The sequence below is a fragment of the Triticum urartu genome, chromosome 7A (assembly GCF_056163025.1).
Source record: "Triticum urartu cultivar PI428250 chromosome 7A, HENAU_Tu73, whole genome shotgun sequence".
In the NCBI taxonomy this organism is placed as follows: Eukaryota; Viridiplantae; Streptophyta; class Magnoliopsida; order Poales; family Poaceae; genus Triticum; species Triticum urartu.
Window position 1 is genome coordinate 111583038 of NC_141879.1, and position 72089 is coordinate 111655126.

Genomic DNA, 72089 nt, shown 5'->3' on the forward strand with positions numbered 1-72089 from the left:
ATGTTAATCATAGAATTGCATCTCCTTATCACCCACAGTCTAGTGGTCAAGTAGAGTTGAGCAATAGAGAGCTCAAATTAATTTTGCAAAAGACTGTTAATAGGTCTAGAAAGAATTGGTCCAAGAAACTTGATGATGCATTATGGGCATATAGAACTGCATACAAAAATCCTATGGGTATTTCTCCATATAAAATGGTATATGGAAAAGCATGTCACTTACCTCTCGAACTAGAACATAAGGCATATTGGGCTATTAAGGAGCTCAACTATGATTTCAAACTTTCCGGTGAGAAGAGGTTATTTGATATTAGCTCACTTGATCAATGGAGAACCCAAGCATATGAAAATGCCAAGTTATTTAAAGAAAAAGTTAAAAGATGGCATGACAAAAGGATACAAAAGCGTGAGTTTAATGTAGGTGATTATGTATTGCTATACAACTCTCGTTTAAGATTTTTTGCAGGAAAACTTCTCTCTAAATGGGAAGGCCCCTATGTTATCGAGGAGGTCTATCGTTCCGGTGCAATAAAAATCAACAACTTCGAAGGCACAAATCCGAAGGTGGTAAACGATCAAAGAATCAAACATTATATCTCAGGTAATCCCATAAATGTTGAAACCAATATTATTGAAACCGTAACCCCGGAGGAATACATAAGGGACACTTTCCGGAACGTTTCAGACTCTGAAAGGGAATAGGTATGTGGTACGGTAAGTAAACTGCCTCCAAAACAATTTCTAAGGCAATATTTCTCCGTTTTGGAATATTTAGAAAAATAGAAAAATAAGTAGCAGTCCGGGAAGGACACGAGGGCCCCACGAGGGTGGTGGGCACGCCCTACCCCTCTGGGCGCGCCCCCCTACCTCGTGAGCACCTCGTGTGCCTTCCGGACTTCGTTTTCCTGTACGTTATGTATTTTGGTCGGTAAAAATTCATTATATATTCTCCCGAAGGTTTTGACTCCCGTATCACGCAAAAATCTCCTGTTCTTGTTTCAAGCTGTTTTTCTGACAGATCTAGGTTATCATGACGGCCCCAAGCGCCTCCAAGGACAAGTTCTTCGAGAAGGTCATCAACCCTTACCTCGCGGAGGTGTTGCGACACCCTCAAACCATTGAGATGCGTGATGGGTTGCTGCACATCCTCGATGAAGAGGGACCAAAGGGGACCGGAAGCATGGAGACGAGGCTGGAAGCAGTGGAGCAACAAGTTTTCAAGTGCCAAAGGATGGTCGAGCGTGGAATCAACGCTAGCCACATGATGCTCGCGGAGTTCACCAACAACTACAAGCCGGATGCCAAGAATACCGAGGAGGCCATCTTCAAGCTACATGAGAAGATCGAGCACCTCCAAGCCCAAGTCTATGACCTTCAAAACCAAACTGTGAGTATGAATATAGATTCAAAAGAATGAGTTGGGCTGCAGATTTGAGGATTTCGGAGACTCATTCATCTTTCTATGATGGTGAACCTATGCCTTGGAAGATGGATGACAAGCCCGCATCATCAACAACACCTCCACCGTCTCCTCCAACAAAGAAGAATTGAGTATCTGGGTATGGGCACTCCCCTTGGCAACTGCCAAGCTTGGGGGAGGTGCCCCGGTATCGTATCACAATCACATCTCCTATCTTTACCGTTTTTCTTAGTTCGATCCTATTAGTAGTATCTTGATCTAGTAGAATAAAGTTTATGGCATGATCTTGTTTTGAGTTTTGTTTTATGATCTCTCTATGTAATCGAGTCCGTGAGTTATATATAATAAAGATTAGTGTTGAGTCAAGGGCCTGATTATTTTGCCATGATCTTGGGTGAATAAAAGAAAAGATAAAAAGAACAAAAAGAAACAACAAGTTCATATTGATCTTATTGAGAGTAATGACTTCACATAGAAAGAGTATGATGATTAAAAGTTGTTGGGAGTTGGCAAACATGGCTTTAGTCATTGTTGCAATTAATAGGAAGTAATAAGGAAACAGAGGTTTCACATATAGATATATTATCGTTGACATCTTTTATGATTGGAAGCACTCATTAAAATATGACATGCTAAAGAGTTGTTGTTGGACAAGGAAGACAACGTAATGAGTTATGTCTTTCTTATATCTAAGATAAAGTATGTTGTCATGGATCCTCTAACTTGTTGAGCTTGCATTTCCCCCTCATGCTAGCCAAATTCTCAGCACTAAGTAGAGATACTACTTGTGCTTCCAAATACCCTTAAACCAGTTTTGCCATGAGAGTCCACCATATCTACCTATGGATTGAGTAAGATCGTTCAAGTAAGTTGTCATCGGTGCAAAGCAATAAAAATTGCTCTAAATATGTATGATTGATTGGTGTGGGAGAAATAAGCTTTATACGATCATGTGATGTGGAAGTAATAAAAGCGATGGACTGCATAATAAAGGTTCACATCACAAAGGCCAATATAAAGTAACGTTCTTTCGCATTGAGATTTTATATATCCAACCATAGAAGCGCATGGCAACCTCTGCTTCCCTCTGCGAAGGGCCTATCCTTTATTATTATCTTCTACCTTATGCAAGTGTCACGGTGATCTTCACCTTTCCTTTTTCCTTTTATCCTTTGGCAAGCTCAGCATGTTGGAAAGAACATGATATATATATATATATATATCTAATTGGATGTAGGGGAGCTTGAACAATTATTGTTGACATTACCCTTGAGGTAAAAGGTTGTGGGGCAAAACTATAAGACCCTATCTTTCTCTGTGTCCGATTAAAACTCTGTAACCACAAGTATCGTGTGAGTGTTAGCAATTATGGAGGACTAAATGATAGTTGAGTATGTGGACTTGCTTTTTAGCTCTGACATAGACTCTTTCCGATGTTATGATAAATTGCAATTGCTTCAGTGACTGAGACTATAGTTTGTTGGAACCCAATAAGGTTTATGATTTATACTTTTGCATTGTGAATAGATCATCACTTGAACATAAGTAATCATATGACAAAACCTATATATGTTGTTGTTATAAGAATAATCATGATGCCTACATGTCCGTTTTTTATTTTTATCGACGCCTCTACCTCTAAACATGAGGACATATTTATTGTTATCGGCTTTTCGCTTGAGGACAAGCGAGGTCTAAGCTTGGGGGAGTTGATATGTCCATTTTGCATCATGCTTTTATATCGATATTTATCGCATTATGGACTGTTATTTCACTTTATATCACAATACTTATGGCTATTCTCTCTTATTTTACAAGGTTTACATAAGGAGGGAGAATGCCGGCAGCTAGAATTCTGGGCTGGAAAAGGAGCAAATATGAGACCTATTCTGTGCAACTCCAAAAGTCCTGAAACTCCACGGAACGTCTTAAAAGAAATAAAGAAAAATACATGCCAAAGATGAAGGCCAGGGGGGCCACACCCTTCTCACGAGGGTGGGGGGCGCCCCCCCCCCTAGGGCGCGCCCCCTACCTCGTGGGCCCCCTGGTGGCTCTCTGATGCCCATCTTCTCCTATATGAGGTCTTTCGATGAGAAAACAATTGGAAGCAACCTTTCGGGACGAGACTCCGCCGCCACGAGGCGGAACCGAGGCGGAACCAATCTAGAGCTCCGGCAGAGCTGTTCTGCCGAGGAAACTTCCCTCCGGGAGGGGGAAATCATCACCATCGTCATCACCAACGCTCCTCTCATCGGGAGAGGGCAATCTCCATCAACATCTTCACCAGCGCCATCTCATCTCCAAACCCTAGTTCATCTGTTGTATCCAATTCTTGTCTCAAAGTCCGGGATTGGTGCTAGTAGGTTGCTAGTAGTGTTGATTACTCCTTGTAGTTGATGCTAGTTGGTTTATTTGGTGGAAGATCATATGTTTAGATCCTTTATGCATATTATTACCCCTCTGATTATGAACATGAATATTCTTTGTGAGTAATTACGTTTGTTCCTGAGGACAAGGGAGAAGTCTTGCTATTAGTAGTCATGTGAATTTGGTATTCGTTTGATATTTTGATAAGATGTTTGTTGTCTAGCCTCTAGTGGTGTTATGTGAACGTCGACTACATAACACTTCACCATTATTTGGTCCTAGAGGAAGGCATTGGGAAGTAATAAGTAGATGATGGGTTGCTAGAGTGACAGAAGCTTAAACCCTAGTTTATGCGTTGCTTCATAAGGGGCTGATTTGGATCCAGATGTTTCATGCTATGGTTAGGTTTACCTTAACACTTTTGTTGTAGTTTCGGATGCTTGCAATAGAGGTTAATCATAAGTGGGATGCTTGTTCAAGTAAGAACAGCACCCAAGCACCGGTCCACCCACATATCAAATTGTCAAAGTATCGAACACGAATCATATGAACGTGATGAAAACTAGCTTGACGATATTCCCATGTGTCCTTGGGAGCGCTTTTCCTATTATAAGAGTTTGTTCCGGCTTGTCCTTTGCTACAAAAGGATTGGGCCACCTTGCTGCACTTTATTTAATTTTCTTACTTGTTGCTTGTTACAATTTATCTTATCACAAAACTATCTATTACCACTTATTTCAGTACTTGCAGAGAATACCTTGCTGAAAACCGCTTATCATTTCCTTCTGCTCCTCGTTGGGTTCGACACTCTTACTTATCGAAAGGACTACGATAGATCCCCTATACTTGTGGGTCATCACTCGCCTTCTCAACACATTACGAGTTGTTCTACCTCTATAGTTAGGCCTCTGCCTACCCCTCCCCCCACCCCCCTCCCACACACACACACCAATACATCGAGCACTCTAGTCATGTCTCCCTGCCACACACAAACTTGACCTATGCCCTCTGATGTTCCGGTAGGTTAGTCACCCTATATCTTTGACTTGCACACACACACAATTTCGATGGCTCTCTTCATTGATCTCGTACCCACCCACTTGATCCTCTCTTCGACTCTATCGATATCTATGACCCCTCCCTCTCTTCTCGTGGATCGCCCGACCCTCTATATATGATATGGATAGGCCTCCATTTCACACACATTGCATGCAAAATTTTGTTTAAGGGGTGTCATCAACACATATTCCACAAATACATTCACGAAATCAACCTCCCCCCAAAAAAACAAAAAACACTCACGAACGCACAAGCCATTTGTCTAGGTTTGTATCTCTCACACACACCCACATAGGTGGGGGACGTGCATGAAGAGAAGAGGTGCACGCATAGCGCACGTACTCTCGTCTCTTTCCCAACCACGCCCGCGCGGGTACACGGTGGAGCTCATTTCTGTACGAAAAGGCAGCCCACGTGGTAATTTGACATGTGTACTGGTTGTCCACTTGATGGAGGGAGGATCGTCTACCACGGGTGAACAAACAAATTGTGACTTGGCGCGTTATGTTAAAAAAGAGGCAAACCATGTGGGGCCTACCTTAGAGGCAAGGCTCTATACACTGGAGTACTTATGATGTGTCTCATCAACTCGCAGAATGAGGAGAAGCTTGCTTAGTACGCCGTCTCCCCCGCCCACGGGCGCGGTGGCTCATGAGATGAGGTGAAGCTTGCTTACTAGTAGTAGTACTGTACGCCTTACGCCCGCTCCCTCGCCCACGCGCGCGGTGACTCGCAGGACGAGGAGAAAATTTTACTACTCCCTCTATTACTCCTCATCCCTACTGCCTTGGTTAGAGAGATTATCATATTGTTTGGTATATATATGTCATAGTAGATTTCAATATGAACTAATAGTACATACTCCAAACACTGATGTATATAGACGTATTTTAGAGTCTAGATTCACTCATTTTGCTCCGTATGTAGTCCATATTGAGGCCCTGTTTGGTTCATAAGTCCTAGGACTTCTTCTCGTCCCAACTAAAAAGTCCCTACTCCTTAGAAAGTCCCTCCCTGTTTGTTTGCAGGGACTAAAAATTCCCTAGTCCCTCCCTAGAGGTTATTGAATGACCATGTTACCCCCAGTATACAGAAAAATAACAACCAAACAACACCATGGGGCGGCGGGGCAATGGGTGCAGGGAGGGGCATTGTTGGAAAAGTCCCAAAAAAGACTCTCCTTGAGAGTCTTCTTCATTAAGTCCTAAAAAGCAAGTTTTAGTCCCTAGTAGTCCCTCCTATTTGGTTAAAAAGTCTCTAAGAGGGACTTTTTCTAGTCCCTACACTAAAAAGTCCCTGGAAACAAACACCCCCTGCATAAAGTTGAGACACTTATTTTGGAACGGAGGGAGTACATATTTGCTATGATCTGTCAATCATTGAGATGCAATAGCATGCATGTTAGTCTCCTTTGTATTTGATGAAATGTTGCAATAGGCAACCTTGGACGCAAGATACATGTAACAGAAGCTGGAAGCTTCATAGCATTGTAGTATCTCGCTGATAAATTACAGTACGTACTATAGTAGTGCTTCCTCCATTCCTAAATATAAGTCTTTGTAGAGATTTCACCATGAACCACATACGGATGTATATAGATGCATTTTAAGTGTAGATTCATTCATTTTGTTACGTATGTAGTCCACCTATTGGAATCTCTACAAAGACTTATATTTAGGAACGGAGGGAGTACTATGTAAAGAGTTAGGTGTTGCACGGTGTCTAGAAAATATGCTGATAGTGTGAGGTGGGCCATGTAATCACTGAGCATGCGTGTTTTGACTGCTCTTGCACTCCTCCGCCGTAAGAATGGAGAAAATTGTAATCTAGTAGTACCTCCTTTCGCCGAAAGCGTGGCACATCCAGCAGTCCTACCACCTCGGTAATAATGACCAATGAGTCGTCAAATCACATAGACCCAGCAGTAAGTTGGACGGACGAAGCAACCATCACTCTTGGATCCGCTTCTCCCTCCAACGCAGGCGCCAGTGAGAGGTCGCGTCCGCTCTGCCCGGGCATGAATGCGGCACTGATTCTGTGGAGCGGCGCTGACCGTTTCGGGCGGGAAGCGCGCGCGGGCGATGGAGGGGCTTTGGGTGGGTCAGGCTGGTCAGGAGCGGGCGTGCCAGCTGTCCGCATGTCCCTACCGGACGCCCGGAAACGAGAGGATGCACCGACTCTCGCGGCTAAAATCATACACTACACACCATCTCTCTGTAGGAGTAGGTCGATCTGTTGCTCTCTCTAACACACACATACTGTTAAACACACACACACACACACACGCACGCACGCACACGCACACACACACACACAGGTTCATAGAATAGGAAAATCGTGCGAGTGCGAAGCCACAGGAAGTGAGATACAAATGGAGTACGTACAAGAAGAGAAGAGGTGACGAATATTCCATCAAACCTGGACTGAGGAGTAGTACTCCCTCCGTCTAGGTGTTAAGTCATCTTACGGAAATCAGATATTCCCAAAATGTTTAGGCGTTGTCCATTAACTTCGCATCTCAATCCCCTCCTGGCCTCGTTGCTAGCGAGCGTTGTTACTTAGGGAGCGTTTGGATCCTTAGCAAGAACAGCTTATAGCATAGCCGGGCAAGGTTAGGCGTTTGGAACTGTTAAAATATGTTAGCTTTTGTGGGCCAGCTAGCTTGGGTGGGCTAGAAAACCTTGCTAGCTTAGGAGTGCCAAATCGGCTCGCTTTCGACGGCAAACTTCGCGTAGTAGTAACATAGACTAGTAACATATGCATGTTACTAGTCCAAGTTACTCACCACTATGACCAGCCTAAGCAATGTAACCAAACGCTCCTTACTCTGCCCTGTTATCTCCCCCGAAAACCCAATTCATGGAGCGCAACTACACGTTGATCAGTCAAGAAATCAAAGTCTGCTTGCATGCGAGTTAATATGTGGCCCTGCATGGTAGCTAAAATGGCATCTCTTAGTTTTTTGGATTAATTATTGCATTTAGGGACAGAAATCAGGGCTCTGATTGGAGGAATGACCGGTCAAGTTTCTCCTTCTCCTCCAATCTGCTTGCACCTTGGTCCCGCTGCACCTTCTAATGTGACTTATTACACCTAGACGGAGGGAGTCGTACGAGATACGGTGGCACACTGACTTAGGTCGAATATGCCCAAAATTGTGTGCATGTTATAATAAGGATTCACTTAAAAAGTATGTGAGTGAACAGAGGGATCAATTGGACAGTGTTCCCGAGCAGTAGCGAGATGTGTGAGGTAATATACACCGCTGGCGCTTTTAATTTTTCTTATTAATTTGTTTGTTTCACCCTTTGACTGGTGGGACCCAACGTACTACGTGGAGAGAGGTAAGGTGACTAAGGCTGCATTATTTCTGCACCACTGTTGTTGGGGATATAATTATTAGTATGACCCACCAGGAGGCGCCGGGTGACTCATGAAGCCCAAGACGACTCCAGCAGATGACGGGTTAGTTAAGGGCCCAAGGCCCAAAGGGTGACTTAAGGCCCGTAGAGATAAACCGCCATATGTGTGTAACTTGTACTATAAGGCAGGAATAGAGAGAAACCGAGCCAGACATTGTTTATGAGCCAGCCGGGACTCTATGAGCCGCGGGGCGTCGACCTCTGTATATAAAGGGACAACCCGACGGTGGTTCAGGGCTAGGAACATCAATCGAGAGCTAGGTCAAGCGGATTCGCTTCCTGGTTATCGAGACATAAGCAATCCCACTCAAAACTAGATCGTAGGCTTTTACCTTCACCGTAAGGGGCCGAACCAGTATAAACCCCGTGTCCTTTGTCCCAATTAACCCCTTCTTGCTTCCTAGTTGCGATGGCTCCACGACTAATTCCTTTCACTAGGACATCTGTCGTGACAATTCCACGATAGTTGGCACCCACCGTGGGGCCAGCGCATGGTGGATTTGAGTTCTTGAAGGACAACTTCGAAGGGCTCAAGGGATACGCTGTGGGCCGGATGACCAAGAGTCATCGCGGCAACCTCTATATCGACGACGCAGGCTGGGGCCCCGACGCCGGCTCAATTGAGTACGGGTACCGGGTCCCCTTCGGTGGAATTCACGTCTTCATCGGCCGGATCGACAAGCCGGGCCCTGAACCGGACATCTGCACCGACATCATCCAGACGGCTCAGCGTGCGAGACCTGCCCGGGTTTCGCCCGCCATGAAGCATGCCTTCGTGGGATGCATCCATGGAGGGGAACTTCCTGAAGGATCCATGTCTGACAATGAGACGACCATCTATTCTGACGGTGAGTCGTCCATGGGTGAGATGGATTCGTTGTATCAATTGCAAGACGGCGGGCTTGGGGGCTGTTTCGAGGGCCGCAGTATTCCGGACCCCTTTGAGCCGCCGAGTAGAGTAGGGATCTTCATGGCTGGCACTCAACCCGGTCAAAACTCTAGAGCTGCGGCAGCAATAACCACCGGATCAATGGCAGCCGGGGCAGGAGGCCTTGTGCGCCTGCCGGCTCAGGTGCTGATAGATCTCACGGATAGGCTGACAGCCCTGTTAACCGTCGCGGTTAAACCGGCGGATCAGGTTGAACATGACGCAGAAGTGGCGCGGTTACGTGAGGAAACAGCACAAGCCAAGGAAAACCTAGCAGCTGAGGACACCAGACTGGCCACAGAATGGGGCGCTTTGGATGCTCGAGCTCAGCAGCTTCAATCAGAAGCGTTCCAGCTTACGATGGATTTAAATGCATCAAATGAGGTCATGAGGATAAGGCACCAGAAGTCCCAATCCCGTCTGCCTTCGATTTATGATCCTAGAAACCTCTTCTGCACACCCGATGCAGGCCCCAGTACTCCGTCGGAGGTAAACACGGCTACGACGCCCGGAGCTGGAACGCCGGTCCAACCATGGGTGATGGAACCTCCTCGAGTGAACACTGCTCCACCTCAGTATGTGCCAACACCACCGGGTCATTATTCTAACCCGTTGGAGAAAATGATCGCTGCGGCGGCACAATTGGCGGCTCTCCCGGTGGAGGGCGACTCTCCAACAGCGATTGAAACACGAAGGGTCAGAGAACTTCTTCAGACGGCTCTGGCACAGCAGGAGGCATATTCTAACAGTCGAGACAGGATTCATTCGACCCCTCGCCCAAGCCGGAGCCCGAGTTATAGTAGGCATATGGACTCGGCGGTGATTTCAAGCAACGACCAGCGCCGTGACCAGCCGTGTGGGCGTGACCCGGCGTGTGATGGAGCCCCTAACTTGGTTGATCAGGACAAGATACGCCAAGAGGCTGAGCGGGCGGCTCAGCAGGCGATTGAGAAGACGGCTCAGCGGGCGGCTTACCAGTCTTTTCCGGTTTATCTGACGACTTCTATTGAGGCAGGCGCGACCACGAGAACGGGAGGTGTCCCTTGCTTAGTACCAGCACTGCGTAATGAGCGTTTGCCCAAGGATTTTAAGTGGCCTCGAAAGGTGCCTAACTACACAGATGACTTACAGCCCGGCGTGTGGATTGAAAGTTATGAGATGGCCATGGAATTGCTGGAGGTCAGTGACGCGGCAATGGCCAAGTACTTCACTATGATGCTGGATGGAATGGGCCGCACTTGGTTAAAGGAACTGCCACGTAATTCCATTGGTTCCTGGGCCGAGTTAAAGGCCCGGTTTATTCAAAACTTCAAGGACACATGCAAGCAGCCCAAGTCAATTGTGGACTTGACTAATAGCAAGCAAGAGGAAGGTGAGTCCACGACCCATTGGGTGCGCCGGGTGAAGGAAATAATACATTCATTTGATAAGATGGATGCCAGCTCTGTAGTCTTAATCTTGGAGAAAAACTGTCGTTTTCAACCTTTGAAGCAGAAGCTGGGGCGGCTCAAACGCGATTGCAATGACATGGGCCAGCTGATGGCAGCTCTAGTCAAATACGCCGACTCTGATAGTACCAAGGATCCCGCATCTGATAAAGAGAAGACAGTGAAGGGAAAGAATAACGGCAACACTAAGGGTCTTCAGCATAACCCGGCGAATCAAGGAGGTAATAATAAACGTAAGGCTGACGGTAGCTCGGAGTTTGTGGCTAATGCACAGGGTAATAATCAACAATGTAAGGGGAGGCCACCTCCTCGGTCTGGCGGATCAGGTCCCACCCTTGAGCAGTTGCTAAATGAGCCCTGTCCAAGACACGGCACCTGGGAGAAGCCGGCCACGCACCTGTGGAAAGACTGTACGATCATGAGGGCTTTCAAGAATTCTAACATGTTCGACGGCAATCATGGACCCGGCGGCGGTTCAGGCGGTGGCGGTTTTCATGGCCCGGATGGTGGCTCAAATTCCAACTTCCAAGGCCCTCAAGGCAACCAAGGTAGTTATAATCAGCAATCTGGCCAAGGAGGTCAGCAGCAGCAGCAATCCGGGTATCAGAGTAACCCAAAGCAGCTGAATAGTGGGCGATATCATGTGTTCACCACCAGTTTGTGCAAAAGGGACCAGAAACTTCATAAGAGGGTTGTGAACGCTGTTGAGCCGGCGGTTCCCCGTTATCTGAGATGGTCTGAGCAGCCTATTATATGGAGTAGGGAGGATCAGCCTCCCCGGGTTGACAATCCGGGTCTCTTGGCCTTAGTGGTGGCACCTCAAGTTGGTGGATACAAATTCAGAAAAGTGCTCATGGATGGAGGCAGCAGCATCAACATCCTCTATTATGAGACCTTTCATCGCATGGGATTGACTGATAAAAATCTCAAGACGTCCAACACTGTTTTTCATGGACTAGTGCCCGCTAAGTCGGCGTACCCAGTGGGTAAGATTGAGCTGGAAGTAGCCTTTGCGGATGAGCATGATTCCAGGGCTCAGAAGTTAACCTTTGAGGTGGTCAAAATTCGGAGCCCATATCACGCACAGTTTGGGCGGCCGGCTTATGCAAAGTTCATGGCACGACCATGTTATGTTTACCTGCAGCTCAAGATGCCGGGTCACAAGGGCACCATCACAGTGCATGGGAGTTGGAAGATAGCTTTGGAATGCGAGGAAGGCGACGCTGCTTATGCTGAATCTGTTTGTGCAACAAAGGAGTTGAAGTTCTATAAGGACAATGTTGACCCGGCGGACATGACGTCTTTGAAGGAGCCAACCACGGAACACGAGCCGGTAATGAAATTTAAGTCGGCCGATGACACCAAGCTTGTTGATTTTGTTCCAGGTGACTCATCTAAGCAGTTCAGTATCAATGCCAATCTGGATCCCAAATAGGAAAGCACGCTCATCGAGTTCATCCGTGAGAACCGGGACATTTTTGCATGGAAACCTTCTGACATGCCGAGTGTACCAAGAGAACTCGCTGAGCACACTCTTAATATTGATCCAAAATTTAAGCCGGTCAAGCAGTTTCTTCGGCGGTTTAATGAGGAGAGGCGTAAAGCTATTGGTGAGGAGGTGGCCCGGCTCTTGGCGGTCGGGTTTATTGTTGAAGTTTTTCACCCAGAGTGGTTGGCTAACCCGATGCTTGTACTCAAGAAGAATGGCACCTGGCGTATGTTTGTGGATTATGCGGATTTAAACAAAGCATGCCTAGCTGATCCTTTCGCTCTCCCTCGTATTGATCAAATCATTGATGCTACGGCGGGTTGTGAGCGTTTGAGATTTTTGGATGCTTATTCTGGTTATCATCAGATCAAGATGGCAGTTAAGGACCAGGAGAAGACGGCTTTCATTACTCCGTTTGGAGCCTTCTGCTATGTATCTATGACTTTTGGGCTTAAAAGTGCCCAGGCGACTTATCAGCGATGTGTGCAGAACTGTCTCCACAATCATATTGGGCGTAATGTTCATGCTTATGTGGACGACATTGTGGTGAAGTCCAGATAGAAGGAGACCTTGATAGATGATCTGAAGGAAACTTTTGATAATCTCCGGGTCTACAAGATGATGCTTAACCCAGCCAAATGCATTTTTGGAGTGCCAGCAGGCAAGCTTTTGGGTTTTCTGGTTTCTAACAGAGGCATTGAGGCTAACCCAGAGAAGATCAAGGCAATTACCTCTTTGGCTAAACCGGTGTGTATCAATGATGTTCAACGTCTGGCGGGTCGTATGGCTGCCTTAAGCCGGTTAGGTGAGAAGGCCATACCACTGTATCAGATGATGAAGAAGACGGACGACTTTGTCTGGAGTGATGCTGCTTACGCTGCCTTTGAAGATTTGAAGAGACAGTTAGCTGAGCCGCTGGTCCTTGCTGCTCCCATTGATAAGGAGCCCTTATTTCTATATGTGGATGCTAACACATGTTCTATCAGTGTTGCCATTGTGGTGGAGTGCAAGGAGGCTGGCAAGGAAGATCCGGTTCAACGGCCGGTTTACTACATCAGTGAGGTGCTTATTGAGTCCAAGCAAAGATATCCACATTCGCAGAAGCTTGTTTATGGGGTGTTCATGGCAAGCCGGAAGCTTAAGCAATACTTCTAGAGTCACCCCATCACTGTGGTTAGTTCTGCTCCTTTGGGAGATATCATTCAAAATAGAGAAGCCACAGGACGACTAGCCAAGTGGGCCATTGAACTTGGGCCTCATGGCTTAAAGTATGTACCACGCACTGATATTAAGTCTCGAGCACTGGTGGACTTCATCAACGATTGGACGGAGCTGCAGATGCCTGAAGAAATGCCGGACAACACATACTGGACTATTCATTTTGATGGGTCCAGGCAATTGGAAGGCTCGGGGGCTGGAGTTGTCTTAGCTTCCCCTCGAGGTGAAAAAATTTTTTATGTACTCTGGTTGATGTTTCCCTGTACTAAGAATGCAGCTGAGTATGAGGCCTTGCTCCATGGTCTTCGGATGGCTAAGGAGATGAACTTAAGCCGGGTAAGGTGCTTTGGCGACTCAGATTTGGTGGCTCAACAAGTATCAGGCTAGTGGGATTCCAAGGATCCTCTCATGGCGGCTTATCGCCATGAAGTTGATTCCATTGCTGGACACTTCAAGGGTTACCAGGTGGAACACATTGATCGTAGAAAGAACGAGGCAGCCGATGCTTTAAGCCGGCTGGGATCTCAGCGTAAGCCGGTGCCACCTAACACCTTTTTGGATGTTCTACATAACCCTTCTGTCAAGTTGCCTATAGAGGAAGACTTGGATGTTCCTGACCCGGAAGCACAACTGGTGGCGTCTCTTCACGTTATCCCAGATTGGACAGTGCCATATTTGGCTTACATCACCCGGGGCGAGTTGCCTGAGGACGAAACCTTGGCTAGGCAGATAACCCAGTGGTCTAAGTCAATGACGATTGCCAATGGGGAGTTACATCATCGCAGTGTCACTGGGGCATTTCAGCGTTGTGTCTCTCCTGAGGAGGGTCAAGAAATTCTTCGTGAGATTCATGAAGGAGATTGTGGCCATCATGCCGGTTCAAAATCCCTCGTGGCCAAGGCTTTTCTTCTTGGATTTTATTGGCTGATGGCTCATGCTGACGCGAAAGATCTGGTCAGTAAATGTGACAGTTGTTAGAAATTCTCACGGCGGGCTCACGTACCGGCTCAAGAATTGAGGATGATTCCAATTACTTGGCCGTTTGTGGTCTAGGGACTTGACATGGTTGGGCCTTTCAAAAGGTCCAAAGATAAAAAGACCCACCTCTTGGTGGCGGTTGACAAATTCACAAAGTGGGTTGAGGCAGAGCCAGTCAGTAAGTGTGATCCAGCCACGGCGGTTCATTCATGAAAAAGGTGATCTTTCGCTTTGGTTTTCCACACAGCATTATAACTGACAATGGTACTAATCTGTCAAAGGGTGCCATTAAGGAGTTCTGTCAACATGAGCATATCCCACTTGATGTTTCATCACTAGCTCACCCCCAATCCAATGGGCAAGCTGAGAGAGCCAATCAGGAAATCTTGAAAGGCATTAGGTCCCGGCTTATGGTTCCTTTGCAACGGACGCCGGGTTGTTGGGTAGAAGAGTTACCTTCTGTGATATGGAGCATCAACACTACCCCCAACAGGTCTACGGGTTACACGCCTTTCTTCATGGTTTATGGTGCAAAGGCGGTTCTGCCTAGTGACATCCGTCATGACTCGCCCCGCGTGGCGGCTTACGTTGAAGTTAATAATGAACAAGCCCGTCAGGCTGCACTTGACCTGTTAGATGAGAAGCGCGACTTAGCAGCAGCCCGCTTGGCGATTTACCAACAGGACCTGCGCCATTATCACAACCGCCGGGTTAAGTCCAGAACCTTTCAAGGTGACTTGGTGCTCCGGCTCATCCAGGATCAGTCTGATGCGCACAAGCTATCCCCACCTTGGGAAGGACCCTTTGTGGTCAGCAAGAACTTAAACAACGGGTCATACTACCATATCGCTGTTCGAGAGCACAAAGACTCACGTAAGTCAGAGGAGACCCGCCGGCCATGGAATATTGCTCATCTTCGGCCTTACTACACTTGAGCCACCGGCTCTCATGATGTACATATTTTGACGATGTATATATTATGATAAGTAATAAAGCAGGACCTCTGTCCTTTTCATCCTCAATGATCATATGTCTTTATTATTCTAGTTATAAAAATGACCAATTGGGGCCTGATCCCTCTCGGTTCAGCTCATGATCATATTCGAATCTAGCCGTTAAATATCATGATCACTAGGGGGCTTCCTGTTCAAACATAGGTCGTATTTGAACCAAAGAGAACATAGTTGTCAGTACCCTTTTGATCGGCACACTTCCAAACTCATTAGGGGGCTTCTTGATCGTATCCGAATCACAGCTCAACCCCTTTGGGTCTGACGTTGGTCGTATTCGAATCAGCCTCGTTAAAAAACTCTCAAGGTCATTAGGGGGCTTCCTGTTCAAACATAGGTCGTATTCGAACCGAAGAGAACATACCTGTCGGTACCCTCTTGATCGGTGCAACGCCAAATCCACTGGGGGCTACATGATCATATTAGAATCCTAGCCTAACCCTTTTGGAACGGTTTACTGATCGTATTCGAATCAAAAGCCTAGAATTTCTTCTTGTTTGCCTTAAGATTTTTTGAACACAATCTTTGATTTTGTCTTGAGATTTTTTTCTTGATTCAGATCTAAGTGTAAGTGTCGTGTAAATCTAACTCAGCTTGGGTCTTTTGGACGATAAGTCGCCAGCACACAACAAGCATCATGTATTTAGAAGTGAGCGACTTCTACAAATTGGGTTACCACCCTTCCTGTTCGGGTCACATAAACCGGCAGTACAAATCAAAGGATCACAGGTATGATATTATAGTTGTATTTTAAGGCTATAATTCATCACAGGCTTATCTATGACTATTTTTCATATTCTGGATTTTATGTAAGATATTTGACCCGCCTTGCGGCAAACCGCCAAGGGTCTTGTGATTTATTTCTGTATGCAGGACAGTTCAAAAACTTTCTTAAGCATAAGGAGAACAGATGATAAGTATAATACGGGTGAATATAACATGGCGGCTTAAACAGTGTTGAGCACCAAGCACGTGCACGATGGCACGACAAAACCAAGTTTCTTTCTACCCTATTACATGACTCCCTGAGTCCAAATGATTAACATTGTTTTTTCGGCAAAACATAAATATGAGCCGCCCGACGGATCAATTGTTTTGTTGGCCTGAAGCTTCCAGATCATCCCTTTCCGCTCCTCCATCTTGTTCCCTGTCCTGGAAGGTTGATGATGACCAGTCAATGCCACTCAAAGCTTCAAATTCACCTTCATCATCAATTAATCTGGCCAGGTCAACTTCAGGGGCGAAGGTATGCTTACGAATTGGAGGGATCAGGCTGATCACTTCATAATGCGGCGTTGGAATCCTCCGATTTTCGGCGTCATAACCCGGCTGGTACTTGGTAAGATCCGTGTCATCAGCAATCAGGGTGGCCACAGGGCGTATTTCCTTAACACAAGTGGTGAAGTCCTCATGTTCAAATGGTGTGCCGTCCTCCTTTAGGCTTGGATATCCAATGGCGATGTCAGCCTGGTCTAGCTCCGGTAGCCACGCCTTGGCCCGACTTAATGCAGCTACGGCTCCGGCTCTCGCAGAAGATCTCCTTAATTCATTAAACCGCTGAGGTAGCACAACAAGCCGCTTTAATACATCTGATAGGAGGGTGGGAACTTCATTCGATAGGGCCACTGCGGCTAAGGCACGCTGAGACCCGGTGTAGAGTTGTTCCACCAGCGTATAAACCGCCTTCAGCTTTATCAGCATGCTTTGGTTAAGATTGGAACTCCTGGGGCCTGCATTACAATGTCAGGTGAGTTGATGACAATATTATGCTTATTAGAAAAATTCAAATATTTAACACTTGCAAGGTGACTTACCAAAGACTGCTGAGACCATCTGAGATATATGGTGTTTTAAGCCGGATAATTCGGCGGTCACTTCTGCAAGAGCCGCCTCTGCTTTCTCAGCCCGATTGGTCAAAGTGATTTTTTCGTCAGCCCAGGCCTTCTTCTCCACTTCAAAGCCCTTTTTCAGTTTTTATTGTTCAGATACACTGAATTCAAATTTGGAGTTGGCTCTTTGGGTTTCAGTCTCTTGTGCTCCCAGGCAGTTCTTCAAATCAAACACTTCTGATTCAAGTTGACTACTGGTGGCCAATACAAATACCGGGTCAAAATCAGGATTTTCATGAGGCAATATTAAGTCCCAAGTCTTTTGTAAGCAATAACAATTGGCACTTGGGGGCTAATGTATACTGAAGAATTTTGCTTAAAGTGGCGGTTAATGATAGTAAGTCACAAGCACTTTGCAAGCAAGAATACTTGGCACTTGGAGGCTAATGCATATGGCTGTTACAAAGTATTTTATTTGATCCAAGCATAATAAGTACCGGTTCAAACATGCTACTTAAGCCGACCCTTGGGGGCTACAGCGTAAGCCGGATTTCTTATATATCTTGTCCAGACATATTACTAATGTTATCAGCTTGTTTCTAAATCTACAGCATATTTCATCATAAGCAATAGACTTGGGGGCTGGCATAGTAAGGATTAATAAGTGTAGAGAAAGGGTTGTACCTCAAACTTCGGGTGCACCTGCTTCACCATGTCAATTTCCATGTCACGGTTGCTGTGCACTTGGCTCATATAGCCAGAAAATATTTCTCCAATACTCATGTGAGTATAATCAGCGACATCAAGCTTAAATCTGCGGCGTTCCAGAAGTTCCTCCTTAGAGGAACACTTGGCCAGCATGGTTGGCCTCCCCGGCTCAACAAAGCCGGACTTGGTGATTTTGACATCAGAGTCTTGAGGATCATCCATCCTGCCCGGGCTAGGGACTTCCGGGTTTTCAGAACCATTGTCAGCTTGCTCGGCAGGCGGGTCAGCAGTGGGCATTGGTATATCATGGGTTGGCTCAGGAGGAGGCTCATGAGTGGAGGCTTCAGGTACGGCCGTTCCAAGTTCCGTCTCATTTAAGATTGGCTCTTCGGCCGACTTGTTCTTCTTCGCCCTTTTGTTGGGCTTTGCTTGTCCGCTGCATAAGATCAAAAGGTCAGTAATAATACAACAAATTAAAATGAACACAGGTTAAGCCGGTTATCATTACCCTGGAGCGGTTTTAAAAGCCGGCAAATTGGACTGCATTGACTCGCCGGAGGAAGGTGAAGTTTCTTGATAATTTGAGTCAGAAGAATTGAGTGGTTGACGAGTGAGACCCGCCAAAGGATAAAAGGAATATAAATCGGAGGTGACCTCATTCCGACGCTTTTTTGGTGCATTGGGTAAGCCAGAGGAGAGTTCCGCATCTTTGCTAGTCCGGGTCTGCCTCCAGCTCTCATGACTCTGTCGCTTCAAAAGAAATTGAGGATCGTGATAAGCTAAGGGATGTGAAAATCTTACTTTCCGGGCTACTCTTCGAATTTTCTGTCTTGGCAAAGGCTTGTAGTCGGAGGAAATGATAGTTACCTCTTCAGCTTTTCCATGACTGGTTCCTGTGTCCTCCTGCTAATAATGAGTGTCAAAAAGGTGGTTAAAAAAGGAGCCAAGAGAGTCAAGGGCTACCTCTGACTCAGAAGACTCCTCTAGCCGTAGCAAGTCAGAGGTGGTGGCTTTCTTGCCCTTCTTCTTCGCAACTTCTTTTCTGGCGGCTCTCTTGGCCTTCCCGGCCTTTTGCAGCTTCGTGATCATATTTGACTTTCCAGAATTTATCACTAGCCTGTGAAAAACAGTGAGAGTATGAGTAAAGACAAAACCTTAAGGGTGAAAATAAGAATACTTAAGTTTGGTGGCTTACCGTTGGAGCCGGGTTAGCTTTACAGAAGGGACTTAAGCAAAACTTGCTACAATCTGCTAGGCTCTCGTTCAGGAGCGAATTTTTCGTATCATCAATAAAATCTTCAGGTAAATCGACAGAACTGTGACGCAGAGAATCATTTTGCTCACCAGTATAGGTGCACATCAACCCGGCACGGCAGCTTAATGGAATGATCCGCCAAGCAACCCAGGCCGGACCAAATCGATACCACTCAAGCCATTCCCCAAAAGAGCCTTGACTTTGGACATGGTGGGGGCAAGTTTTTGGTGTTCAGCAGCAGATAGCTTGTCTGGTAAGGGATGAGTAGACTTGAGGCGCGAGGCGCGAAAGCCGGGCAAAGGGTTCTTATTAGCCGGAGAAGTACCTTGGTAGTAGAACCATGTCTGGTTCCAGTCTTTGGGATGGCTCGGCAGGTTTGCATAAGGAAACATTGCGTCTCTCCGACGTTGGATTGAGACACCACCAAGTTCCTAGCTTTGACCATTGGCACATTCATTCTGGCGGTTCAAGTAAAATAGCTCTCTGAAGAGTAATATGTTGGGTTCTTCTCCAAGATATACCTCACTGAACACTTGAAAATTGCAAATGTTAGACACGGAATTAGGTCCGATGTCTTGACAACGGAGCTCAAAAAAGTGAAGGACATCTCTGAAGAATTTTGAGCCGGGTGGTGAAAAACCCCAGTTCATGTGATCTATGAAAACAATAACTTCCCCCTCTTTGGGCTGAGTAAATTCATCCTCCGGATTAGGAGCACGATAGGACATGACTTCCTTCTTCGGCAGATAGCCGGTCTTCACAAAGTCATCCAGCGTACTATCTGTGACGATGGATTTAACCCAGTTGCATGTAGTGGGTGCTTTAGGTGCCATTGTGATGAAAGCCTACGACAAAGTAAAAATTCCCGGTTAAAATTTAAGCCGGAGAGAAATACTTCAATGCATATTCAAGATGGCGGCTTATAAAGGGGCCTAATGGTATATGGCTAATTATGTCAGATTATTTAAGCCGCCATGAGCAGTTAAGTTATTTGAGCCACCATGTGTGGTTGAGGTTATCTATTGAGCATTGTAACTAGAAGCCGGTGGTATGAGCCGCCATGGCTAGGTGGATCTATCAAGATGCAGACGTTGATTAAGTGTCACAAAAACAGGTTTCACAGATTGCAATCATTATTTTGGATCAACGGATGCTCAGAGAAGGAAAAATATTCTAGACCTAAAAACCAGTATAGAGGAGGTCATCAGTTCTAAAGAGGCCCGTGTACAAGAAAAGGGGATCTACTAGCATCTGAAATGGATGCGAAGCAGCTGCCGCATGAGTTTTACACTTCTTTTAGATCAAAAGAGGATGCGGTGGAGAAACCACGAAGAATCCGTGATGAACAGCGAAGAACATAGAAGAACTCGCAAACTCTAATGTGGATCTAAGGTGTGGAAAAGCAGAGACTTACGGACACAGATCTACTGCGGAGAGTTGCCGCCGTTCTCTGGACAAGCTTAGGTTGATGCAGCGGCCGGGGTCGAGGAAGACGAAGTGCGCTACGACGGCGGCGGAGCTCGAGCAGTAGTAGGGTTGCGAGAGGAAGAAGACGATGGAAAGGGGGGGAATGAAGAAAGACCAGTCGTGCCTATTTATAAGGAAAAGACTGATAAGTGGGCGTGAAAAATGAGGAGGCCGAAAATTATGGGTATCCAGCTTGTCAGGACGCCTCGATTCCTGGGATAGTTAGTAACGATAAGGATCCGTTGAGATATATTGGATAAAATATGAATTAATGAAAGATGATGTCATGGCGGGTCATTGCAAATCCAGAAGATGACGTCGTGGCGGGTTACAAATTTCCGTTCGATGGAGAGCAGAAGATTTTTCCTAAGGTATTGAAGATTGACATGAACCAGTTCAAATCAATCTGGGGCCTAATGTTGGGGATATAATTTTTAGTATGACCCGCAAGGAGGCGCTGGGTCATACTTAAGACGACTCATGAAGCCCAAGACGACTCCTGCAGATGACGGGTTAGTTAAGGGCCCAATGCCCAAAGGGAGACATAAGGCCCGTAGAGATAAACCGACATATGTGTGTAACTTGTACTATAAGGCGGGAATAGAGAGAAACCAAGCCAGACACTGTTTATGAGCTGGCCGGGACTCTATGAGCCACGGGGCGTCGACCTCTATATATAAAGGGACGACCCGGCGGCGGTTCAGGGTAAGTAACATCAATCGAGAGCTAGGTCAAGCGGATTCGCTCCCTGGTTATCGAGACATAAGCAATCCCACTCAAAACTGGATCGTAGGCTTTTACCTTCACTGTAAGGGGTCGAACCAGTATAAATGCCGTGTCATTTGTCCTGATTAACCCCTTCTTGCTTCCTAGTTGCGATGGCTCCACGAGTAAGTCCTTTCACTGGGACATCGGCCGTGACAATTCCACGACAACTGTGGATAGTCTTACCACCAAAGCCACATGACACGATTATGATTTAAATCCCAATGACTCCCACACAAAAAAAACATGGCATGCTTGTCACACGAATGCAGGAATGTATAAAAGGTTATTTTCCTCTCGTTGAACATAACGGGAGGGTTGTGTAGCTGGTTAGCCTGTTCGCTCATCAAACTTGAGGTCTCGGTTCGATAACTACACTTGAGCATAATTCGTGCCAGGAGGATTCTTTGACTGGTCAAAATGGATGGATACGGAGCTATACGATCAGCTGCAGCCTCGGCGCTTGTTTTCTAGGGTTTGCACTCTTCACACTCTCTCCAGTATATATATACACGCTGGAGCCTTAGCGCTTGTAGTTGCTCTCTTCACACTCTCTCACCCTCTCCAGATCTAAACAAGACTTCGTTGGCCTCTCTCTCTCCTCTCACTGCTGGTCTGCTTGTAGTTGCTCTCTTCACACTCTCTCACCCTCTCTAGATCTAAACAAGACTTTGTTGGCCTCTCTCTCTCTCCCCTCACTGCTGGTCAAAGAGCCGGCAGGATCCGTCCGCCGGGAAGGGAAGGAGGCTTAATGCTGTCGCCGTCGGCGAGGGAGGGAATCCACTACCGACGTAGTTGTTCACTTTCACCCAGCAGCGGTGCGGGAGGGCCTATGACCCCTTCTTATTTGCCGCCGTACATAGTGTGGGCCGAACGGCCTCCGGTCGCCCACCGAACCACACCCCGAGAACCTTAAGGTATAATTTACTTATTCCACATGCATTTCTCTAGCTGCATGTGAGCTTTTTCTGCTTCTGCACTCGAATCTAGGTGTTGGATCAAACAGGAAAGTAGTGGGGAAAGTTGTATACCATGAATCTAGGACGTGGTTCAAAGAGGAAAGGAATGGGGGAAAGTAGTGGGAAAAGTTGTATAGCATGAATCTAGGACGTGGTTCAAAAAGGGAAGGAAGGGGGAAAGTAGTGGGGAAAGTTGTATCGCATGAATCTAAGACGTGGTTCAAAGAGGAAAGGAATGGGGGAAAGTAGTGGGGAAAGTTGTATAGCATGAATCTAGGACGTGGTTCAAAGAGGAAAGAAAGGGAGAAAGTACTAGTACAGACTCGCTATCTAGCACCTACGTTGGTCGAAAAGGGAAAACAATGACAAACGCAGTACGCACATCTGTAACAAACTGATCTTTTGTTTTGGGGGACAAAGCTGTAGAGTTTGAGCAGGACTAGATTTGCTGCGCTCACATAGGGAAAAGGTGTCTAAAGATAAAAAAACTGGGACCAACACAAATATGCTCCTTGGTTGTTTGTTCTTTGTTGCAACAGGCTGTGCATCACCCCAGTACATCGGTAGATGCACATGGTGCGGGTGCGTCCACTGTCCCGTGCAACTCTTTAGGTGTTCTTAATCTAAGGCCCTATTTGGTTAAAAACTCTCTAGTCCCTACCTGCTTGGTTCCAGGGACTAAACATGGACTAGAGGTTATTAAATGACATGCTAAAATACCATGTTACCCCTAGTAATGAACTAATAGAGACAAGGTGAGATGCGTGGCAGGGGCAACTATTGGAAAAAGTCCCAAAAAGACTCTCCCTCGGGGTCTTATTTCTTTAGTCCCAAATGCCCACTTTTAGTCCCTAAAAGTCCCTCCTGTTTGGTTTAGATGGGACTGACACGGAGTTTTTTTAGTCGCTCCACCAAAATGTCCCTATAAACAAACACCCTCTAATAATGCCACTAGAAAATTGATTCAATGCCACAGTTAAAAGAAAATTACATGTTTAACGAATTTTATTGTTGATATAATCTCTCTGTTAATATTAATCAATGCCACCATTTGAGAAATGCTACTATCTTGCTTTCTTTCCCATTTAGATAAGGTAGATGCTTCTTTTTGTTGGCTTCTGTGTCATCCATCGTTATTGACCACTAGTTGTCTCCTTTGCACCTCTGTGTAAATAGGGTTATCTACTTCACCTCGTTGCCATTGTGACCTTTTGTTGCACTGCACAAAACACTTTTGTTTTAAGAGTGTTTTGTGTAGTTCAACCAAAATGTCACACCAACAACGTTGCCTGATTTCTTGATCTTAGTGGAACTGCACAAGAGGAGATCTTACTTCCTATCCGTGTTGGAAAATTTGGTTCAGATCTTCTTCTTGTGAGTTGTTCGAATTCCGCGTCATGAGAGGTCAGTACTAGCCTTCTTTCACATGATTCTGCAGTGCGCTTTCATATGTTGTGCTACTTGTACGGTAATGTTGCTTGATTTTAGTGAACTGCACAAATGGAGACAAGACTTCCAATCTGTATGTGCACCGTAATATCCCATTGAGGTAAGATAAGGATATTTCACAACTGTTGGCCTATATTTTGCCACTTTCATCAGAAAATTAATGTCATTGTTTAGTGCTATACTTGTGCAACCTAATTGACATGCCAAATCTTACATTGAAGGCGAAGCTTGTCTGTTATCGAACCAAGTGATGAAGGGGAAGAACAAGCGGAAGAAAAACAAAAATCAACTCCCGGTGCTGTAATGAAGCACTGGAACTGTGATGACACAAGTAATGATACAGTTTTGCATCTTAATTTATTGCTATGGCTGGAACGAGCAATTGTTTTGCCACTGATTTGATGCCACTCTTAATGTAATATGTAACTATCTCTACTTGTGCAAACAGGGATCTTCTTTGAAGATACCATATATTTTATTGGAACTGCACAAGAATATGTTGGAAACATTAAACTAATCGAGGAGTATATAGTAAGCATGGCCACCACAGTAGATAGCAGCAGATGGTTCCGGAGAAGTGCTTCATCTGTATGCTCTACACAATAAGCCTCCAAACAAAGGTTGGTACTCGTCCACTGATTCCATCCATATGATTGAGCTTTGTCATCTCTATTGGTGTTGTGCTACTGTTTAGATACTGTCATGAAAAAGTGGTATTGTCCTTGAGAAGTGCTTCATCTGTGTTGTTTTAAATATTTCCTTTTTTTCGAGCAAACAGGGATGCTAGCATTTAGTTGTCCTCTTGTCTTTGCACAACAGGATCATCCTCCTCTGAAGAAGAATATGGAGTACGTGAAGTGACTAGTTCCAATTATGCCAGGATGAAGAAGCCATGTCTATCTTCTCATCGGAAGGAGCAGTTGAAGGATGGTTACATTACCCCCCACAAGACCAAACTAACTTCAGCTCAGAAGGACTGACAAATCTCCATTTTCTTGTTGTGATACGCGAGTACAATATTGTTCTAGGATTCTTTCCGGTGAGTTTCATTTTTCTAAAAGTATGCTCTGCATGGACCATGTAGGTGCCTGTTTAAACTGTCAATTCATAGTATAGTTTGCTTTATACTAATCACTTTTTTGTATTTGTGCAAACAGGGGTGCTCAGCTTGATTTCAATGGGAACTGCACAAAATGTTCATGAATACATCGAATCATTCATTTCCACCACAAGAAAGGAGGTGCCGATAAGTGCAAGGCGTTGCAACATATAAGGGCGAAATCATACAAGCTATGCGTGAATTTGGTTGATTTTAGTGGAACTGCACAAATAGAACAGTTGGTTTATTTAGCACGAGGTGCCATGTCAATGTCCGAACTGATGGCAAACCCTACCCATTCCACAATCGTAGGCATTTGATATTTTGGAATGGGACAACCTTGTCAAATTTTGCTTATTGATTTTAGCAAGAAGACATGCGTTTGATATTTTCGAATGGGACGCCCTTTGCTGTCAGCAGCGCAGATCCATTATTTTCTTTATTCATTAGTTGTGAAGTAAATATTGGCTCTGACATGTGAATCACTGAGATGCATAATCATCGATTGTTTTGAATGTTCTCTATGAATTGCCAGGCCTGTGTGTTTGGTTGCAATGTACAGGAACGCTAAAAAGCTGCCCAAACTCTTAGTACTCCTTCTGTTCCTTTTTACTCCGCACATTGTGAAAGTGTATACTTTTTTCTATAAGATTGGTCAAAGTAGAGATACTTTGACTACAGACAAAACTTGTATGCAAACTAGAAAGGACTGGAAGGAGTACATGTGAAACTGCTGCAAACGAGGTGATCACCCTGGGAATAATGCTAGTACGTATTGTTTTGCATTTCATCCAATGCCATGTGATACAAGAATTCGAACTAATCGAAATAAATTCATTCATACACGGTTGGATTTCATATAAACATGTCAGATTTCATTACATTTCATACATTCTTCAACTAAAAAGGGGTGCTCTGGAGGTATAATTAATTAACCAAAGCTACCCACCTATGTCCGGCTGAGCCGAACAGAAACTTCAGTGACTTAACTGCAGGTGCAGTTGCGTAACTGACATGTGGCCCAGATGCCTGTTGGGCCCACGTGTCAGTCAGCCAACTACACCGGCAGTTAAGTAGAAGAAGCGTCCTTCTCCAACATAGCTCTCCAACTCCACGTCGCCGCCAAGGAGCTAACCGGCCGTCAGTGTTCAACCCGCCTAGCTTGGCTTCAACCGGAGGGTAGCAGCGGTGGCCTTACTTGGACCCGAGCGGCGGCGACCTACCATGTTCTACTCTTCCTCGTTTTCTGTGTGGCGCGGCCTCATTGGCAGCGGGGCGGGGCCTCGGCGGAGTCGGCAATGTCCTCTGTCTCGTCGCCGGTAGGCGGCGCCTCGGCAGAGCGGGGGAAATCATCCCCCTCGTTGCCGGTAGGGTGGGGCCTCGGCGGAGCCGGCGGAGCAGGGCCTCGTCAACGCCAGCAGAGCGGGGACTCGTCGGAGCCGGCATTGTCCTCTGCCTCGTCCTCGGTCTCGCCAAACAGCGCCTCGCCCGCTTCATCGCCCTCTTTGTAGACGGCCGCAGCCTCCGTAACCCGCATGCGGTACCGCCAGCGCTCGAGGCGGCCCTCGCGGGCGGAGCAGTACGAGTCGAGCAGCGCCTCCTGCTCCGCCCGCTCTGCGGCGATCTGCTCCTCCGCCTACAGGTGCTCCTGGAGGAGATGGTGGTTGTAGGCGGCGTCGTCCTACGCCTCCCGGAACTGATCCTCACGCTTCTGCCTCACTATGTCCATATATTGGGCATGGGCCTCGCCGATGGTCATGGTGCAATGCACCGGCGAGAATGGCGCAGAGGAGGGGGTTGGCGCCGGATCGTCGACTACCATGTTATCCATTGGGATGTCATCATCCTCCGGCTGCCTGTCGTCTAGCCAGTCCTCGGCAATGGCTTCCATCTCCTTGTGGTCCGTCGTCCGCCCATCCCGAAGAGCGCTGGAGCGTGAGGAAGCCATGGTGGGCAGTAGTGGTGTGGACAGGAGAAAGGGAACGGATGCGGATGACTGTGGCTATGACCGGTGCAGTAGTTTATATAGCAATGGTGGGCGGCGGAGGGACGTACATGTGGCGCCGGAGTAGCCGCCTCGGCAACTGCGTATCATTAATGTGGGCAGTGGAAGGACGGACGGACGGCACTTGTGTCGTTTGAAGGCGGAGCAATCGCGTGCACCGGGAAGCGGGGTGGGCGGTGCTGACTGTTTCGGGCGGAAAGCGAGCGCGGGCGAGGGAGGCAGTCTGGGTGGGCCAGGGCAGTCAGACTCATGCTTGGCATCGGGTCTGTCCAGCAGCCGGACATGCTGGCTCGCCAGCTAGCTCGCCGAGCTGAGCGACGACAATCAAACGATGGACGTAGCTTCCGACCAGGTGCTGGCGCCACTGTCCAAGCCGGTTCATGCCGTGTTCACCATCGAGCAGGTGCGTCCGCACTTCGACGCCCTAATGGCGGAAGAGCTACCGCCGCAGGAGGACCTGTGCTGCAACCTCCGTCTCCTCAACGAGCACCAGTGAACAAGTGAACGACAATGCCGTCGCGGACATGTGGCCCTATGATCCTGGCTTCCCGAATGAGCAGCGGGCGCTGTATCAGACCATCCGTAGGGCCCGCGAGGCCCTCTCCATCGTCCTTCGAGTTGTTGCGCTCGTCGTGGCGCCGCCGTCTCGCGTTGTCAACATGGTCAACGGACATGAGGATGAGGAGAGGATGACAGTGGGGACCCACCAGGGCCATAGCCACACGTATGCAAGTGCCTCCTTATTAGTATATATATATAATTATAATTTTTTGCTTCCTCCTGGTTTCCTGACATCACGGTCCCACACCATTGTCAACCTATGTAGTCAATAAATGAGAGAATTGCACAAGAAGCGGACGACAGCTGGGACCAAGTAGCTCGAGCAGTATTTGTGTTTTTGAGGTGTGAGCACTGCAGAGTTTTTCTTGAGCGATGTTTAGCCCAGATATTAATTTTTGTCCTCTGAACAACAACGAAAACATCACTGCATGTATTAACTGGGCGGGCTGTGGCCCATCTAGCCCAGGCCATATATCAAGCCCAGATATTAATTTTTTTCAAGCTGAAAATGGCTAGCCCAGCTATACTTTTTTTAGGAATACCCAGGCAAGGTCAAGTTGTTATTCTCTGCCCCGCTGGGCTGCAAATCTATCCTAAGAGGGATGCATTAGGCTTAACAAGAAAATGGGCTTTAAGAAATAATAAATGGGATGTAATTGTAAAAACTGGGCAGTAACTATAAAAAATGCACCAAACACGTAATTACTTTATAAAATATTGTTTTTGGATATTGAAAATTTTAATTTCATTAATTGTTGCGAGCGCAATGTTTCGTTGGATTTTTACGTAATATAAATTTATATTGAAATTGTATTTAATCTGACTAGAAATTTCGGCATAAAAATATTTCGGATCCCATCAAAATGTGGGGAATTTTATTGAATTCTGTTTTGAACGGTTGGTTGAAATGGGCTATACTTTGAACAAACTGTAAATGGGCTGTAGTAAATTCCATTAGAATTCAAAAAATGGCTGCACTCTGGTCTTCTTGCTCCAGCCGCCCAAAGCACCGCCGGTCGTGCCGCCTGCTCCTGCATCTCGTGGCCGGCTATGCTGCCGCAAAGGCATCACTGGCTCCTACTACTCCCACCGCTGGCCAGGTCATCCCTCCACTCACCCACACCCCCTGTTATTTTGTGGCGATGGCAGCCTCACACAGCAGCCGAACCAGTGAACCCTCGTACTCCTCTCCGCATGGGTATCCACTGTTGCGTCTTCCCCGACTCCGCGCCGTCCCCTTCCTAGGCCTCGCCTTCGTCCACCGTTGTGCTGCTCTCGGTGCGGCGTGGTCAATGTGGTCAACGACCGACTTCCATCGGAAGAGTACTGTATGTGGAGAGGCTGATAGCTGGGTCCACGGTAGCCGCAAGGAAGTGCCTCCTTATTACGTGCAAAATAATTACTCCTCCACCTGACAGCGGGGACCCACCGGACGGGCCACCGTATTTTGTGAAAAAACGTTTCCCCCTGACTGCTAGGACCCACCAGCTACATCTTCGCACGCAAGGAAGTGCGTCCAGGCAAAAAAATGATTCGCCCCCCTGACTGTTGTGACCCACCAACTACATCTTCGCACGCAAGGAAGTGCCTGATAGTCGGAACCCACCTGGTCGAAGCGTACATAGCGTTCTCATTCTGGTCGCGAATGTGTACGTACATACTAGTCGATGTAGAGGCGTGCATGTGTCGTAGTAGAGGCGCGCACGTAGCATGTACACGTACGTACAGCGGCTAGTGTGCAAGAAAGAAAATACGGCCACATACGTACATACAGGCGGGGTCTCGAACGCCTACTCGCACATACGTACGGCCAGGGCTCGTGTACATGGCTGGGGCGGAACTGAGAAACAGCGTCGTCGTCGTGTTCATGGGGAGCTAACCAGCTGGGTCGAAACGGAATGCGTTCTCGTGTTCATCGGGAGGGCTTGGACGGAACAGCCGATGGAAACGAGGCCTAGCATACCGCAGAATGGAGGAAACGGCCTTGTGTTCGAACAGCCACGTTCGAAATGGGATCCTGTTCATTGGGAGGGGTCTGGCGTACCGCAAAACAGAGGAAACGGACTTGTGTTGGACCTCCTACGGTCGAAACGGGGTCCTATTGATCGGGGGTTGTGGCGTACCGCAAAACGGAGGAAACGGACTTTTGTTGGAGCGCTACGGTCGAAACGGGGGTCCTATTCATCGGGAGCGGTGTGGCATACCGCAATACGGGACTCCACGGGATAATGTTCATCTCCATCGTCGACCTCCTCCAGCCTCCACGGGCTACTGTTCATCCACCGTCGACCTCCTCTAGCCTCCACCTGCGACTGTTCATCCACGGGCTCCTGTTCATCCAGCCTCCACTGCGCGCTACTCCATTAGATACTATTCAACCAGCCCTCTCCACGGGCTCCTGTTCAACCACCCCTCCACGGGCTACTGTTCATCTAGCCCTCCACCGTCTACTGTTCATCCAGCCCTCCACGGTGTGGTCCTGTTCATCCAGCCCTCCATGGGGTCCTGTTCATCCAGCCCCAACCGGCTCGATCGATCGGGGTCCTGTTCATCCAGAGGCAACACCACGGGGTCCTGTTCATCCACCCCCACCGGGAACTGTTCATCCAACACCCCCCCCCAGCAACGCTCACTGTTCATCTAGAGGCAGCATCGATCGGCTCCAGTTAGCAGCAGTAGTGAAGGAATCACTCGGGTTAAGTAACGTAGCTAGTGCAATCGTTCGGGTTCAGTAAGAGCCCAACGCCTCGCTCGGGTTCAGTTAGAGCCCAACGCCTCGCACACACGCGCTTACGTGTACGAGAGAAACGCGCACCGCTCGGCCCCCGACCACCCACCGTAACCGGGAACTCCCCGAAATTTTCCTCGCCCTCGCATCTACCATGGTTTTTTCCGTCATGGACGGCCCAAAGAATGTCATGCAGCTGCATCTCTAGCCCGCATAGGACGAAAAGCCCATTTTCTGTCATGATTTTTTCTCATAGAAGTAGGAGCCCACCACATCTATGATGATACCGGATTTTGTCACAATTATCGTCATAGAAGTGTCATAAGTATGAAAGAAAAAATTTCGTTCGGCCCAAAAGGTCACGGATGTGTCTATTTTTGTAGTGTACTAAGTGGATATAGCAGTAGCGTGGGTTAACCCACGCTACTGCTACCCTTTAGTTGTAGCATCGTACTAGTAGCGCTGCCACCCGCGCTACTGGTAGGCCTAAAACCCGCGCTACTGCTAGGCTTTTCCCTAGTTGTGGCCTCTCTCCCGACCCCCATGTCTCTCCTCTAAAACCGCCCGAGCGCCATCGCTCGCCGCCGTTCACCATGCCTGTGGCCAACGAGCCCTGAGAGACCTACCAGCTTGTGGAACTATTGTGTTCTCAGGAGCTTCTTCTCTAATGATCATGGCCTCATCTTTGGCGACCCGAACCAATCAAGGCCATCAATCTCGTGTGCAGTCACCAAACACCGGCTTCGATTCATCGTGCTTCGACCTTCCCAAAAACATCTAGCAGTATCACGAGAACCGCGGTGAGCTGAGCTATCGTAGCCCTCTCCTTTTCACCTTAATCCTTTCTCTAGTCGTCACTCGGCGAGATCGAGCACAGCGGACCACCATGGCCAATGAGTACGTCATTGCAGGCCTCCCCTGGCAAAATTTTCTGCCTGGCGTGCTCAAGGATCCTCATAGATGTCGATGCACTTCTATCCCATCTTCCCCGTGCCTTGTAGCCACCTACCACCAAGCTACGTCTGATGTCTCCGTTGGCTTCATCCATGGTTGACCCTCCGGTCGTCCCCGCTCGCCCAACCACCTCCATTCGACGCAGAGAGGGCCTAGGAATGCGTAGGAAGAATCTCTAGCCGCTTTGGTCACCGAAACAGGGATCACAAGCCCTCTGCCGTGGCGTATGCTCGTCGTGGCTGAACGCCAGTGGTTTTTTATTTTTATTTTCTTTAGTGGGTCCCAATGTAAGTGAGTGAGAGGGTTGATAGGATTTTGTTCTTATTTTTTTAGTGGGTCCCACATGTAAGTGAGAGAAAGAGGGGTGAGAGAAAGCGTTTTTTCTTTTTATTTTTTCTCTGAGTGGGTCCCACATGTAAGTGACACATGGGCGTAGGGGGAAAATGTCCAGGAAATGTCTGGTAGATGGTCAAAGGCCTTTGACCTAACGGAAACGACACGAAAGGGCATTTCTATAAGGTCACCTAATGGCAGACGGGCAAATTTCAGCAGGCTTCAAAATTAGGGGCAAATCTGAGTAGGTGGTTCGAGTTAGGGACACAAATGCAAATCGCCCTTTCTTTTGATACTACAAACTAGCTAAACAAGAAAGAAAAACTGAAAAGAAGCGAGAAATATTTTTGGATTTTCAAAGTTTTTCAAACAAACAAGAAGAAAGCGGAAAATAAACTAACATGCATGGATATACTATGAAAGAGGATGAACACCGACAATTTGAATGAATGTAATGTCGGTGAGAAATATGTACTCCCCCAAGCTTAGTCTTTTGGCTTAACTTGGTCTATGGCCCCTGGTAGCCTGGATAATACCCGCAGTCGTAGTTCGGGTTGTACTGGAGTGCAACTGCCACAACTTGGCAGGCTTTCTCGTTACGACAGGCGGTCTCCCTCGCCCTCTCATACTGCTCGGCCTCCTCATCAATTATAAAATATCTTCCTTTTTCTGAAAGTTAAAGAAGGCAAGAGCACGCAAAGCAATATGGATGATACGTCGCCCCTCTCAAGGAACTGGTGACGTTCCATAACCTCATAATCAAGGAAGCTAGGTGGCAACAAAGTATCATTTTCTTTTATAGGTACACCAAGATGTGCAGTTAAGTGAGTAGCATAAATTCCACCAAAAAGATCACCAACTAGGGCATTATTATGTAAACGACGTGCAACAATGGCCCCCATGTAAAATTGTCTATCTCTCAATACCGCGCTCTTAAGAATGCTCAAATCAGGAGCGCAAAGATGACCCGGGTCCTGTATACCCTTTATGCATCTTCCTATGAATAGAGCAAAATAATGTATAGCAGGAAAATGAATGCTCCCCATAGTAGCATGCGTTATGCCCCTAGTTTCACCTCTAGTGATACTCATAAGAAATTCATTGCAATCAGATTTACGAGGCTTGGTGCATGTTCCCCAATACAGAATCTTACATGCTTCACTAAATTCCTCAATGGTCTTGCGAAAAGAATTTTCATACAAATTAAACATGACATCATGTGAGGTGCGATGAGATACATGCTCGAATTTCCACACAAAAGAATTAGTGACATTATAGTACTGCAAGCACTTATCTGACATGAAGTCCGTCAACCTGGCATTGTGCACATACATATCAAACTCCTCCTTAATACCAACTCGATTCATGAAGGAGTCCGATGACCATTCTTACGGGTGCATGATACGTCTCCAACGTATCTATAATTTATGAAGTATTCATGCTATTATATGATCCATCTTGGATGTTTCATGGGCTTTACTATGCACTTTTATATTATTTTTGGGACTAACCTATTGACCCAGAGCCCAGTGCCAGTTCCTGTTTTTTCCCTTATTTCAGTGTTTTGGAGAAAAGGAATATCAAACGGAGTCTAAACGGAATGAAACCTTCTGGAGAGGTTATTTTTGGAAGGAAAGCTACCTGATAGACTTGGAGTGCATGTAGGGAAAGAAACGAGGGAGCCACGAGGTAGGGGGTGTACCCACCCCCCTAGGGCGCGCCCTCCACCCTCATGGGCCCCTCATGGCTCCCCTGACGTACTTCTTCCGCCTATATATATCCATATACCCTAAAAACTTCGAGGAACAGAATAGATCGGGAGTTCCGCCACCGCAAGCCTCTGTAGCCACAAAAAACCTCTCGGGACCCTGTTCCAGCACCCTGCCGGAGGGGGGATCCCTCACCGGTGGCCACCTTCATCATCCCGGCGATCTCCATGACAAGGAGGGAGTAGTTCACCCTCGGGGCTGAGGGTATGTACCAGTAGCTATGTGTTTGATCTCTCTCTCTCGTGTTCTTGAGGTGATACGATCTTGATGTATTGCGAGCTTTGCTATTATAGTTGGATCTTATGTTGCTTCTCCCCCCTCTACTCTCTTGTAATGGATTGTGTTTTCCCTTTGAAGTTATCTTATCGGATTGAGTCTTTAATGATTTGAGAACACTTGATGTATGTCTTGCCGTGCATATCTGTGGTGACAATAGGATATCACGTGATTCACTTGATGTATGTTTTGGTGATCAACTTACGGGTTCCGCCCATGAACTTATGCATAGGGGTTGGCACACGTTTTTGTCTTGATTCTCCGGTAGAAACTTTGGGGCACTCTTTGAGGTTTTGTGTGTTGGTTGAATAGATGAATATGAGATTGTGTGATGCATATCGTATAATCATACCCACGGATACTTGAGGTGACATTGGAGTATCTAGGTGACATTAGGGTTTTGGTTGATTTGTGTCTTAAGGTGTTATTCTAGTACGAACTCTAGGGCTGTTTGTGACACTTATAGGAATAGCCCAACGGATTGATTGGAAAGAATAACTTTGAGGTGGTTTCATACCCTACCATAATCTCTTCGTTTGTTCTCCACTATTAGTGACTTTGGAGTGACTCTTTGTTGCATGTTGAGGGATAGTTATATGGTCCAATTATGCTATTATTGTTGAGAGAACTTGCACTAGTGAAAGTATGAACCCTAGGCCTTGTTTCAACGCATTGCAATAACGTTTACGCTCACTTTTATCGCTTGCTACCTTGCTGTTTTTATATTTTCATATTACAAAAACCTATATCTACCATCCATATTGCACTTGTATCACCATCTCTTCGCCGAACTAGTGCACCTATACAATTTACCATTGCATTGGGTGTGTTGGGGACACAAGAGACTCTTTGTTATTTGGTTGCAGGGTTGCTTGAGAGAGACCATCTTCATCCTACACCTCCCACGGATTGATAAACCTTAGGTCATCCACTTGAGGGAAATTTGCTACTGTCCTACAAACCTCTGCACTTGGAGGCCCAACAACATCTACAAGAAGAAGGTTGTGTAGTAGACATCAAGCTCTTTTCTGGCGCCATTGCCGGGGAGGTGAGTGCTTGAAGGTATATCTTTAGATCTTGCAATCGAATCTTTTTATTTCTTGTTTTAACACTAGTTTAGTTTCTAAAAGAAAACTACAAAAAATGGAATTGAGTTTATCTCATACGCTTCATCTTTTTAATATCTTTCGTGAGTATGATGGAAAGGAAAATTCTGCCAAAGTGTTAGAAGAAGAATGTATTAAAATGTTTGGCACTAAATCTTTGAATGATGAGCATGATTACAATGTTTTTAGTATGAACTCCTTGAATATCCATAGTACTAATGATGATTGCACTAGTTATGATGAAAATGCCTCTTATAAACATGTCGATTTTTGTGGAGTGCATTGGGTTTGCAATTACACACTAAATAGGGAAGATAGATATTGCAAGAGGCATAAGCATTTAGAAACTAAATTGTTGCAAGAAAGGCTAGATGTTTGTGCTGAAGATTTAAATTTTCTTGGCCGTACTTGTGAACTTTGCAATGAAAGTGGTCATTTAGCTATCCAATGCAAATTGTTTCATGGTCTAATAATGTCCAAAATTTGTGATGAGTTGATTTCCCTTGCACATTATAATGAACTTAGCTTGCTTATGGGTTGCAAAGAAATGAAACATATAACTAAGCATCTTCCAGAATTTGCCCGTTATAAACTTCTTGGTTTCGATTCAGAGGAAATTTATATGTATTGTGCGGTGAATTGCATTGAAAATCCTTATATTGCCAATTACATAAAGAAAAGAAAACAAATAGAAGATGAAGAGAATGCTAAATAAAGGGAAGAGACTTCCCAATATTCTCCTATTATTTCTTATGATGAATCAGGTAACGAGGAGGGGCCTTCTATTCAACCAATCTCATTAATAAGGAGCTCCAAAAAGAGGATTGAACCCACACATGAGGTGAAGAAGAAGAAAAGAAAAAGGAAGAGAGGTAAAAAAGGTATCCCTCTCAAATAATGTTGCTCCTATTATTGTTGTGCCTCGTGAAAATGAATCAAAAATAATTGTGGAAGATGATGCACTTGATGATGATCTCATTATGCCTATTGCTTGTTGTGATTATTATGATTGGGAAGATAATGATACTTCTTATGATCTTGAAAATATTTTTGGCACTTGCTTGTAAGAATATGATAATTGCTATACTATTGGTGTTATCCATACTATTAATGATGAGAGTGATTATGCTTATGATATGAAAAGGCCCAAGCTTGGGGATGCTATATTTGATGTGTTTTTGAGAATATATTTGATGCAATTAATGTTCGTCCCAAGCTTGGGGATGCTATGTTTAATGAAGATGATATTTTTAGTCTCCCAAGTTTTGATATGCAAATTTGTTATGATGATAGCATGCCTTCTACCTATGATGATTATATTGATGAAAATGGGTTTGGAAGAGTGTCAACTTTAGGAAGTAATGATCCCACTATTTTGGAGGATGTTGAATATTATAATATTTATGAAAGTGGATTTGGAGAGGTCATGACTTTATTTAGTGATGAGTCCACTATCTTGGAAGAGGTTTCAATCGATTATGATGAGAACAAAGTTGCTACTTATGATGATTATTGTGATGAAACTTATGCTATAAAAAGTAGTGATGATTATATTTATAAAACTTGTCATGATTATTATTACCCTTTTTCTGAACATTACTCTTTTAATATGGAAACAATTTATAGTATTCAAGTCTCTTATGATACTCCCACTATTCCGAATAAGAAGAATTTTGCTTATGTGGAGAGTAGTAAAGTTTCTATGCAAGTAGATCATGAAAAGAATGCTTTAGGTGCTGGTTATATTGTTGAATTCATTCATGATGCTACTGAAAATTATTATGAGGGAGGAATATATGCTTGTAGGAATTGCAATAATATCAAGTTTCCTCTCTATGTGATTAAAGTTTTGAAGTTATGCTTGTTTTGTCTTCCTATGCTAGTTGATTATTGTTCCCATAAGTTGTTTGCTCACAAAAAACCTATGCATAGGAAGTGGGTTAGACTTAAATGTGCTAGTCATATTCTTCATGATGCTCTCTTTATGTTTCAATTCTTATCTTTTATGTGAGCATCATTGAAATCATCATGCCTAGCTAGGGGCGTTAAACGATAGCGCTTGTTGGGAGGCAACCCAATTTTATTTTAGTTTCTTGCCTTTTGATTCTGTTTAGTAATAAATAATCCTTCTAGCTTCTTTTTAGATGTGGTTTTGTGTTTTAATTAGTGTTTGTGCCAAGTAGAACCTTTGGGAAGACTTGGGTGAAGTCTTTATGATCATGCTGTAAAAAACAAAAACTTTGGCGCTCACGAGATTAGCTTCAACTTTTTACTGGAGAGCGCTATTTAGTTTATTCTTTTTGCATATGATTACTAGAAAAATTCCTCAGGTACACCAATTTATTTTAGAATTTGTGGAGTTCCAGAAGTTTGCGTTAGTTACAGATTACTACAGACTGTTCTGTTTTTGACAGATTCTGTTTTTCGTGTGTTGTTTGCTTACTCTGATGAATCTATGGCTAGTAAAATAGTTTATAAACCATAGAGAAGTTGGAATACAGTAGGTTTAACACCAATAAAAATAAAGAATGAGTTCATTACAGTACCAAAAGTGGTGATTTATTTTCTTATACTAATGGAGCTTACGAGTTTTCTGTTGAGTTTTGTGTTGTGAAGTTTTCAAGTTTTGGGTAAAGATTCGATGGACTATGGAACAAGGAGTGGCAAGAGCCTAAGCTTGAGGATGCCCAAGGCATCCCAAGGTAATATTCAAGGACAACCAAGAGCCTAAGCTTGGGGATGCCCCGGAAGGCATCCCCTCTTTCGTCTTCGTTCATCGGTAACTTTACTTGGAGCTATATTTTTATTCACCACATGATATGTGTATTTCTTGGAGCGTCGCTTTATTTTCTTTAGCTTTGCTTGCTGTTTGAATAAAATACCAAGATCTGAAATTCTTAAATGTTAGAGAGTCTTCACATAGCTACATAATTATTTAACTACTCATTGATCTTCACTTATATCTTTTTGGAGTAGTTTGTCATTTACTCATGTGCTTCACTTGTATCCTATGAGTAAATGGTTAAATGATTTGAATATCATAAATATGAAATTATATATGTTTCATATGCTTATCCCATGGGGAGTAATGACTTCACATATAAGAAGTAGAGGTGGTAAATTCATTGAAGGTTAGCAAACATTGTATTGGTCACTTGAACAATTCATGGAAGAATATTGAAGGAAGAGAGATTTCAAATATAATACTATCTTGGACATCTTCTATGATTGTGAGCCCCATTAATTATTTTCAAATCTGGGCAAAATAGTTGAAGTTGGACAAGGAAGACAACATAATGAGTTATGATTGGATATATTTGTATAAGTTATATTGTTTTGGATCCTCTAACATGTGGTGCTTGCTATTTAGAATCCTTTGCTAGCCAAAATATCTGTACTAAGCGGGAATACTACTTGTGCATCCAAAATCCTTGAACCAAGTTTCTTCCATGAGTGTCCACCATATCTACCTATATGCGGTATTTACCTGCCGTTCCAAGTAAATTTGCATGGGCCAAACTCTAAACCTTCAAATAATAATCTGTTTTGTATGCCCGAATCGCTCATGTAGCGACTACGGGTTAGCAGTATCTTCCATGCTAGGTGGGTTATTCTCACGATGAGTGGACTCTGCTCATCATTCACGAGAAAAAGGCCGGTAACAGGGATGCCCAGTCCCATTATCAAAAGATCAAAATCAAATCAAAAATAATTGCAAACAAAACTCCCCGAGGTTTGATGTTAGTTGGAGGCACCCGTTGTTTCGGGCAAGCCATGGATTGATGATTGTTGGTGGAGGGGGAGTAAAAACCTTTACCTTTCTGTTTGGGAACCGCCTATAATGTATGTAGTATGGAAGATATTGGGATCTCTTGGTCGTTATGTTGACAATGAAAGCATACCTCTCAAAATTATTTTCATCTATGTTTTTGCTTCGAGCTCTGGCACCTCTGCAAATCCCTACTTCCCTCTGCGAAGGGCCTATCTTTTACTTTTATGCAAGAGTCAGTAATGTTCCTTCTCATTCCAACCTACTCTTTAGTTGGCAAGCATCATGTGATGGAAAGATCTAAGCATATATGGCCATTCAAATATATTTGATCATGAATTATTATTGTTGACATTACCCTTGAGGTAAAAGGTTGGGAGGCGAAACATTAAACCCCTATCTTTCTCTGTGTTTGATGAATACTATTTGTTCTAAAAATATGCTTTGAGTGGTAGCAATCATGGAAGACTAAATGATAGTTGAGTATGTGAAGTTTGTTGAATCAAAGCTCTGACATAGACTCTTCCGGAAAATAAGATGAATTGCAATTGTTTGATGACTAATAACACGGTTTGTTAGTTTTCAAGAAAGTTTATGATATATACTTTAACATGTGAATAGTTTGTTACTTGATGATGCAAAGTTCTATGAGTTGAGCTACTGTTATGACATATAATGATGCTAGAAAAGGTGATTGAAATTATCATTGATCAAACTTATGCACCTGCTAGCATCCACACTTCATAAATTATTTCTTTTATCATGTACCTACTCGAGGATGAGCAGGAATTAAGCTTGGGGATGCTGATACGTCTCCAACATATCTATAATTTATGAAGTATTCATGCTATTATATTATCCATCTTGGATGTTTTATGGGCTTTACTATGAACTTTTATATTATTTTTGGGACTAACCTATTGACCCAGAGACCAGTGCCAGTTCCTGTTTTTTCCCTTGTTTCAGTGTTTCGAAGAAAAGGAATATCAAACGGAGTCGAAACGGAATGAAACCTTCTGGAGAAGATATTTTTGGAAGGAAAGCTACCCGATAGACTTGGAGTGCACGTCAGGAAAGAAACGAGGGAGCCACGAGGTAGGGGGCGTGCCCTCCACCCTCGTGGGCCCCTCGTGGCTCCCCTGGCGTACTTCTTCCGCCTATATATATATATCCATATACCCTAAAAACTTCGAGGAACGGAATAGATCGGGAGTTCCACTGCCGCAAGCCTCTGTAGCCACAAAAAACCTCTCGGGACCCTGTTTCGGCACCCTGCCGGGGGGGGATCCCTCACCGGTGGCCACCTTCATCATCCCGGCGATCTCCATGACGAGGAGGGAGTAGTTCACCCTCGGGGCTGAGGGTATGTACCAGTAGCTATGTGTTTGATCTCTCTCTCATGTTCTTGAGGTGATACGATCTTTATGTATCGCGAGCTTTGCTATTATAGTTGGATCTTATGTTGCTTCTCCCCCCTCTACTCTCTTGTAATGGATTCAGTTTTCCCTTTGAAGTTATCTTATTGGATTGAGTCTTTAATGATTTGAGAACACTTGATGTATGTCTTGTCGTGCGTATCTGTGGTGATAATGGGATATCACGTGATTCACTTGATGTATGTTTTGGTGATCAACTTGCGGGTTCCGCCCATGAACTTATGCATAGGGGTTGGCACACGTTTTCGGCTTGATTCTCCGGTAGAAACTTTGAGGCACTCTTTGAGGTTCCATGTGTTGGTTGAATAGATGAATCTGAGATTGTGTGATGCATATCATATAATCATACCCACGGATACTTGAGGTGACATTGGAGTATCTAGGTGACATTAGGGTTTTGGTTGATTTGTGTCTTAAGGTGTTATTCTAGTACGAACTTTAGGGTTATTTGTGACACTTATAGGAATAGCCCAACAGATTGATTGGAAAGAATAACTTTGAGGTGGTTTGGTACCCTACCATAATCTCTTCGTTTGTTCTCCACTATTAGTGACTTTGGAGTGACTCTTTGTTGCATGTTGAGGGATAGTTATATGGTCCAATTATGTTATTATTGTTGAGAGAACTTGCACTAGTGAAAGTATGAAGCCTAGGCCTTGTTTCAACTCATTGCAATACCATTTACGCTCACTTTTATCGCTTGCTACCTTGCTGTTTTTATATTTTCAGATTGCAAAAACCTATATCTACCATCCATATTGCACTTGTATCACCATCTCTTCGCCGAACTAGTGCACCTATACAATTTACCATTGTATTGGGTGTGTTGGGGACACAAGACAATCTTTGTTATTTGGTTGCAGGGTTGCTTGAGAGAGACCATCTTCATCCTACACCTCCCACGGATTGATAAACCTTAGGTCATCCACTTGAGGGAAATTTGCTACTGTCCTACAAACCTCTGCACTTGGAGGCCCAACAACGTCTACAAGAAGAAGGTTGCGTAGTAGACATCAGTGCACAAAAGCTTCTCGTGGCGGTTCGAGGTCTGGCTCACGTATTGTGAGCCTTGGAGAGCCCTTGCTCGAAGAACCACCATGGAAAATTTTCCTAAACATTTCTTCCTCGGAAAAATTTCTGAAATTTTTAGTGCCTCAACATAAAAGTGAACAAAAAACTTAACAAAATTGATAGCAACTACTCCCACAAGTCTCTAGAGGTTATATCATGCATCAAAACTACTTTGGACCATACAAATTCAACATGCAAGCTCAAGTACATGGTCACCACAACAATTTTTTTGCAAAATATAAAGCACCAGAACAAAAACTAATTGGGCCATTGGAGGAGTTACATACCACGGAATAATCCCCCAAAACAGATTTGGAAATGGAGTTCCGAGCAAGGAGATCAAAATTTGTAGGCAAATGAGTAAGAACACGAGTTTGAAGGAGCTAGTGATTTTTTCTGGAGGTGGAAGAAGGTGCTGGACCGGTGCACTAAGTGAGGGGGGGCATGTCGAACCCATCAGCCCACTATGTGTGCCTAGGGGGTGGGCGCACCATGTGAGCTTGTGGCTCACAGGTGCACCCCCCTGGGGTGTGTCCAGTGCCAAAAATTATTATATTTTGTAGAAAAAATCATGTTAAATTTTCAGGTCATTCCGACAACTTTTTTTGGTACATTTTTTATTGCACGGAAAATTCAAAAAATAGGATAATCATGACATTTCTATTTTATTAACTTTAAATAACAAAAACCAAATAGTAGGTACAGTAGGTTCTGATTACTAAATTCATCGGTCACATGCCCTCAAAAAGAATCCCTTAATAAGGATGATCAAGTCTTATTAACAAACCATTTTTGTATGACATGAAACCAAAGAATCTTTGTTTAACACTAAGTTAATTCAACAGTGATATGCATCTCCACGACAATAAGAGTTCATATTTCCTTTTGACTGAAGGGAGAGGAAATTTGAAACCTCCAATAGTGATTGTTGAAACTTTTTCAATAATATTGATACTATTCACAGAACTTTGTTTCCTCGGGAAATAAACCGTTTGCTCATTACCATTGACATGAAAAGTAACCTTTCTTTTGTTGCAATCAATAACAGCCCCTGCAGTATTCAAAAAGGGTCTACCAAGGATGATCGACATAGCGTCGTCCTCGGGCATATCAAGTATAGCAAAGTCTGTTAAGATAGTAACATTTGCAACTACAACAGGCACATCCTCACAAATTCCAATAGGTATAGCAATTGATTTATCAAACATTTGCAAAGATATTTCTATAGGTGTGAGCTTATTCGAATCAAGTCTTCTATATAAAGAGAAATGCATAACACTAACACCGGCTCCCAAATCACATAAAGCAATTTCAACATAACTTCTTTTAATGGAGCATGGTATAGTTGGTATTCCTGGATCTCCTAATTTCTTAGGTACTCCACCCTTAAAAGAATAATTTGCAAGCATGGTGGAAATTTCAGTTTCCGATATCTTTCGTTTATTTGTGACAATATCTTTCATGTATTTAGCATATGGAGGCATTTTCAATATATCTGTTAGACAAGTGCGCAAGAAAACAAGCCTAAGCATTTCAACAAAGCGCTCAAAACCTTCTTCATCCTTATTCTTCGGAGGTTTATTTGGAAATTGCATGGGTTTCTGAACCCATGGTTCTCTTTCCTTAACATGTTTCCTAGCAATGAAATCTCTTTTATCATATCTTTTATTCTTAGGACGTGGGTTATGAAGATCAACATTAGGCTCTATTTCAACATCACTATCTGGTTCTTTATCCTTGTTTAGTTGACATCAACATGAACATCATTATCAAAAGAAAAGGGTTGATCTTTAGAAGTGATGCCCCTAGCTTTAGGTCTTGAGGAGAAATTTTGTATATGATCTTTCTCTTTTAGCTCATAGAATCAAATGTAAATATAAAGAGAGCTTCCTAAAATGGATTGCCTCTCTTCCTTAGGTACTTTCCGTAAGTAGTCTCCCCCTCTCTTTGTACTTATTGTGTACTATATTTTCCTGTTTTATTATAATAAAGAGTTGTGAGGCTGTTGCCTTGCAGTATATAGTCAAAAAATTTGTTCATTACCAGATTGTGTCTCAGCATCAGAAATAGAAACCCCATTACTATTCTCAGGAGGGTTTTCTATCACAGGTTTGCTAGAAGCATGCAGAGTTCTATCATTTTTATTTTATTTTTCTTATTAGATGAACTAGGCACATCATTATTAGTTCTCTGAGAATATTGCTCAATTCTTTTAGGATGACCTTCAGGATATAGTGGCTCCTAAGTCATTCTACCTCCTCTAGCCATTACCCTAATAACATGATCATTTATTTTATTACTGATTTCATTAAGAAAATCATTTTGTGACTTAGCAACTTGTTCTAACTGGGTATGAACCACGGATGCATGTTTTCCTTAACCCTTAACATCATGAGCAATTCTAAACATCACATTACTCAAAGGATCAATCATGAAAGTATTACGTTTCGATTGCTTGCTAACATACATATTAAAATGTTCTTACTTAACAATGTGATTACCAAATTCATCCAGGCATTGACTAGCAGATTTATTTTGAGGAATATCACCTTTGCCTCTTGCATATCTTCAGGACCGAGGAATATAATACCTCTCTTCTTCGGAGTTTTCTTAGGTGGTGGTTCAGGAAGTGTCCGATCATTATCATTTCTCAATATATTATTCAATAGTTCTTTAGCCTGTACAACAGTCCGTTCCCCAAAAACATAACCGACACAACTATCTAGGTAGTCCATTATAAAAGATATCAAGTCTTTCATTTTTCTTAAGAGGATGATCAAGCAAAGCATTAAGTAACTGGAGAAGCCACCCCCAAGCTTGAGGGAGATTCTCTTCTTCAATTTGCACAAAGTTAAATATTTCCTGTAAGGCGGCTTATTTCTTATGAGCAGGAAAATAAATTTTAGAGAAGTAATATATCATATCATGGGACTATGCACACAACCAGGAGAAAGAGTATTAAACCATTTCTTAGCATCACCCTTTAACGAGAAACAAAACAACTTAAGAATATAGTAATAGCGATTTTTTCTCATGAGAAAATAGGGTGGCTATATCATTTAATTTGGTAAGGTGTGCCACAACATTTTTAGTTTCATAGCCATGAAAAGGGTCGGATTCAACCAAAGTAATTAAATCAAGATCGATAGAGAATTCATAATCCTTATCGGTAACAAAGATAGGAGAAGTAGCAAATTTAGGATCATAGTTCATTCTCTCCATCATAAATTTTTCTTTAAGCTTACTCGGTAATTTCTTAACATCATCTCTATCACTACAAGTAAGAAAGTCTAGCTATCTCACCATCCATAACATAACCCTCAGGTATTTCAAGTGTTTCAACTCTAGTAGGAGAGCTAGGCATAATAGGTGAATCATAATTTTCATCAGTTTCAACAGTCTTAAGTTCTTTAGCTTTAGCAAGTTGTTCATCAAGAAATTCACCTAGTGGCACAATTTCATTAAGCAGAGTACTAGCATCGTCAATAGCATCATTCATAGCAGAAGTAGCATCATCAATTACTTGCGACATATTAGAATTAATAGCATGTGGTGGTGTTGCAAGCCTACTCAAAACAGAAGGTGAGTGAAGTGCGAAGCTAGATGATAGTTCCTTACCCCCCCCTCGTCTTAGAGGGTACTGATATGTCTCCAACGTATCTATAATTTATGAAGTATTCATGCCATTATATTATAGTTCTTGGATGTTTTACAATCATTTTATAGCAACTATATATCATTTTATGGGACTAACCTATTGACCTAGTGCCCAGTGCCAGTTGCTGCTTTTTGCTTGTTTTTTACATCGCGGGAAATCAATATCAAACGGAGTCCAAACACCGCGAAACTTTTTGGAGATTTTTTATGGACCAGAACACTCAAGATGGGCCAGAGCAGCACCTAGGGGGTGCCCCGAGGGGGGCACAACCCACCAGGCCACGCCTGGGGGCCCACGCACGCCCATGTGGGTTGTGCCCACCTCGGTGGCCTCCCACACCCCCTCTTTACCCTATAAATTCACAAATATTCCGAAAACCCTCGGGGTTAACCTAGAACAGAGTTCCACCGCTGCAAGGCTCTGTAGCCACCGAAAACCAATCTAGACCCTTTCTGGCACCCTGCCGGAGGGGGGAATCATCTCTAGTGGCCATATTCATCATCCTGGCGGCCACCACGATAAGGAGGGAGTAGTCCACCCTCGGGGCTGAGGGTTTGTACGAGTAGCTATGTGTTTAATCTCTCTCTCTCTCATCTTCTTGAGATGTCACAATCTTGATGTATCGCGGGCTTTGTTAATATAGTCGGATCATATGGTGTTTTCCCCTCTCTATCTTGTTGTGATGAATTGAGTTTTGCCTTTGAGATTTCCTTGTTATCGGATTGAATACTTTTATGGATTTGAGAACACTTGATATATGCCTTGCAATTTTATACTCGTGGTGACAATGGGGTATCGTATTGATTCACTTGATATATGGTTTGGCACTCAACTCGCGGATTCCCGAGGTGACATTGGGGTAATATATGCATAGGGGTTGATGCATGTTTTTGTCTTTGTTTCTCTGGTAGAAATCTTGGGGCACTCTTTGAAGTTCTTTGTGTTGGATTGAGTATTATGAATATGAATTTTCTTTGGTATTATTTTAGTACGAACTCTAGGATAGATCAGACGGAAAGAATAGCTTTATGTTATTTTAGTACGAACTCTTGAATAGATCGAACGGAAATAATACCTTTGAGGTGGTTTCGTACCCTACAAACAATTTATTCTTATGTTCTCCGCTAGCTAGGAACTTTAGAGTGATTCTTCATCGCACTTTGAGGGGTGGTTATATGATCCAATTATATTAGCATTGTGCAGAGATTGCACTAGCGAACATACGAACCCTAGGCCTTGTTTTCAAGCATTGCAATAACGTTCTGCTCACTTTTATCGATTGCTACCTTGTGATACGTCTCCAACGTATCTATAATTTTTTATTGCTCTATGCTATATTATCTACTGTTTTGGACTATATTGGGCTTTATTTTCCACTTTTATATTATTTTTGGGACTAACCTATTAATCGGAGGCCCAGCCCAGAATTGATGTTTTTTGCCTATTTCAGTGTTTCAAAGAAACGGAGTTCAAACGGAATAAAATCTTCGGGAACATGATTTTCTCACCGAACGTGATCCAGGAGACTTGGACCTTGCTCCAAGGAACAAAAGAGGCGGTCACGAGGGTGGGGGCGCCCCCCCTAGGGCACGGCCCCCTGCCTCGTGGGCCCCTTGTTGCTCCTCCGGTGTACTTCTTCCTCCTATATATACACACGTACCCCCAAACGATCAGAACAGGAGCCAAAAACCTAATTCCACCGCCGCAACTTTCTGTATCCATGAGATCCCATCTTGGGGCCTGTTCCGGAGCTCCGCCGGAAGAGGGCCGTCATCACGGAGGGCTTCTACATCATCCTAGCCCCTCCAATGAAGTGTGAGTAGTTTACCTCAGACCTTCGGGTCCATAGTTAGTAGCTAGATGGCTTCTTCTCTCTCTTTGAATCTCAATACAAAGTTCACCCCCTCTCTCGTGGAGATCTATTCGATGTAATCTTCTTTTTGCGGTGTGTTTGTTGAAACCGATGAATTGTGGGTTTATGATCAAGTCTATCTATGAATAATATTTGAATCTTCTCTGAATTCTTTTATGCATGATTGGTTATCTTTGCAAGTCTCTTCGAATTATCCGTTTGGTTTGGCCAACTAGATTGGTAGTTCTTGCCATGGGAGAAGTGCTTAGCTTTGGGTTCGATCTTGCGGTGTCCTTACCCAGTGACAGAAGGGGCAGCAAGGCACGTATTGTATCGTTGCCATCGAGGATAACAAGATGGGGTTTATTTCATATTGCATGAATTTATCTCTCTACATCATGTCATCTTGCTTGAGGCATTACTCTGTTTTTAACTTAATACTCTAGATGCATGCTGGATAGCGGTCGTTGAGTGGAGTAATAGTAGTAGATCCAGAATCGTTTCGATCTACTTGTCACGGACGTGATGCCTATATACATGATCATGCCTCGATATTCTCATAATTATGCTCAGTTCTATCAATTGCTCAACAGTAATTTGTTCACCCACCATAGAATACTTATGCTCTTGAGAGAAGACACTAGTGAAACCTATGGCCCCCGGGTCTATTCTCATCATATCAATCTCCATCACTTTAATATTGTTTTGCTTTTTACTTTGCCTTTACTTTTTACTTTGCATCTTTATATCAAAAATACCAAAAATATTATATCTATCAGATCTCACTCTCGTAAGTGACCGTGAAGGGCTTGACAACCCCTAATCGCGTTGGTTGCGAGTAGCTATCGCTTTGTGCAGGTACGAGGAACTTGAGCGTGGGCTCCTACTGGATTGATACCTTGGTTCTCAAAAACTGAGGGAAATACTTACGCTACTTTGCTGCATCATCCCTTCCTCTTCGGGGAAAACCAACGCAAGCTCAAGACGTAGCAAGAAGGATTTCTGGCGCCGTTGCCGGGGAGTCTACGCAAAAAGTCAATATACCAAGTACCCATCACAATCCCTATCTCTTGCATTACATTATTTGCCATTTTCCTCTCGTTTTCCTCTCCCCCCCCCAATTCACCCTTGTCGTTTTATTCGCCCTCTCTCTCTCTATCCTCCCTCTCTATTTGCCTCTTTTGCCCGTTTGCTCTTGTTTGCTCGTGTGTTAGATTGCTTGTTTGTCGCGATGGCTCAAGATACTACTAAATTGTGTGACTTCACCAATACCAATAATAATGATTTCCTTAGCACTCCGATTGCTCCTCTTACCGATGCTGAATCTTGTGAAATTAATACTGCTTTGTTGAATCTTGTTATGAAAGATCAATTCGCCGGCCTTCCTAGTGAAGATGCCGCTACTCATCTGAATAGCTTCATTGATTTATGTGATATGCAAAAGAAAAAAGATGTCAATAATGATGTCGTTAAATTGAAGCTATTTCCTTTTTCGCTTAGAGATCGTGCTAAAGCTTGGTTTTCGTCTTTGCCTAAGAATAGTATTGATTCATGGAACAAGTGCAAAGATGCTTTTATCTCTAAGTATTTTCCTCCTGCTAAGATCATCTCTCTTAGAAACGATATAATGAACTTTAAACAACTTGATCATGAACATGTTGCACAAGCTTGGGAGAGAATGAAATTAATGATACGTAATTGCCTTACTCATGGTTTGAATTTCTGGATGATTATACAAAAATTTTATGCCGGATTGAATTTTGCTTCTAGAAATCTTTTAGATTCGGCCGTGGGAGGCACTTTTATGGAAATCACTTTAGGAGATGCTACTAAACTCCTAGATAATATTATGGTTAATTATTCTCAATGGCATACTAAAAGAACTTCTAATAAAAAGTGCATGCGATAGAAGAAATTAATGTGTTGAGTGGAAAGATGGATGAACTTATGAAATTATTTGCTACTAAGAGTGTTTCTTCTGATCCTAATGATATACCTTTGTATACTTTGATTGAGAATAACAATGAATCTATGGATGTGAATTTTGTTGGTAGGAATAATTTTGGTAACAACGCTTATAGAGGGAATTTTAATCATAGGCCATATCCTAGTAATCCTTCTAATAATTATGGGAATTCCTACAAAAACTCTTATGGAAATTATAATAAGATGCCCTCTGATTTTGAATCTAATATTAAAGAATTTATTTCTTCGCAAAAGAATTTTAATGCTATGATTGAAGAAAAATTGCTTAAGATTGATGATTTGGCTAGGAACGTTGATAGAATTGCTCTTGATGTTGATGCTTTGAAACTTAGATCTATTCCACCTAAGCACGATATCAATGAGTCTCTAAAATCCATGAGAATTTCAATTGATGAGTGTAAGGAAAGAACCGCTAGGATGTGTGCTTCCAAAGATGCCTTTATTAAAGCGTGTTCTTCCAATTCCTATGAAAATGATGATGAAGATCTAAAAGTTATTGGTGTGTCTCCAATTAAATCTTTATTTTGCAATATGAATCTTGATGAAACTGAATATGATCTTCCTTTACCTAGAAGGCATTCTAAAAATTTGGAGTATTTAGATCTTAATGATGAAATTGATGAAAGTGGGATTGAAAGAAATAAAAATCTAGATGTTGCTAAACCCACTATATTGGATTTCAAGGAATTTAATTATGAAAGTTGCTCTTTAATTGATTGTATTTCCTTGTTGCAATCCGTGCTAAATTCTCCACATGCTTATAGTCGAAATAAAGCCTTCACCGAACATATTGTTGATGCCTTGATGCAATCTTATGAAGAAAAACTTGAGTTGAAAGTTTCTATCCCTAGAAAACTCTATGATGAGTGGGAACCAACTATTAAAATTAAAATTAAAGATCATGAGTTTTATGCTTTTTGTGATTTGGATGCTAGTGTCTCTACTATTCCCAAGACTTTGTGTGATTTACTAGATTTCCGTAATTTTGATGATTGCTCTCTAAACTTGCATCTTGCGGATTCCACTATTAAGAAACCTATGGGAAGAATTAATGATGTTCTTGTTGTTGCAAATAGGAATTATGTGCCCGTAGATTTCATTGTTCTTGATATAGATTGCAATCCTTCTTGCCCTATTATTCTTGGTAGACCTTTCCTTAGAACGGTTGGTGCGATTATTGATATGAAGGAAGTGAACATTAGATTTCAATTTCCATTGAAAAAGGGCATGGAAAAGTTTCCAAGAAAGAAAATAAAATTACCATATGAAACTATCATGAAAGCCAATTACGGATTGCCTACCAAAGATGGCAATACCTAGATCTATTCTTGCTCGTTATGCCTAGCTAGGGGCGTTAAACGATAGCGCTTGTTGGGAGGCAACCCAATTTTATTTTTATTCCTTGATATTTGCTCCTGTTTAGTAATAAATAAATTATTTAGCCTCTGTTTTTTTTTGTGTTTTTTGTGTTTAATTAGTGTTTGTGCCAATTAGAACCATTTGGAAGACTTGGGGAAAGTCTTGTTGAACTTGCTGTAAAAAACAGAAACTTTAGCGCTCACGAGAACTGCTGTCATTTTTATTGAAGAGTGCTATTTAGTTAATTCTTTTTGAAGATGATTAATAGATAAATTCCTCACGTCCAGCAATTTATTTTAGAATTTTTGGGGTTCCATATCTTGCGCTAGCTACAGATTACTACAGACTGTTCTGTTTTTGACAGATTCTGTTTTTCGTGTGTTGTTTGCTTATTTTGATGAATCTATGGCTAGTAAAATAGTTTATAATACATAGAGAAGTTGGAATACAGTAGGTTTAACACCAATATAAATAAAGAATGAGTTCATTACAGTACCTTGAAGTGGTCTTTTGTTTTCTTTTGCTAACAGAGCTCACGAGTTTTCTATTTTGAGTTTTGTGTTGTGAAGTTTTCAAGTTTTGGGTGAATTCTTTTGATGGATCATGGAACAAGGAGTGGCAAGAGCCTAAGATTGGGGATGCCCATGGCAACCCCAAGATAATCCAAGGACACCAAAAAGTCAAAGCTTGGGGATGACGCGGAAGGCATCCCCTCTTTCGTCCACTTCCATCGATAAATTTACTTGGAGCTATATTTTTATTCACCAACATGATATGTGTTTTGCTTGGAGCGTCTTGTATTATTTGTGTCTTTGTTTGTTAGTATGCCACAATCATCCTTGCTGTACACACCTTTTGAGAGAGCCATACATGAATTAAAATTTGATAGAATACTCCATGTGCTTCACTTATATCTTTTGAGCAAAATAGTTTTGCTCTATGTGCTTCACTTATATCTTTTGAGCGTTATAATTTTGCTCTATGTGCTTCACTTATATTTTTTGAGCGTTATAATTTTGCTCTATGTGCTTCACTTATATCTTTTGAGCTAGATAATTTTTCTCTATGTGCTTCACTTAGATCTTTTAGAGCACGGTGGTGGATTCGTTTTAAAGAAACTATTGATCTCTCATGCTTCACTTAAATTATTTTGAGAATCTCTTAATAGTATGGTAATTTGCCTAATAATAATATGCTTGGTATTCAAGATTTGTGAAACTTTCTTTTGAGTGTGTTGAATACTAAGAAGAGATTGAAGCATGATAATTGTTTTGAGATGTGGAGGTGATAATATTAAAGTCATGCTAGTTGAGTAGTTATGAATTTAAAGAATACTTGTGTTGAAGTTTGTGATTCCCGTAGCATGCACGTATGGTGAACTGTTATGTGATGAAGTCAGAGCATGATTTATTTATTGATTGTCTTCCTTATGAGTGGCGGTCGGGGATGAGCGATGGTCTTTTCCTACCAATCTATCCCCCTAGGAGCATGCGCGTAGTACTTTGCTTTGATAACTTCTAGATTTTTGCAATAAGTATATGAGTTCTTTATGACTAATGTTGAGTCCATGGATCATACGCACTCTCACCCTTCCACCTTTGCTAGCCTCTCTAATACCGCGCACCTTTCGCTGGTATCATACACCTACCAAATACCTTCCTCAAAACAGCCACCATACCTAACTATTATGGCATTTCCATAGCCATTCCGAGATATATTGCCATGCAACTTTCCACCGTTCCATTTATTATGACACATTCCATCATTGTCATATTGCATATCCCGGTACACTGCCGGAGGCATTCATATAGAGTCATATTTTGTTCTAAGTATCGAGTTGTAATTGTTGAGTTGTAAGAAAAATAGAAGTGTGATGACCATCATTATTAGAGCATTGTCCCAGTGAGGAAAGAATGATGGAGACTATGATTCCCCCACAAGTCGGGATGAGACTCCGGACGAAAAATATAAAAAAGAGGCCAAAGAAGCCCAAAAAAAGGCCATAAAAAAGAGAAAAGGCCCAAATAAAAAAATAAAAAATGAGAGAAAAAGAGAGAAGGGACAATGTTACTATCCTTTTACCACACTTGTGCTTCAAAGTAGCACCATGATCTTCATAGTAGAGAGTCTCTCATGTTATCACTTTCATATACTAGTGGGAATCTTTCATTATAGAACTTGGCTTGTATATTCCAATGATGGGCTTCCTCAAATTGCCCTAGGTCTTCATGAGCAAGAAAGTTGGATGCACACCCACTTAGTTTCTTTTTGAGCTTTCATATACTTATAGTTGTAGTGCATCCGTTGCATGGCAATCCCTACTCACTCACATTGATATCTATTGATGGGCATCTCCATAGCCCGTTGATACGCCTAGTTGATGTGAGACTATCTTCTCCCTTTTGTCTTCTCCACAACCACCATTCTATTCCACCCATAGTGCTATATCCATGGCTCACGCTCATGTATTGCGTGAAGATTGAAAAAGTTTTGACAAAGTTAGAGTATGAAACAATTGCTTGGCTTGTCATCGGGGTTGTGCATGATTTAAATACTTTGTGTGGGGAAGATGGAGCATAGCCAGACTATATGATTTTGTAGGGATAACTTTCTTTGGCCATGTTATTTTGAGAAGACATAATTGCTTTGTTAGTATGCTTGAAGTATTATTATTTCTTATGTCAATATAAACCTTTGTCTTGAATCTTTCTAATCTGAATATTCATACCACAATTAAGAAGATTTGCATTGAAATTATGCCAAGTAGCACTCCGCATCAAAAATTCTCTTTTTATCATTTACCTACTCGAGGACGAGCAGGAATTAAGCTTGGGGCCTGATACGTCTCCAACGTATCTATAATTTTTGATTGCTCCATGCTATATTATCTACTGTTTTGGACTATATTGGGATTTATTTTCCACTTTTATATTATTTTTGGGACTAACCTATTAACCGGAGTCCCAGCCTAGAATTGCTGTTTTTTGCCTATTTCAGTGTTTCGAAGAAACGGAATATCAAACAGAGTCCAAACGGAATAAAATCTTCGGGAACGTGATCCAGGAGACTTGGACCTTGCTCCAAGGAACAAAAGAGGCAGTCACGAGGGTGGGGGGCGCCCCCCCCTAGGGCACGGCCCCCTGCCTCGTGGGCCCCTTGTTGCTCCACCGACGTACTTCTTCCTCCTATATATACCCGCGTACCCCCAAACGATCAGATGCGGAGCCAAAAACCTAATTCCACCACCGCAACTTTCTGTATCCACGAAATCCCATCTTGGGGCCTGTTCCGGAGCTCCGCCGGAGGGGGCATCAATCACGGAGGGCTTCTACATCATCATCCAAGCCTCTCCGATGAAGTGTCAGTAGTTTACTTCAGACCTATGGGTCCATAGTTAGTAGCTAGATGGCTTCTTCTCTCTTTTTGGATCTCAATGCAATGTTCTCCCCCTCTCTCGTGGAGATCTATTCGATGTAATCTTCTTTTTTGCGGTGTGTTTGTTGAGACCGATGAATTGTGGGTTTATGATCAAGTCTATCTATGAATAATATTTGAATCTTCTCTGAATTCTTTTATGTATGATTGGTTATCTTTGCAAGTCTCTTCGAATTATCCGTTTGGTTTGGCCAACTAGATTGGTAGTTCTTGCCATGGGAGAAGTGCTTAGCTTTGGGTTCGATCTTGCGGTGTCGGTGTACTAGAGTAGGGGTACCCTAGTATCCTGAACTTGTGCACGGGCAGTCGCAGCATCCCGCGGCAAGGCTTGCCGGGTGACCGCCAAGGTCCTCCGTGGTTCCTTTGGAGCCATTCAAGGACAAAGTATCCAAGACCCCGGCAAGAGGAGCTTGCCGGGAAGGCCAACCAAGGCATCCAAGACCCCGGCAAGAGGAGCTTGCCGGGAAGGCCAACCAAGGCATCTCAAGGAACTTGCTGCAACGCGCCACGCGTCCCGGCAAGGCCCGGTGAGCGACAAGCTCCCAGACGCGCCAAGACAACGACCGCAGCAAGGCGCTTGCCATGGCAAGCCACCACTCTATGCCCGCGCTCCAGCACATCCACCAACGTGTCGCTCTGGGACCCTTCCAAGCGTACGTGGCGGGAGGCTGTGCAGCCAGCGGCGCGCGGTGGCAAGCGGCGCTGACAAGATTGCCATCGTGGCGAGTGGTGGTGTCCTTGACGGTCCCTTTTGCACTATTTAGGCGACGCAGACGGGCATTTAATGCCCTTGTCCCCTGCCGTCAGGGTTAGGTATGATACACTGTAGCAGGTAGCTGTACCAACCGCAACACCTTTCCATTTTTAGCCTTGTCTATGTTGCCACCTGTCGGTGACCCCTTGAGCATATAAAAGGAGGCCCATGCGCAACGTAGAGGGAGGGTCAGAGGAAGAGAACACTCACGCTCGGTCTCGTTAGCTGCTGGAGTGTACTATAGCACTCCGCGCTCCCGAGCAAGAACTCAATACAAACCACAAAGCAGGAGTAGGGTTTTACGCATCCGTGCGGCCCAAACCTGGGTAAACTGCTCGTGTGCTTCGCCTCGATCCGCTCTTCGTGCGACCCTCGCCCCCGCCGAACCGAAAGGGACTCGGTCCGCCGGTCCCATAGGTGCTCGTGGAAAAGTCCCCCGACATCTTTGGCGCGCCAGGTAGGGGGGTCGAGGTTGTGTGAACCAGATCCGGCGTTCACACGAGCTAGATCTTCATCATCTTCATCGACATGCCGCCGAAGAAGAAGGCTTCGGAGGCGGCTGCTCCGTCCACGCCGAACCCACCACCACCGGAGAAAACGGCTGATGGGGCAGACGCCGGCGGAAGAACAGGCGTCGACGAGGGAGCTCACGGTGCTGCCAGGTCCAAGGACAAGGCTGCGCTGCTCATCGGCGGCGTAGCCGGCTCCCACAACGACCGGGCGCACTCCAAGACCTCGGCGTCCGTACATGCACCGCGCCCATCTCAGGAGGTGCGGGACCGGCAGCGTCATGGTACTCACGGTACCATGCGTTTGCTGGACCAAGATCGAGCTGGTGGATCTCGGAGTGCTCAAGGCCAGCATGCACGCCAACATGCTGGCACGAGCGAGGCACGGTCGCCTGGACGGGATACTGCTCCTTCTAACATAGTTAGAAGTCCGAGCATATCCCGCTCCTCGCACCGTTCGCCACCGCCACCCGCCACTACAGCAGAAGCTTTGACGCGAGCTCAACTGCTCCTGGACTACCCTCCAACGGCAGACAAGATCGATGACTGGAGCTCCACCATTCAGAGTCTCATCGGCTTCACCAACGGCGACACTCAACGGCAGCCGAGCACGTCGCAGCCGCGGCAAGTCAGTCAGGCACGAGCCGGTGGTGACAAGACCGGTGGGGGTGCAACCACTGTGCACTCCCCGCCCCGAAGGCCAAGATCGCCGACTCGCCGGATCCACCTCGACAGCGAGCAGATGAAGGTCACTCTCTTGGCCATGAGGTTTGTGGCCGCCTGTAAAGGCACCCACCGGAGAGCACCTCAAGTACGTAGTCCAGATGCACTTTCCCAAGGAGCAAGCAACAAACAATACTACAGAGTATGAACGCTTGCTTGCCGGCCTTAGGATCGTGGCAGACCTTGGGATCAAGAAGCTCATTGTCAGGGGTGACTCGCAGCTTGTCGTCCGCCAAGTGAACAAGAGCTATCAGAGTCCGTTGATGGAAGCCTACGTCGACGAAGTGAGAAAGCTAGAAGAGCACTTTGACGGCCTGCAGATGGAGCATGTTCCAAGAGCTCAGAACGCCATTGCCGATAGCCTATCAAAGTGCGCCGCACTTAAGTTACCTGTGGAACCAGGGATCTTTGTGCTCAAGCTGACTCAACCGTCTGTAACACCATCAACTGGACAGAGCAAGAAGAGGAAGTTGATTTATGGTGACTATTTTCCGGCAGAGCTTCCCGAAGCCGCCGCCGAGAAGGTCCCCAAGATCAACGCCAAGAGCGCTGAGGAGCAATCTGCTCCGGCAAGCCCTAGGGTTTGTTCCGTTGAAGCAGAAGCTCCCGACAAGTTTTGCTCCAGCAAGCTTGCCGGGGAACGTCAAGCTCCGGCAGAGCCACAGGTTCTCGCCGTAGAAGCGGACGTTCCCGCAGCAACAGATTTGCCTTGCGCTGAGGAGCAATCTGCTCCGGCAAGCCCTAGGGTTTGCTCCGTTGAAGCAGAAGCTCCCGACAAGTTTTGCTCCGGCAAGCTTGCCGGGGAACGTCAAGCTCCGGCAGAGCCATAGGTTCTCGCCGTAGAAGCGGACGTTCCCGCAGCAACAGATTTGCCTTGCGCTGAGGAGCAATCTGCTCCGGCAAGCCCTAGGGTTTTTTCCGTTGAAGCAGAAGCTCCCGACAAGTTTTGCTCCGGCAAGCTTGCCGGGGAACGTCAAGCTCCGGCAGAGCTGCAGGTTCTCGCCGTAGAAGCGGATGTTCCCGCAGCAGCAGATTTGCCTTTAGTCCTTGTTGTCGAGCCACAAGCTCCAGCGTGGACACAGCAGATTGTCCGTTCCCTTCAGACAGGAGAACTTCCCGAAGAGCAAGAAGAAGCGGAAAGAGTAGCCCGGCAGTCAAGTATGTACCAGTTTGTCGACAACACACTGTACAGAAGAAGATTCAACGGTGTGAAATTGAAGTGTATTCACCGGGAAGACGGACAAAAGCTGTTGGCAGAGATACATGGAGGCATATGCGGTCACCACATTGGCGCAAGAGCACTTGCCGGCAAAGCATTCCGGCAAGGTTTCTTTTGGCTGACAGCCCTCCAGGATGCAACTGCACAAGTAACCAAGTGTGAAGCGTGCCAGTTCCATTCCAAGCAGATACACCAACTAGCTCAAGCTCTCCAGACGATCCCTTTATCCAGGCCATTTTCGGTCTGGGGCCTCGACATCCTCGGCCCCTTTCCCCAAGCAGTCGGGGGCTTTGAGTACTTGTACGTTGCAATCAACAAGTTCACAAAGTGGCCGGAAGTGGAAGCAGTGAGGAAGGTGACAGCACAGTCAGCAGTCAAGTTCTTCAGGTCGATTGTTTGCCGCTTCGGGATCCCTAACAGGATAATCACTGACAACGGTACGCAATTCACGAGCCGCACCTTCATGCAGTACGTCCAAGACCTTGGCGCCAAGGTCTGCTTTGCTTCTGTTGCTCACCCGAGAAGCAACGGTCAAGCGGAGAGGGAAAATGCTGAAGTGCTGCGTGGGCTCAAGACCAGGACTTTCGACAGGCTGCACAAGTGCGGAAGAAACTGGATCGAGGAGCTGCCAGTGGTTCTTTGGTCGATCAGGACGACGCCAAATCGAGCCACTGGCAGACACCTTTCGCTCTAGTCTATGGAGCAGAGGCAATTATCCCCACGGAACTCGTATACGGGTCACCTCGAGTGCTCGCTTATGATGAGCTTGAGCAAAAGCAGCTGCGACAAGATGACACGCTACTCCTTGAGGAAGACCGTCTTCAGGCTGCTGTACGAGCTGCTCGCTACCAGCAAGCTTTGCGCCGCTTCCATAGCCGCAAAGTTAACGCCAGAAGTCTCGAGGAAGGCGACCTTGTTCTTCGGCGTGTTCAGTCCGCCAAGAATTCCAACAAGTTGACGCCGAAGTGGGAAGGCCCTTACCGGGTGAAACGAGTCACTAGGCCTGGCGATGTCCGCCTTGAGACCGAAGATAGCATTCTGGTGAGCAATTCCTGGAACATTGAGCATCTTCGTAAGTTTTACCCGTAAGGCGCGGTTGCCGGAACCTGTTCCGGCAACCACCTTTTGTACAAGTCTTGCCGATGTTGCATGTAATCCTTTGTACAAAGCCGGGCGCAGACCCCGTGCATAAGTAAAGCTCATATGCTCCGCACATCTTGTCAATTTCATGCTTTCTATTTTTTGCATATGTGAACTGACACTTTGTGCAGCACCTACTACCCGGTAAGCAATAACGAGCCGTAAGGCTCCATATCTTTATTTTCTCCTCTTTATTTTTTCTCAAGGAAAGGAAGGTTCCCTCGCCCACAAGTTTGTCGGGGGGGAAAGGAGAAGATAATGGTATGGACCAAGCGTCGTTCAAGAAAGTTTCGCCTTACCGGGAAGCAAACAACAGAAAAGCTAAGTTGCCAAAGTTTGAGCAATCAGATTTTTTAAATTTTTAAGTTATCTCCCTTGAACGACCGCACTTTGTATGGAAAACCTGTGCGCGGAGGAACCAACTCGTAGCTAGTTGTGCCCTTACTTTGTTTCGAGTCCGCTCAACAACTTAAGTGAGCTGCGACTAGTTGCGACAAGGTTTCTTGTCGGTAGCGGCACCGCCAGCAGGCTGCTGACGTCCCGCACTCAGCGCTCGCGGCTAAGGTGCCTGCACCGGCAAGTTCCCTAAAAGCGTAGGGAAAAAACATACAAAGGGAGGAATCAAGTAAAGGGAATAACATTGCAATCATTACCCGGAATAGAGTTATATTACAAGGTAGCTTGTCGCGGCTCTAACAGATTGTTCTCATAACATGACCAGCAGCGACAAGAAAAGAAGAAAACGAGCGGCCTAGTCTACGCGATCGCCCTCAATCCTCTTGACCCCGCTCACCTTGTCCACAATGGGTGCGACAAGGGTCTTGAGCGCCTCCAGATCAGCATCCGGTGGCAGGGTCTTGAGGACGTTGGTGAGGTTGAGGCCCGGGTTGCGGAAGGCCACCTTCACCAACACCTTTTGAAGAGCTCCCGCGCAGATCTTGCGCGACTCGTCGGCCAGCTGCTTTGGGATCTTCTCCCGGAGCCGCTGGAGGGCCGGCGCCACGCTTTTGAAGAACAAGATGAGCTTGGCGCTGGGTTGGAGGTTCTCGTTGGAGGGATACCCGAGATCCTCCATCCCCAGCTGTGCCAGCTCCCTGTCAATGTCTGCGGCAACATTCATGAGACCCTCCGTCCAGTGCTCCACATTCTCCCTAAAAGCATTATGGCCGGCGGCAGCACTCGCCAGCAGCGCCTTGTCGGCCTTGATCTCATCCTTCAAGGCCACCACCTGTTCCCTGGCGCCGTCCAGCGTCTTGGTCAAAGTGGTCAGCTTCAACTCAAGATCTGCGTTGGAGTCCTTGGCGGCGCTAAGCTCTTTGCCCTTCTCGGCGAGACGAACCTGCAGCTCTGAGTTGCTGTGGGCGTCCTTCTCCCGCTCACGCTTGAGCGCGGCAAGCTCTTCACCACTCGCCTTGAGATCGGCCTCCAGCTGCGCCACCTTCGTCTCCAGCTCCTTCTTGGCGGCCTCGGCAACTGCGGCAGCATCCTCTGCTTGCTTAAGGGCTCCGCCAAATTTTTGCACGCGCGCGGCAAGCTCCTCCTCGTGGGCGTCAAGGTTGACCTTCCGCTGCACCAGCTCGCCCTCCTGCGCAGATAGCTTTTCAGCGGCAAGCCGCTGTTGCTCTTCAACTTCGGCCTTCTCGAGGAAGAAGGCCTTCTGCTCTTCGGCGAGTTGCTCCCGCTCCTCTGCCAGGGACCGGAGAGCTTCCTGGTTGAGACCCCGGAGCTCCTCCGCGCGCTTCTCGATGTCCGCTTCCGCCTTCGCGACAAGCGCCTCGCGGGATTCCATCTTGGCTTGCCGCGCGCGATAGAGCGACAACAGCTTCCGCAGCAACCGCTCCTCCTCAGGCTCGCCGCTGCTGCTGCTCGACGCATCAACTAGCGTCAGCCCAACGGAGGCGAGCACCTCTCCATCAAAGCTCTCTCCCTCGACCAGTGCCCTGGAGCTTGACGCCCAGGGGAGGTTGATGAAGACGCCATCGCCAGCCTTCAAGTAGACGCCTGGCTGGGGCTCTTCGGAGCCTGGCGCTGCGGTAGCGGCGGACGGGTCAGCGGTCGATGTAGCGCCTGGCGCTCCTGCGGCCTCAGGGCCGTCAGTGCGATCGCCAGACCCCTCGCCAGCTGCTGTGGCGGCAGCTTTGGCGGCCTCGTCGCCGGCGGGATCATCAGCGCCGGCTGCTTCTTCAGTGGCAGCGGCGTCGTCGGCAGCAACCTCGGTCTCCATCGGCTCCGCAGCAGATGGGTCTGATGGCCGGAAAAGTGAGAAAAGTCAAGCAAATATCCAAAAAAAAGAAGTGGCGAAAAAGGGCTACATTGGGATAGACTCCGACAAAGTTTTCGCAGAGATGTGCGAAAACTGCCATGGTCAGAACAGCATTGGGGGTGAAGTCAAGGAGGCGGAACCCGTAGGTGTTCATGATATCGCAGAAAAACTCAGAGAAAGGCGGGCAGAGCCTGCAGTAGAAGAACAAGGCAAAGAAAGGGTATCCATTTGGAGCCATTTTCCAAGCGGCGGCTGGAAGTACCTTCGTGCGCGGATGCGCTCGCGTCTCCGTAGACCAGAAGAGGTAGTAATTCTCCCTCAGCTCCCTCGCGGTGAGCTTGGGGGGGAAGATTGCCCGCTCCTTTCGCAGCGCCGCAAGCTGCTGCGCCTCAGTCGACTTCACAACCTTCCCTTTGTCGGCTCTCGGAGCCATGGCGGAAGTGGTGGAGGAGGTCGACGGCGTTGGTGGTGCTGGTGGCAATGGGGGGCGGGGCGCTGCTTCTTTCAGCTTTGGGAAGACGAGGGAGCGGCGGAGGTTTCCGAGATCGGAGTAGCAACCGGCGAATGGGCGAACTACCCCTGTTTCCCAGGCTTATAAAGAGGGAAGGGGCGGATGTTCCGCCTTTCCGAATAAATAAACCACCCACGATCTCTTCCACGACGCCGCATTCAACGCGTGCCATTCGGGGAGGGCGCGGTGGATACGGAGAGAGATACGGCATAACCCAGGCCGCGCGTGCCCGTGCCCTATTTTGGGCCTGGCCCAACAGCGCTCGGCACCGTGTATGGCCCAGGCCCGGGGGCTCCTGTCGGTGTACTAGAGTAGGGGTACCCTAGTATCCCGAACTTGTGCACGGGCAGTCGCAGCATCCCGCGGCAAGGCTTGCCGGGTGACCGCCAAGGTCCTCCGTGGTTCCTTTGGAGCCATTCAAGGACAAAGTATCCAATACCCCGGCAAGAGGACCTTGCCGGGAAGGCCAACCAAGGCATCTCAAGGAACTTGCCGCGACGCGCCACGCGTCCCGGCAAGGCCCGGTGAGCGACAAGCTCCCAGATGCGACAAGACAACGACCGCGGCAAGGCACTTGCCGCGGCAAGCCACCACTCTGTGCCCGGGCTCCAACACATCCACCAACGTGTCGCTCTGGGACCCTTCCAGGCGTACGTGGCGGGAGGCTGTGCAGCCAGCTGCGCGCGGTGGCAAGCGGCGCTGACAAGATTGCCATCGTGGCGAGCGGTGGTGTCCCTGACGGTCCCTTTTGCACTATTTAGGTGACGCAGATGGGCATTTAATGCCCTTGTCCCCTGCCGTCAGGGTTAGGAATGATACACTGTAGCAGGTAGCTGTACCAACTGCAACACCTTTCCATTTTTACCCTTGTCTACGTTGCCACCTGTCGGTGACCCCTTGAGCATATAAAAGGAGGCCCATGCACAACGTAGAGGGAGGGTCAGAGGAAGAGAACACTCACGCTCGGTCTCGTTAGCTGCTGGAGTGTATTGTAGCACTCCGCGCTCCCGAGCAAGAACTCAATACAAACCACAAAGCAGGAGTAGGGTTTTACGCATCCGTGCGGCCCGAACCTGGGTAAACTGCTCGTGTGCTTCGCCTTGATCCGCTCTTCGTGCGACCCTCGCCCCCGCGGAACCGAAAGGGACTCGGTCCGCCGGTCCCATAGGTGCTCGTGGAAAAGTCCCCCGACATGCGGTGTCCTTACCCAGTGACAGAAGGGGCAGCAAGGCACGTATTGTATCGTTGCCATCGAGGATAACAAGATGGGGTTTATTTCATATTGCATGAATTTATCTCTCTACATCATGTCATCTTGCTTAAGGCATTACTCTGTTTTTAACTTAATACTCTAGATGCATGCTGGATAGCGGTCGATGAGTGGAGTAATAGTAGTAGATCCAGAATCGTTTCGATCTACTTGTCACGGACGTGATGCCTATATACATGATCATGCCTAGATATTCTCATAATTATGCTCAATTCTATCAATTGCTCAACAGTAATTTGTTCACCCACCGTAGAATACTTATGCTCTTGAGAGAAGCCACTAGTGAAACCTATGGCCCCCGGGTCTATTCTCATCATATCAATCTCCATCACTTTAATATTGTTTTGCTTTTTACTTTGCCTTTACTTTTTACTTTGCATCTTTATATCAAAAATACCAAAAATATTATATCTATCAGATCTCACTCTCGTAAGTGACCATGAAGGGCTTGACAACCCCAAATCGCGTTGGTTGCAAGTAGCTATCGCTTTGTGCAGGTACGAGGGACTTGAGCATGGGATCCTACTGGATTGATACCTTGGTTCTCAAAAACTGAGGGAAATACTTACGCTACTCTGCTGCATCATCCCTTCCTCTTCGGGGAAAACCAATGCAAGCTCAAGACGTAGCACCTTGCTGTTTTTTTATTCAGATTATAAAAGTATATTTCTACTATCCATATTACACTTTTATCACCATCTCTTCGCCGAACTAGTGCACCTGTACAATTTTCCATTGTATTGGGTGTGTTGGGGACATAAGAGATTTCTTGTATTTGGTTGCAGGGTCGTTTGAGAGAGACTATCTTCATCCTATGCCTCCCATGGATCGATAAACCTTACGTCATCCACTTGAGGGAAAATTGCTACTGTCCTGCAAAACTCTGCGCTTGGACGCCCAACACGTGTCTAGAAGAATAAAGTTGCGTAGTAGACATCAGGTATGATCTTGGTTCTATTATCTTTCAGATTCTTCATAGTGATCAATAGATATAATTATAACCCAAAAGTACAGGGGACCAGAATAGTTTTTGGGGGTAGTATTTCACCCAAATTTATTGATTCGACGCAAGGGGAGCCAAAGAATGTTTGCAAGTATTAGCAGTTGAGTTGTCAATTCAACCACACCTGGAGAATCAAATATCTGCAGCGAAGTGTTTAGTAGCACAGTAGTATGACAGTTTGATAGCACAGGTAACAGTAGCAATAGTAACGATAACAGTAGCAGTTTTATAGTGATTGTAATAGCAGCATCAACGAAAGTAACGGAGCAAAGATCAGTATGCGAAAAGCATAGGAAATGGATCAGTGATGGACATTTGTGTTGGATGACATTCCTCATGTAACAGTCGCAACCTAGAGCGACACACAATAGCTCCAATTCATCAATGTAATGTAGGCATGTATTCCATATATAGTCATACGTGCTTATAATAAGAACTTGCATGACATCTTTTGTCCTACCCTCCCATGGTAGCAGGGTCCATAAGGAAATCTGAGGGATATTAAGGCCTCTTTTAATAGAGAACCAAAACAAATCATTCACACATAGTGAATACATGAACTCCTCAAACTAGGTTAATCACCGGAAAGAATCCCAATTATTATCACCTTGGGGTATGCCGATCATAACATGTAATAGGTGCATACAACTTGCAAGATAGGATCAAGAACTCAAATATATTCAACAAAACATAAAGGGTCCAGGTCTGAAATCATGGCACTCGGGCCCTAGTGACAAGCATTAAGCATAGCAAAGTCATAGCAACATCAATCTAAGAACATAGTGGATACTAGGGATCAAGACCTAACAAATTGAATCAATTACATGACAAATCTCATCCAACCCATCACCCTCCAGCAAGCCTACGAAGGAATTACTCACTCCCAATGGTGAGCATCATATAATTGCTGATGGAGGATGATTGATGATGACGACGGCGTCGAATCCCCCTTTCCGGAGCCCTGAACGCACTCCGGATCGGCCCTCCCTATGAAGAACAGGAGGTGGTGGCGGATCTATATCATAAAATGCGATGATTCCTTCTCTCTATTTTTTTCTCTCCGAATAGGTATATATGGAGTTGGAATTAGTGTGGCCGGAGGCTCCAGAGGCCCACAAGCTCACCAGGTGCACCCCCTGAGCTCATGGATCATGGCCCTGGGTAGCCCCCCTCTAGTAGTTCTCTTCACCTATATTTTTTATATATTCTAAAAATATTCTCCGTACAATTTTAGCTCAGTCCGAGAACTTTTATTTCTGCACAAAAACAACACCATGGCAATTCTCCTAAAACAGCATCAGTCCGAGTTAGTTCCATTCAAATCATGCAAATTAGAGTCTAAAACAAGAGTAAAAGTGTTTGGAAAAGTAGATACGTTTGGGACGTATCAAGTAACAATAGTAACAAAGAACAAGCCAGAAAGTTCTCTTATATTAAGCTATGTGTTCTCGAGGACACACAGGAATTCTTGTCTAGTCACGTTCATCATGTTTAGTTGATTCGCGTTCGTTACTTTGATAATTTGATACGTGGGTGCACCAGTGCTAGGGTCCTGTTCTTACTTGAACAACACTCTTATGATTACGCCCTCTCGCAGGCATCTGCAAGTACGAAAGAAGAATTAAGATAAATCTAACCATAGCATTGATACGCCCATTTTGCATCATGTTTTCTTACTGTTATTTACAATATTTTTATCCATAATAATGCTTTTTGGAGTAATTCTAATGCCTTTTCTCTCATAATTTGCAAGGAACACACCAAGAGGGAGAATTCTGGCAGCTAGAAATTTGGACCTGAAAAATCTACGTCAGGCCACCTATTCTGCACAACTCCAAATGAGCTAAAACTCCACGAGGATTGTTTTTGGAATATTTAAGAATTATTGGAGCCAATAAACACCAGGTGGGCACAACCCACCTGGGCGCGCCAGGCCCCCCTGGCGCGCCCTGGTGTATTGTGCCCTACTCGGCCCACCTCCGGTGCCCATCTTCTGGTATATAAGTGCTTTTGACCTAGAAAAAATAAGAAAAATACTTTCGGAGCGGAGCGCCGCCGTCTCGAGACAGAACTTGGACAGGAGCACTTTTGCCCTCCGGCGGAGCGATTCTGCCAGGGGAACTTCCCTCCCGGAGGGGGAAATCATCGCCATCATCATCACCAACAACTCTCCCATCTTGGGGAGGGCAATCTCCATCAACATCTTCACCATCACCATCTCATCTCAAACCCTAGTTATCCTCTTGTATTCAATCTTGTTACCGGAACTATAGATTGTTGCTAGGGGGTGACTAGTAGTGTTGATTACATCTTGTATTTGATTACTATATGGTTTATTTGGTGGAAGATTATATGTTCAGATCAATTATGCATATTAATACCCCTCTAATCATGAGCATGTTGATGAGTTGTGAGTAGTTACTTTGGTTCTTGAGGTCACGGGATAAATCATGTTGCAAGTAATCATGTGAATTTATATGTGTTCGATATTTTGATGGTATGTATGTTGTGATTCCCTTAGTGGTGTCATGTGAACGTCGACTACATGACACTTCACCATATTTGGGCCTAAGGGAATGCATTGTGGAGTAGTAAATAGATGGTAGGGTGTGAGAGTGATAGAAACTTAAACCCCAGTTTATGCACTATTCCATAAGGGACCGATTGGATCCTAGAGTTTAATGCTATGGTTAGGATTTATCCTTAATACTTTTTTCGTAGTTGCGAATGCTTGCGGGAGGGTTAATCATAAGTAGGAGGTTTGTTCAAGTAAGAACAGCACCTAAGCACCGGTCCACCTACATATCAAATTATCAAAGTAGCGAACACAAATCAAACAAACACGATGAAAGTGACTAGATGAAATTCCCGTGTACCCTCAAGAACGCTTTGCTTATCATAAGAGACCGTTTTGGCCTGTCCTTTGCCTCAAAAGGTTTGGGCTACCTTGCTGCATACTTATTGTTACTATCGTTACTTGCTCGTTACAAATTATCTTGCTATAAAACTACTCGCTACTTACAGTTTTAGCACTTGCAGACATTACCTTACTGAAAACTACTTGTCATTTCCTTCTGCTCCTCGTTGGGTTCGACACTCTTACTTATCGAAAAGAGCTACAATTGATCCCCTATACTTGTGGGTCATCAGCATGAAACATATGGATCCAAATCAGCCTGTTACGGAATAACTCATAAACTAGGGTTTAAGATTATGTCACTCTCGCAACCCATCATCTACTTATTACTCCCCAATGCCATTCCCTAGGCCCAAACTTGGTGAAGTGTCATGTAATCGACGTTCACACGACACCACTAGAGGAAGAACAACATACACATCATTAAAATATTGAACGAATAACAACTTCACATGATTACTTATAACAAGACTTCTCCCATGTCATCAAGAACAAAAGTAACTACTCACAAATCATATTCATGTTCAAGATTAGAGGGGTGTTGTATATGATTAAGTAACTGAACATATAATCTTCCACCGAATAAACCAACTAACATCAACTACAAGATGTAACCAACACTACTAGTAACCACAGGTACCAATCTAAGGTTTTGAGACAAAGATTGAATACAAGAGATGAACTAGGGTTTGAGATGAGATGGTGCTGGTGAAAATGTTGGTGAATATCGGTCCTCCCATGATGAGAGGATCATTGGTGATGTTGATGGCTTCGATTTCCCCCCTCCCAGAGGGAAGTATCCCCGGCGGAATTGCTCTGCTGGAGACGAAAAGTGCTCCTACCCAGGTTCCGCCTTGAGACAACGGCGCTTCATCACAAAATTATTCTCTTGATTTTTCTTATCTAAGGCAAATGGCATCATATAGGAGAAGAAGGGCCCCAGAGGCCTAATGGAGGGACCACAAGCTCACATGGCGCGCCCCAGGGGGAGCACCACCCAGGCTTGTGCCCCCCTGGTCGGTCCCCTCCTAGTGATGTTTCTTCTAGTATTTTTATTTATTCCAAAATAATTCTTCATAAATTTTTAGGTTATTTGGAGCTCTGGGAATAGCTATCTCTGATGTGGCTTTTTCAGGTCCAGAATTCCAGCTGCCGACAATTTCCCTCTTCATTCGAAACATGCAAATAGAAAAGTCATTAGAATTGCCTCATGACCCAAAACAATATAAATAACAATAGGAAAACATGATGCAAAATGGAAGTATCAATAATTCATCACCTTCAGTTGCATTATTGTCCATCTTTGCCCTCTTCTTGTTGAAAATGATGTAAGGGGTTGAAAATCTGGTAGGACATCTTCCTTCCCATCCGTGATCGCTAGGACCGCCCCAGTCAAAAACATACAAGGGCCATCTAGAGTCTCCAAGTTAAGCCACTTCCTAGTGTTCCTGTCCACATCCATCAACTCCTTTCCAGAGAGCTTTAGTTGCTTATCAGCATCAACATCACTCAGGGGTAGATCCTTCCTAGGACTAGTGTCGGTGAAGGAAATATGCCCTAGATGCAATAATAAAGTTATTGTTTATTTCCTTATTTCATGATAAATGTTTATTATTCATGCTAGAATTGTATTAACCAGAAACATAATACATGTGTGAGTACATAGACAAACAGAGTGTCACTAGTATGCCTCTACTTGACTAGCTCGTTGATCAAAGATGGTTATGTTTCCTAGCCATAGGCATGAGTTGTCATTTGATTAACGGGGTCACATCATTAGGAGAATGATGTGATTGACTTGACCCATTCCGTTAGCTTAGCACTTGATCGTTTAGTATGTTGCTATTGCTTTCTTCATGACATATACATGTTCCTATGACTATGAGATTATGCAACTCCAGTTTATTGGAGGAACACTTTGTGTGCTACCAAACGTCACAATGTAACTGGGTGATTATAAAGGTGCTCTACAGGTGTCTCCGAAGGTACTTGTTGGGTTGGCGTATTTCGAGACTAGGATTTGTCACTCCGATTGTCGGAGAGGTATCTCTGGGCCCTCTCGGTAATGCACATCACTTAAGCCTTGAAAGCATTGCAACTAATGACTTAGTTGCGGGATGATGTATCACAGAACGAGTAAAGAGACTTGCCGGTAACGAGATTGAACTAGGTATTGAGATAGCGACGATCGAATCTCGGGCAAGTAACATACCGATGACAAAGGGAACAACGTATGTTGTTATGCGGTCTGACCGATAAAGATCTTCGTAGAATATGTAGGACCCAATATGAGCATCCAGGTTCCGCTATTGGTTATTACCGGAGACGTGTCTCGGTCATGTCTACATAGTTCTCGAACCCGTAGGGTCCGCACGCTTAACATTTTGATAACAGTTTTATTATGAGTTTATATGTTTTGATGTACCGAAGGTTGTTCGGAGTCCCGGATGTGATCACGGACATGACGTGGAGTCTTGAAATGGTCGAGACATGAAGATTGATATATTGGAAGCCTATGTTTGGATATCGGAAGTGTTCCGGGTGAAATCGGGATTTTACCGGAGTACCGGGAGGTTACCGGAACCCCCCAGGAGGTAAATGGGCCTTAGTGGGCCTTTACGGAGAAGAGGAGAGGCGGCCGGGACTGGGCCGCGCGCCCCTCCCCCCCTAGTCCGAATAGGACAAGGAGAGGGGGGCGGCGCCCCCCCCCTTCCTTCTCTCTCTCTCCTCTTTCCCCCTCCCTAATCATATTCTAACTAGGAAAGGGAGGGAGTCCTACTCCCGGTGGGAGTAAGACTCCTCCGGCGTGCCTCTCCCCTTGGCCAGCCGCACCCCCCTTTGCTCCTTTATATACGGGGGCAAGGGGGCACCCCATAGAGACAACAATTGATCGTTTGATCTTTTAGCCGTGTGCGGTGCCCCCTCCACCATAATCAACCTCGATAATATCGTAGCGGTGCTTAGGCGAAGCCCTGCGTCGGTAGAACATCAACATCGTCACCACGCCGTCGTGCTGGCGAAACTCTCCCCTCAACACTCGGCTGGATCGGAGTTCGAGGGACGTCATCGGGCTGAACATGTGCTGAACTCGGAGGTGTCGTGCGTTTGGTACTTGATCGGTCGGATCGTGAAGACGTACGACTACATCAACCGCGTTGTGCTAACGCTTCCGCTTTCGGTCTACGAGGGTACGTGGACAACACTCTCCCCTCTTGTTGCTATGCATCACCATGATCTTGCATGTGCGTAGGAAATTTTGGAAATTACTACGTTCCCCAACAGTGGCATCCGAGCCAGGTTTTATGCGTTGATGTTATATGCACAAGTAGAACACAAGTGAGTTGTGGGCGATATAAGTCATACTGCTTACCAGCATGTCATACTTTGGTTCGGCGGTATTGTTGGATGAAGCGGCCCGGACCGACATTACGCATACGCTTACGCGAGACTGGTTCTACCGACGTGCTTTGCACACAGGTGGCTGGCGGGTGTCAGTTTCTCCAACTTTAGTTGAAACGAGTGTGGCTATGCCCGGTCCTTTCGAAGGTTAAAACAGCACCAACTTGACAAACTATCGTTGTGGTTTTGATGCGTAGGTAAGAACGGTTCTTGCTAAGCCCGTAGCAGCCACGTAAAACTTGCAACAACAAAGTAGAGGACGTCTAACTTGTTTTTGCAGGGCATGTTGTGATGTGATATGGTCAAGACATGATGCTATATTGTATGAGATGATCATGTTTTGTAACCGAGTTATCGGCAACTGGCAGGAGCCATATGGTTGTCGCTTTATTGTATGCAATGCAATCGCCCTGTAATGCTTTACTTTATCACTAAGCGGTAGCGATAGTCGTAGAAGCATAAGATTGGCGAGACGACAATGATGCAACGATTGAGATCAAGGTGTCGCGCCGGTGACTATGGTGATCATGACGGTGCTTCGGAGATGGAGATCACAAGCACAAGATGATGATGGCCATATCATATCACTTATATTGATTGCATGTGATGTTTATCTTTTATGCATCTTATCTTGCTTTGATTGATAGTAGCATTATAAGATGATCTCTCACTAAATTTCAAGATAAAAGTGTTCTCCCTGAGTATGCACCGTTGCCAAAGTTCATCATGCCCAGACACCACGTGATGATCGGTTGTGATAAGCTCTACGTCCATCTACAACGGGTGCAAGCCAGTTTTGCACACGCAGAATACTCAGGTTAAACTTGACGAGCCTAGCATATGTAGATATGGCCTCAGAACACTGAGACCGAAAGGTCGAGCGTGAATCATATAGTCGATATGATCAACATAGTGATGTTCCCCATTGAAAGCTACTCCATTTCATGTGATGATCGGTTATGGTTTAGTTGATTTGGATCACGTGATCACTTAGAGGATTAGAGGGATGTCTATCTAAGTGGGAGTTCTTAAGTAATATGATTAATTGAACTCAAATTTATCATGAACTTAGTCCTAGTAGTATTAGCATATCTATGTTGTAGATCAATAGCTCGCATTGTTGCTTCCCTATGTTTATTTTGATATGTTCCTAGAGAAAAACTATGTTGAAAGATGTTAATAGCAATGATGCAGATTGGATCCGTGATTTGAGGATTATCCTCATTGCTGCATAGAACAATTATTTCCTTGATGCACCGCTAGGTGACAGACCTATTGCAGGAGCAAATGCAGACGTTATGAACGTTTGGCTATCTCAATATGATGACTACTTGATAGTTTAGTGCACCATGCTTAACGGCTTAGAATCGGGACTTCAAAGACGTTTTGAACGTCATGGACCATATGAGATGTTCCAGGAGTTGAAGTTAATATTTCAAGAAAATACCCGAGTTGAGATATATGAAGTCTCCAACAAGTTCTATAGCTAAAAGATGGAGGAGAATAGCTCAAGCAGTGAGCATGTACTCAGATTGTCTGGGTACTACAATCGCTTGAATCAAGTGGGAGTTAATCTTCCAGATAAAATAGTGATTGACAGAATTCTCTAGTCACCATCACCAAGTTAGTATAACTTCGTGATGAACTATAGTATGCAAGGGATGACGAAAACAATTCCCAAGCTCTTCGCAATGCTAAAATCGACGAAGGTAGAAATCAAGAAAAGCATCAAGTGTTGATGGTTGACAAGACCACTAATTTTCAAGAAAAGGGGCAAAGGGAAGAAGGGGAACTTCAAGAAGAACGGAAAGCAAGTTGCTGCTCAAGTAAAGAAGCCCAAGTCTGGACCTAAGCCTGAGACTAAGTGCTTATCCTGCAATGGTATAAGAAGGATGGCAAAAAGAACAAAGGTATATTTGATATACAGATTATTGATGTGTATTTTACTAGTGTTCGTAGCAACCCCTCGGTATTTGATACTGGTTCAGTTGCTAAGAGTAGTAACTCGAAAAGGGAGTTGCAGAATGAACAGAAACTAGTTAAGGGTGAAGTGACGATGTGTGTTGGAAATAGTTCCAAGATTGATATGATCATCATCGCACACTCCCTATACTTTTGGGATTAGTGTTTAACCTAAATAAGTGTTATTTGGTGTTTGCGTTGAGCATGAATATGATTTGATCATTGTGGGACTCCTGGATTAGGGGGTCTTCGGACAGCCGGACTATACCAATTGGCCGGACTGTTAGACTATGAAGATACAGGATTGAAGACTTCGTCTCGTGCCGGATGGGACTCTACTTGGCGTGGAAGGCAAGCTAGGCAATACGGATGTGTATATCTCCTCCTTTGTAACCGACCTTGTGTAACCCTAACCTCTTCGGTGTCTATATAAACCAGAGGGTTTTAGTCCGTAGGACAACATACAATCATACCATAGGCTAGCTTCTAGGGTTTAGCCTCTCTGATCTCGTGGTAGATCTACTCTTGTACTACCCATATCATCAATATTAATCAAGCAGGACATAGGGTTTTACCTCCATCAAGAGGGCCCTGTCGGGATCCGGGTTCCGGCAGACCCTTGAGGTTCGAACACTGGGCTGCGCGTGGAGATCTCTCCCCTACCGATCTACGTCTGATCCTCTCGTGCGAACTAAGATGAAAAATGATGAACAACACAAGAGACACGAGGTTTATACTGGTTCGGGCCACCGTTGTGGTGTAATACCCTACTCCAGTGTGTGGTGTGGTGGATTGCCTCTGGGGCTGATGATGGACAGTACAAGGGAAGAACAGCCTCGCGAGAGGTGTTCTTGAGCTGGTGCGATGAACTGCTAGGGTGAGTTCAGCCGCCTCTCTCTCTCTCTTTCTCTCTCTCTCTGCTAGGGTTCTACCAGATCTCTCGATGTTCTTGGGGTGTCTAGACGACTCTACTCTTTGGTGGCTAGCTCTATTTATAGAGGCCCTGGGCCTCTCCCCAAATAATGAGCAGGAAGGGCGCCAACAATTTGCCATTTCGAAGGGGAACATCTAGTACAAGTTATCCTGACCAAAGGTGGTCTTCGGCTGCCAAAAGCACTGGTGATGACACCATCTTGGGCTCCACGGTCACCTCCGTCCTGCCGTCCGGCTGGTCTTGGTCTTGTTGCACCGGAATGGTAACCTTTGCCTGATGCCTTGGCCTGTGCTTGCCCCCTTTGCACCAAAGGGGAAA

General features: G+C 45.1%; 2 protein-coding genes across 2 annotated transcripts; both read right to left on the reverse strand.

The window, feature by feature from the left end:
* Window positions 1-16424: 16424 nt before the first annotated feature.
* Window positions 16425-17171, reverse strand: LOC147958377 (uncharacterized). The gene is made up of 2 exons (XM_087534169.1): window positions 17153-17171; window positions 16425-17068 (listed from the first exon to the last, which is right to left on the reverse strand). Exons 1-2 carry the CDS (start codon window positions 17169-17171, stop codon window positions 16425-16427), a joined length of 663 nt encoding a protein of 220 aa, XP_087390295.1.
* A 653-nt stretch (window positions 17172-17824) lies between these two features.
* LOC147958378 (uncharacterized) lies at window positions 17825-19472 on the reverse strand. The gene is made up of 5 exons (XM_087532111.1): window positions 19456-19472; window positions 18839-18992; window positions 18743-18778; window positions 18384-18625; window positions 17825-18311 (listed from the first exon to the last, which is right to left on the reverse strand). The coding sequence occupies exons 1-5, from the start codon at window positions 19470-19472 to the stop codon at window positions 17825-17827; spliced, it is 936 nt and encodes a 311-aa protein (XP_087388237.1).
* Window positions 19473-72089: the final 52617 nt, after the last annotated feature.

Excerpts from the sequence above, each read along its gene's own strand:
- LOC147958378 (XM_087532111.1), bottom strand. Across the intron at positions 18,779-18,838 it reads AGGAGTCTTCTGAGTCAGAG|GAGGACACAGGAACCAGTCA; the intron begins GTAGCCCTTGAC and ends CATTATTAGCAG. Across the intron at positions 18,626-18,742 it reads GTCATGGAAAAGCTGAAGAG|CGACAGAGTCATGAGAGCTG; the intron begins GTAACTATCATT and ends TTTCTTTTGAAG.